This window comes from Pistacia vera, unplaced genomic scaffold (genome assembly GCF_008641045.1).
Source record: "Pistacia vera cultivar Batoury unplaced genomic scaffold, PisVer_v2 Contig52, whole genome shotgun sequence".
NCBI classification, from domain to species: domain Eukaryota; kingdom Viridiplantae; phylum Streptophyta; class Magnoliopsida; order Sapindales; family Anacardiaceae; genus Pistacia; species Pistacia vera.
The window spans coordinates 482358-551341 of record NW_022196357.1 but is presented as its reverse complement, the minus strand read 5'-3'; the positions used below and the strand labels follow the sequence as shown (position 1 = coordinate 551341).

The window sequence follows — 68984 nt, the reverse complement described above, 5'->3', positions numbered from 1 at the left end:
TTTAGGATAGAGACTTGAAATCTGTGGCTTCTGCCCGCGCAGGTTCGACCTCTGCTGTCGTACGCTGCCTCGTTCAACTTTGCCAATTCTCTATAGTATGCTCAAATTGTTATATACAGCTGCCTTACCGTATTTGACTCTTATCTTATAACCCTAGTAGGTTCCTTGACCAACTGAGTGATGGGGCTAGTTTACTTCTAAATACGTGAATGTACTAACTAAAGTGCCTATTTTCACTTTTTAATAAACAGTGATAATATCATGATCTGATTAATTATAAGGCTTTATAGGTAGTATCATATAACAATAATTTCAGTCTTTCTTCTGTTCTTCTTTTTCAGTTTGAAGCCTTCATCCTTGATCATTTAACAGGCTTTTTAGAAAGCATGAATTCAGAGTCAGCACATGTTGTTTGATAACTGGAAAGCGCGATGAGTTACATCCTGGAGATGAAGAACGTGAGCTTTCAATATGGACTGTATGGATGTAACCCGCCAAGATCATCCCATGCTATTCAGGTTCTCACGCCTTTAACCTTGTCATTTTTTCAAGCTCAAAACCACCCATGTATATCCAGACCTTAACTTTTTGTTCTCACACATTTACTACGTATAGGTCTTATAAGAAGATCAAAACAGAGACATACTGGCCATTTGGTTGCCACCTCATCTATGTATCTCGAGACAGAAAAGCAAGACTTCACGCCCCTTTCAAAGCTGGTGCCCTCAACACCCTGTCTGTTTAAATGTAATATCATACAACAATATATTTTATTACACAATGAGAATTTCAGATACATGATTTTTTTCATACTAAAAGTTTTCTTACTTGTTGTGGTTGCAGCTGCGTGTATCAGCTGTTATGACCAATGCACAAAAGTCCTTGACGCTTGATGTGTGATTGACCAAATATCCCAAAACACCTCTCCGTGTGCTATGGTTATGTTGTTATTCTGCAACTCGTCCGACTTGGCTACATTTCATTTCCCTCACGCGTTTGTCGTGTAATTAACAATGATACATGTATGCTAGTGAGATGCAACGTTGGTTTTGAAATTAATCTCCTGGGTTTCGATGGGTTTAAAGGGTCCTGATTATCTTGGGAACTGGAACCTAATTTTCTGTCGACGAGCATTCTTTGGTGATCCTTCAACTTTTATGTCCCTGACAATCCCTCACTCCCATCCAAACCAATCTGTGTATAAACCCCACCAAATCCCTACCGTCTGTCAGTTGGCTCACCAGGTACCGGCTTGCAATTTAGAGACCAAAACCAACTGGGGATCCAAGGTTTATATTTTTCTTAGTATGCACTAGAGTTTTTCTTTGTAATCAACGATCATTAGTATTTTCAGTAGTCCTTCACACAGAGTTTTCTTTATCAAGCATGATGATTAAATCTTCTGGGTTTTAGTTCAAATGGACAGATAGAGATTTCGATAATGGTCACTTTGTTGAGGTACCCTATACATGGTACCGGCCTGCATTGTGAGGATGGAGGTCAATATTTTTTGTCATCAATGGAGGCCAGCATTTTATGGGATGTCACCAACTAGCCCTTATTGATTATTAATCAACAAACACGAATGGGCCATTGGTCTCTACTTGAGGTGACCTTTTCGAAATATAGTACATTAACCTTTGGTATCCGCAAGAATTGGCCCTATGAGTCTATCCTTATTCTCCTTAATTCATGCTGGCCCTGTTGGGCCCCTTCCCGCCACTGGTATGTCATTTGCTCCCCCACTGGCTCCTCCTCAAGTGGAGTCATATCTTCCAAAGCGTATTTATACCGCCTACATTGCTAAATTATCATTCATAACTAATATAATTATCATGATTAACTTAATGAAAAATGGTCCTGCAGTTTTCTAACCATGGTTTCTCTTATACTCATTTCGTTTCATTTGAGCCTATGCAAAAGAGCTGCCTAGAGTTTATGATTAGAAGGTTCAACCCGTCTAGAAAAGGTGGAATGACTCAGGGATTTGATGATACGGGACTAACATGTTTAATTTTCGGTCCATTGAAGTACTTACTCCAGATAGGCTTTGGCTGTCTCTGCATCAGTTTCAATTTGAACCAGCAAGACTTGATGAGAGCAAAAGCCAAGAGATATGGCAAGACAATCTTTGAGTTTGATTACCATCACCCATGTTTTTGACCACTGGCAACCTCAGCCCATAATCCACCTTATTCCTCATTCTTTAAAGTTCTTCTTAAGACATCATCAGTGGAAATACTATGGAAGGTTTGTTTTTTGCAGATGTTTTTAGTTCAGGTTTTCTCCTGTGTAGATTGCTTGCCAGTTTATGAAGCCATGTTTCCTGAGAGTGAACGAAAGGTAAAATGGCCTACCAAATTACTCTTATTTCAACATTCTTGCAGTGGGCCTTTTATTCAGCCAGCTTCCCTCAGTTTTTTATGACAATATTAGGCTACTATTTACTTTCCTGCTGCAAAATTTATTCCTTTAAAATATCATTGGAAAATCTATGCTGTATTCGTCGATTGACAATATTATATATGGTTGACTGTATATAACTCTGATAAAAAGATTGTATAACTGACCAGCTTGGTTTCTGTATGCCTTGTAAATTACCATCTTGGTTCGGTGCTACTGAGAGCAGGTAAAGTAACGCTGCCACATTCTGAAAAATTGGTCCAACCGCTTCGAATACTCTGGTTACTCGAACCTCGACTCGGTTAACTACAGTATTGAGTTTAGAGTTCAGGTTCGCCCTAAACAATGGAGATGGAACTCGAACTCGATTACTTTGGATTCTTTCCCTTTCTTCAACGAAAACCGAAGATAATCACCGCTTCCGTAAATTACCTTTTAGGATATCCTCATGTCCTAGCTATTCACGAAAATCAAAGGCAATGATCAACATCTGCTTTCTTCTGAAAAGAAATTTAAGAATTTCTGGGACGCCTAAAAGCAGCCTTCGTTTCTTTTTCTCTGACAGATGGTCAGAACTTCTCTGTGTTCGAGTCCTACGATAGATCCCAACTAAATATGCAGAAATTTAAAAGGATACTCGGCTCGGTTACTCAAGCTTGGCAAAAAACTCTGAAAAAAACCCAGTAACAAAAATGGGCAACAAGAACTTGGAAACGTTCCATTGCTCTCGGAAAACAATTTCTCACATACAAAACTATTCTTCCTCCTATTTCTCTCTATTATTAAACCTTCAGTTTCGCACTACATCACAATCCCCTCCACAGCTCCACTCACGTACTATACCACACCCCACCAATTACATTCTCTTTTCTTTCACGTTTTCACTCCTCTTTAACAACGCGTCAACCTGCAGGAGACCACTCTAAAAAAAAAAACCTTAACATCTCCATGGCTGCCTCTATCACCTAAAAACCCCATCACAGCTCCTCCCACTTCCAGCCCGCCGTAAAAAAAACCAGATCATCGTCATCAGGGCGCCACCGAACCCAGACAAATCCCGCCCTTCTATCGATCTCTGGCCACCAGGTATTTCTCTTGAGAGTAATAGGGTAGCAGACGGGCAAATCGGCATAGTACGTAGATAGATTACAGAGGCTTTCGTTCAGGATTTTTTTTTTTTTTTTTTTTTTTTCATTTTCAAAATCCCCAATCGCTTTTTATATATTGGTGTGTGATTATGCACTTTTAACCTATACAATTCTTGATACCCATCCTTTTTAAAAAGTTTAAAAACTATTAAACTCAGACCCTCGGCTCCCTTAACCTGGCAGCTTTCGACCGACGATGTGGTTTCGAACAAGGTTAATCTAATTTTTCCCAGACGCAATAACTTTTGACCTATTCAACTCATAGTTCATCACAAATCAATAAGTCTTAAGAAATTAATCTTGTCGTATACATGATTGCGTGTTGGTTCCTAATATATACATGATTTCTGCTCCTTTTTTTTTTATTTTCTTAACCCGAGTTCGATAATCGAGATGTTCTAATTGCTTTTACATGTAAATTAATTATACACATAATATCTTCTAGATTAAATAATGTTTCACACACTTGAACTTATTCTTCATTGAAAGGAGCTTGCTCCTTACGTGTGCACTTCTTGCAGGTTTCTTTAACTGCCAGTAATTCACAGCCACCCTCCATTGTCGCTTCTGCTGTATCCCCATCAATATAAATTAAGTAATATATATTTGTAATCTCTCTTGTATACACTGATTTTGCGGATACTGTGAATTGTTTTGTACGTGTCTGGTATCCAGTTTTAGGACTTAATTACTCTGCTAATGCTATGTGCTTCTCATAAAGATCTACCACCGAAAAATGGAAAGTCCTAAAAGAGTGCAACTGGCACCACCGTCTCCTCCCAGCGAAGCCCCGTCCTCTTCACACTCTTCATCCCCTCCGTCGCACCTTCTTCAATCGCGTGTTTGCCTCTGTTGTACACTGTTCCATCCTAGCTCTTTCTACTCACAGTACTCACACTTTTCAACTGCACAAACGTAGCTTTTTTTTTCTGTGCACTCTCCGTCTCCCCTTACTGTCTGAGCTTGTGTCTGGCCTTCATTGGTGGCCTCACAGTCCTTTCCATAGGCGTCCGGTTCATCTTAAAGATACCCTGAACAACCTTGAAAAATCAATGACACCGGTGATTTTCAATCTGCTGGATGTGTTTATTTGCACCGCGGTCCTATAAAGAAACCGCCGATAAATGTTGTGAACCGGCCTTGTCAGTTATGGGCTTATGATTATCCAACTGAGAGGTTTCAGTTTATGTATCGACGATGTAGTCTCGGCACTCACTCCTTTGCTTTCATGGGGGCGGCCTTAAGTTTGCAAGTCCTGGCTACCATTTTGCAGGGAGAAGAATATCATGGTGAGGGAGCCCAGAAGATACTTCAGTACATTAAATCATCTTGGTGCTCCGAGACTGAGAAGATTAAGGTGAAATATTCTTTTCTACAGTAGTTTTCCTTGCTATTTAATTCAGACCATAAATTACAAAGGGTTTTTTTTTCCCTCTTTTGTTTATGTGTTTAAGCAATGATTTAGAAAATTAAGTAGCGAGGACTTCGTTTGTCCTCAGCAACTAGGTCCATGTGAGGCTTATCACCTATTTGGATGAACTCGCCATGTGGCGGAGTCTGACGCAGATCATGAAATATCTGCAAGTGATCAAAGGATGAACCATATGTGCGGTCTTTATCACTCTTTTATTATTATTGAAAAGAAAAAGAAAACTTAATTTAACTAGCGGCTCAAGCGTGATGGGGATATTTGGCCGACTCTGGATAAAGCATGAAATGGTACCTTGTGCACCACTGTCCAACAATGGATTTTCTTGTCTTTAAGAGAAAACACAACGACCTGGATCGATATGTCCGAGTGGTTAAGGAGACCGACCGACTTGAAATCTGATGCGCTCTCGCCCGCGCAGGTTTGTAACCCTGCTGTCGACGTTTATTTTCAACTTTTGCCTGATCTTGCAGCTGTTAGGTGCCGAATATTTTAATTGTTTCATCGCCAATTTTGCAAACATAACAAACTTGCAGCTGTTTCTTGCCTCCACTTCTGACACCTCCATATAAACAATTGCACACATAAGATGATCGTTTCTGTCAAATCTCTATTAGATATGACTCAAACGTTATCTACAGCTGCCTTACCTTAATTTGACTCTAAATCTTATACTACTTGTTGTTCTTACCAGTCTGAGTGATGGAAGCTAGATTACTTCTAATACTGATGACTACTTAGAGTCTTATTTCATTTTTAGCAGTGACAATCTAATGATCTTATTAATTATAATAAGCTTTATATGTTATATATAATAGCAATAAACAGCTTCTTCAAATAATGACCTTCAGCCTTGATCATGTAACAGGTCTTTGTATGAAAGTATGAAATCCATAGTAGAACATGTTTTGAAAACTGGGAATGTAGCGATGAGTACGTCAATGGGATTTGAAGTACGTTAGCTTTCAGTAATGGACTGATGGATTTACCCCCAAGTCATCCCACTGTTATTCGGTTTATTTGCATTCACCCTTGTCAATTTTTCAAGCTCAAAACCACCCATATATATATATCCAACGATAAATTTTGTTCTCACACATTTACTATGAATAGGTCTTTTAAGAGAATATCAAAGACAGAGACATCATGGTCCATTTGTTGCCCAACCTCATCTATGTATCCGCAGAAAAGCGAAGCTTCCACGCCACAATTTCAAAGCTGGTGCCCTCACACCAGGCAATGTTACAATGTAAGTATATACAAACACACAGTCCAGCCTTTGGTTACCAGTATTGTTGAACCTCTTCAGGTAGGTCTGACTGTTTGAATGCAAGCCCTAGCTTGAAGAAATATCCCCCACGGACTTGAGGGACTTTCCGTATGCCCTCTTGCGCCTGAGAAACTTTTTCCTCACCATGATCAGGTCGTTCCATATCGATCTGCTAGCCATTTGCTATTGTAGGACCATTTAGTTAGAGTTTCTCCTGTGAATGAACGAATATTAATTAGACCCTCATTCTAGCGCCAAACTGTGTATGGCGTGATTTTGACACCACACTAAACGCAACGTGTGAAGTGCTGAGCTGACCTCAGAAGACACACCTGGGGGTATGAGAATGTGATAATATGGAGAACAATGTTTAAAAATGGTTCGGATGCTTCAACATAAGGACTCTACGTCCACTGGTGTTGTATTGATATCTGAATTCAGTTCGCATTCGCGACTGACTTATAAGCAGATTACAAGAATAGAGAAATTTAATACTGTTCTACTGAGAGAATTTAGCTAATCCCGTAAAAGGGAGATGATCCCTTTATTTTAGTGGGTAATTGAGGTAAATTGGGGAATTTACTAAATCCAGGGAGTGGGTCAGATTGTCCGTACAAACCCTTCCTAGTGTTCTTCGTGGCGCACTGCTCGGTGACTTTACTTGCCTTGCAAGGATTGGACACGTGATCCCTTAAGCCTTTTCAAAGGGAAAATGCATACCAAAATTACTCTTATTTCAACATTTCTTGCAGGGGCTCTTTATGCAGCAGTTTCTCACATTTTTTAGTGACAATATTAAAGGCTTCCTTTTGTATTTTGCTTACTTTTTTACTTTCCATGCTGCAAAAATTTATCCTTTAGAAATAATCATTGGAGCTCTATGGGGTATTTATCGATTAACAATATTATATATTGTTGACTATACATATTGTTGATGTGTGATTTTAACACCAATTAAACGCATATGTGAAATGCTGAGCTGACCCAGAAGACACACGTGAATGAGGGATTGAGAATGTAAATGATGGCAAGACAATGCTTAAAGTGGTTCGTATGCTTAAAAAAGCGAATCCTACGTCTACTGATATTGTATTTATATTTGAAGGGTCAAGTCGCGGCTTAGCGAGCTGACTCTGGAATATTGAGAGTACAAATGAGAGAGAGAGAGAGAGCTATTACTGAGCAAAATTATCTAATCAAGAGTAAAAATGAGCAAATCCCACAAACGGGAGAGAAGCTCTCTATTTATGGTGGGATACATTGAGGTAATTATTACTGAATCCGTAAAAAGGGGTCAGGTACCGTGCAAATCCTCCTTTGTGTCTCGTTATCCACCTACTCGTGTGATTTCCTCGCTTTATACAGGGATTGGACACGTGAACGACCTCCAGCTTTTCGTCAGTCTAGCGCGCACCCACTGCACTAGCAGGAGCATGCTGCTCACGTCAGTATGTGACGTGGTTGCGTCTAAATAGCTACAGGATCTGCCTAGACCCTAGGACTGTAAACGAGCCGAGCTAGCTTGCGACCCAGCTCGGCTCGACTCGATAAAAGCTCGTTTAGAGCTCGGCTCGATAAGGCTCGGTTTGACTCGACTCGAACTCGGTTTGTTAACCGAGTCGAGTTCGAACACAGTGAAGCTCGGCTCGTTGGCTCGGGAGCTTGGCTCGGCTCGTGGGCTCGCGAGCCTGGCTCGATTAAGCACTGTACACTTAATAGGGTGTTTTGGTGATTTTTTAAACTATTAGGTATTAAACTGATATTTTTCAGTGAAAAAAGTTTAAAAAAATGATAGTTGAAAAAAGTTTAAAAAAATGATAGTTCCCCCCCCCCCCAAAGTGAAAATTTGAAATAACACGATACACCAAAACAGAGCGTCAATTACTCAATTTCAGTTCCCCATCCTAGTTGCCCTAAATCCCAAATCGCAATCAAAGACCCCTAAATCCCAAATCGCGAACCAGACACTCTGAAATCGGTAATCTCCTAGGAATGTTATTTGTATATATTCAGAACTGTTTTTTGATTTTGTAAGGTAATAGACATTTTGTAATGTTCAAAACTATCGTATGGTTAATTCAACAGTGGATGTAAATATGAAATGCTGTTACGCAGGCAGATTGCTGTAAAAATGGGAACTGGCTCGATAAACCGGATAAATGGTGGTTTGATCGAGCCTTATCGAGCTCGATATCGAGCCGGCTCGAGCTCGAGTCAATTTGAGGCTCGCCAGGCTCGAGCTCGAGCTCGAGCTCGACACGTTGTAACGAGCTGAGCTCGATAAGCCAAAAGCTCGACTCGCTCGGCTCGTTTCACCCTACTAACCCTAACCACTTGCGCTGACTAGGCTCTACGTCAGCCTTACTTTTCCAGGTATAACACATATTCTGATAAAAGATTGTATAATTACGCTGGGTTGGTGTACAGAGAAGCAGATAAAGTATGCTGCCACATTATGAAAAATCTCATTACTCTCCCAGAAAAATAGAACAACAATTGTAGGACGATTACATATAAACTATTTTTTTTGGTAATATTTAAAAAAAATTATAAAAAATTTGGCCCTGACCCTATTTTTTGGAGGCCCTAGGCAGGTGACTCACGCCTACCCCTTGAGCCGCCCTGATTCAAAGAGGGAAATTGAATCTAGTATTACTCACATAGGATAATCCGAGTGGCATTATCTATTATCTAAGAATCCATACATACACCAGATTTTGACATTCCACACTACTCCACTGGATGATGTTGAGTTTCGACAAAGACATCCATTGAACTAGTTAAGTTGGGAACAACACCTTTGTATTGTGTTACTCTTTGGTTGGAACTTAACCCAATTTCACACCACAAAAACAAAAAAATTGCCCCACATGTCAAAACTCAATTATGTCGTAATACTTCCTGGATTATTTTCCTTTCAAATGAATACACACCGTTCGTCAAAGAGAATATACTTCTGCAAAATTTAAGCCATTGAAATTTCAAGATATCATAGACTAATAACCAGCAAATGACCGTTGGTCTCTGGTTGATTTTATATTTATTTATAGTCAACCACGTGATTGACTTTATGTAAGTGCAGATAATAATGCTGATAATGGGTCAATTTCTGTATGGCGCTTTGAGGTTGAGATTGTTCACGAGGAGGCTACTGGCTACCTCCATTATCAGTCACTATATACAAGTTGATAGATAATGTTGCTTGCCCGCCCCATGTCCATCAAATTTCTTATGATAATCATCACATTCCAAGAAATTCTGGAAGGCATAAAATACACTAACAAAGCTACGGACACCGAAAAACTTACACTAAAATTGTATACCGCCTACATGTAACACGCCTCTGATTTTTTTAATAATTTTTTTCTAGTGAACGGCCGTCCATCAAATTTGGAAAGCCGTCACCTCACATGGACGCCCGTCCATATTATATTGACGGGCGTCCATATATAAGGGACGGTGTCCCCATTTAAAGACGCCCGTCCCTGATTAAAATACAATAAAAAAATTTATAAACATTAGGGACGGCCGTTCATCCGTTATGGACGGTCGTCCCTTTATTTTGGAAGGGCGTCCCCAAAATATAAAATAAAAATAAAAAAAACTTTGGGACGGTGTCCCATAAATCCCTTACGTTTGGACTGGCGTCTATTAGGAATGGATGCCAGTCCCTTACGTTTGGACGCCGTCCATACTTTAAAAAAAAAAAATCTAAACCTCTCTTCTTCGTTTTCTTCTTCATCTTCTAGACCACTTGCAGTCCTCTTCTAAACCAGCTTCTTCTTCTTAAGGTTTACACGCACGCAAACTATAATTGGATGCAAACTGCAAACTGCGCACTTCCTCACCCCCCACACCCCACCCCCCCCCCCCCCCCCCCCCCCCCCACCCCCCCCCCACACCACCCCCCCCCCCCCCCCCCGTGGTGAGCTCGAGTTGGAAGACACCTCATCCCAGCCACGGAAGCATTGCACTCTGGCCACCATCGCCAACAGCTAACCTTGTCGTCCCCCACAAATACAATACCAACTTTGCATAGCTTCTCCGCCATTTTCATTTTGCTCTAGCCCCAACAGACCCAACTTGTGCTTTTTCTATTCATCCATAATGAGCAAGACGCTTTTCTTTGCCATAAGATGAACTGTCAGACCCAGCTTTGACACTTGCATGTGCTTCTGACTATAGGGATCCTTTACCCTTCCTATGTTACCAAATGAGAAGAAGAGAGCAACTGCTGCTAAATTTGGCTTTGCTTCATTGTACGTGGGCAGAGTGATTAGCTAGCAGTCATAGCAGCTTTGAGTGCTGGAGGAATGCAAACAGAGGGTCAAGAAGCACGGTTTTGTTCTCATATTTATATCTCTTCAAGCATCATGATATGCTGCTTGGTATGCGTAAGCAGCTTCAACAGAATTGGTAGATGGGTTTATTCCAGAAGATTTCTCAAGCTATAGCCAGAATGCACATGTGCCAGGCATATACATGCAGTCCTTGCGGCTGGTTTGGTATCCATGTGGCAAGGTTACGTCCACCTCATAAAATGGAAACGATTTGTTGAGACTGCAAGTGGTGCTAGAGTTAGATTGCACCCTCCTTCCATTAATTTAAATTATCATTTAAGAAAATCGAGATTGTCCATAGCAGCCGTTACAGCAGCACTGCTGCGTCTTCATCTTCAGAAAGACCCAGCAGCCACTCCTTGTTTCATTTAAAATGTTATTTTTTTTTTTTTAGTAGGACGCCCGTCAAACGTAAGGACTGGCGTCCTTCCTAATGGACGCCGGTCCAAATTTAAGGGATGGCCGTCCAAAATTTATGGACGCCGTCCCAAAGTTTTTTATTTTCATATTTTGGTTAAGGATGGCGTCCTTATTTGTAGACGCCCGTCCAAAATAAGGGATGACCGTCCATAACGATGAACTGCCGTCCCTAATGTTTATAAAAATTTTTTTATTGTATTTTAATCAGGGAGGGGCGTCCTTTAAATGGGACGTCCGTCCCTTGTATATGGATGCCCGTCCATATAATATGGACGGGCGTCCATGTGAGTGAACAGCCGTCCAAATTTGGATGGACGACCGTTCACTAGAAAAAAATTGTTAAAAAAATCAAAGGCGTGTTACATGTAGGCCGGTACACAATTTCGGTGCAAGTTTTTCAGTGTCCGTAGCTTGTTGAAATACACACCAACATCATACCATTGTTATGCCTGAAAGAGTAGGGCTGACGCAGAGCACTGTCAGTGTAAGCGGTCAGAGCTTAGGTAAGTCCTGCAGCCATCCGAAGTAGCCACGTCGCATGGACGCGAGCAGCATGCTCCTGCAATGCAATGGGTGCGTGCCAGACTGGTGAAAGGCTGGAGAACGTTCCACGTGTCCAATCCTACACATGTCCGTAACAATCGAGCAGGTGGCAATGGGTAGGAAGAGGATTTGCACAGCAATCTGACCCACTCCCAGATTCAGTAATCATTTTCTAACATCCACTATAAATAGAGGGTTCCTCTCCCTTTGTAGGATTAGCTAATATTCTCTCTGAAAGCATATAAATACTCCCTCCCTCTCTTGTATCTCTTGTAAGTTGTAGTCAGCTCACTGAATGCGACCTGATCTCATATATTAATACGATACCAGTGACGTCGGATCGCTTGCTTAAGCATCTGACCACTTTAAAACACTATTCTTCATCTTTATTAGTTCAATACCCCCATACACGTGTGTCTTCTGAGTCAGCTCAGCATTCCCACATACATCACTTGGTGTCAAAATCACGCATCAACAACCATCAATCAGAATGAGTTGTCTCATCAATCAAAGTTCAATAAGAGCTAAAGGACAAAATAACATTAGTTATCAAAACCAAACCGACTTAAGTGTTATTAAGAGCATTTATATCAATTCTATCATATTTTAGATCAGGATTAAGGAAGGGTCTTCACGTATCAAGACAACTTGCAAGACATTCATTACATTGGAATGAGCTATATAATGAGCAACAATTTTCATCAAATGGGGGTTGGACATATGAGAGCTAATACATTTGAGTTTTTAACCATTATTTCTCTGTAAACAAAACATTACTTCATTTTGTACGTCTTACAAGGCAATATCAGAAAAATAGTTAAGAGAATAAAATAACATAAATATAGGATTGCTTTAAGCATCAGAACTACTATAAAAATCTCTCTATCAATTTTTATTTACATTTCTTTAACACAAATATTATCATTTACGTGTAATTTCATAGCACTTTACGTACGAAGTTGTTGGTGTAAAATCAAACATCAGTAACTTATATATAATGGTTGCTGGATCGCATCGACCAATTACTGTGTCGAGAAGTCTATTTCAAATTAATTAAAGTAGTTTAATAATTTGAAATAGAGTTTAATCATTACTGTTTGTGTCTATATCAACTCTCATAATCATTTTACGTAATTTCATAAACTTTACATGTAGAAGTTGTTTGGTGGTCAAATCAAACATCAATACTTTATATATTGATAGTTGCATGGATCGATCGATCAATTGCTGTGTGGAGAACTCTATTTCAAATTATTAAAGTAGTTTATTATTATTGTTCGGTCTCTATCATTCGAGAGAAACATTTAACCGGACCCAATATGGAAGAATGAAGAAAGTGGTCCTCATTATTGGGTATTTTGAGAACATAAAAAATCCAATCATTTGTTTTCTTCTGCATTAAACTAAAACTAGACGTGATCTATAATCCAGTGACTGGGAACTGTCACTGATTTCTTACTTCAAGTAGTATTTTTGTATGACTTCCACATTGAATCTTATTGCAAATCCACTTAATAATCCATAATTTTCGAGAAGAAGAATAAAAACCTAATGGTTGAATGGTTCTGTTGCCCAATTGGACTATTTGAACTAATCAATAAAAGATAACATTGATTATGCTGATGCTTAATTTTGACATCTACTATCTCTACGTGCAAAGTGCTAAGCAACATAGAAATCACACGTGAATGGAAAATGAAATAAATAAATGGGAGATGATTTTTAAAGTGATTAGATGTTCAAACGAATCCTACGCATGTTTTTTTTTATAAATGAGAGATTACAATCAGGTCGCAAGTAGGGATCAGAAATAGAATACAGAGAGGGAGAGTGAGTGTTTATGTTATCAGAATCCTAAAAAATGAGAGGGGAGCCCTATTTATAGTAGAGGTTTCTGGTAATGATTTACAGTCTGCAAGCGAGCAAGTCCCGTACAATCTTATCTTGCTTCCCATTGGCTAATTGCACATAAAGATATGTTAAATCACGCAGGGCTTGGGCGGTGGGTCTTCCAGCCACTCATAGACCAACTTTTACCTGCCAATTGATGACAATCTTACTTCTCCCATCCTTGGACGACTGTGACAGTGCTTGGGCGACACAAAATCTTTCTAAACTCTGATTAGTTCTTGTTGATGTAAGTTTGCATCAGCCATGATTTCTTAGGCATAACATATTAATATAAAAGTATGATTTGCGATAGGTGGCTAATAATACTACATGATTTCTACACCATTTTTGTGTACTCCCAAGTTCAGTTAATCAGATTTCTCGGATTAATTATAATTTAGTTATGTCGGTTATCGATGGACTGAACCTTTGGCAATTGACTATTATATTAGGGTTGTTAACTATAGAGATGAGTGTGGGCAAATAGTAAATGCAGGATTTCTTTGAAAGGAGCTGGGGGCACTCCACAGCCATTTTTAGTAGGGTGTTCAAAAGAACCGGTTGAAATCGGAATCGTGGAGTACGGGTTGGTTTCAGTTCCGGTTCCTATAGTTAGGAATCGGAACCGAAACCAGGAACCAAGAACCGAGACTAATTAAAATAAAATAAAATATTAGAGGGTTAATAAAAACTTTTGTAGAAAAAGTAATGTGAATACATTTATATTTATTTTTCATAACATTTAAAGTAAGTTGGTTTGACTTTTGAGAATCTACTTTTACAAAGTAATGGAGTTTGTAATTTTGAATTTTGATTTATAATTTGTAATTTATTTTTGTTAACAGTGCCAGGTGCGGGGTATTTGTAATTTTTAAGGGTTTTTTTTTGCCATTTTAAAAATTTTGAGGGGGTCATTGTATTTTATAGAGTACTCAGAACCGGAATTGAAACCGTTGTTACAGGTTCTAGTTTTGGGTATCTAGGAATCGGAACCGTCGGTTCCGGTTTTGATTCCAAATTTCAAGGAACTGTCGGTTCCGGTTCCTTAAAAAAGTGCAGGTACCGGAACCAACCACTTAATTTTTAGTATGTAATCTTGTTCCTTACGTGTCCAGTTGTCTTCATTTATCTTTTACTACAGCCACCCTCCATTATTATTATTTCTTTTGTGATTGGATGTTTAAGTTAGTTTGCTTGCACCCAATCAATCTTTGAGATTCTGAAGTGACAATTAGATAAATCTTCTCAATGATTATCCCTATTAACAACCTAGATAAATTAAATCAGAATCTCTTAAGTATACATTTAAGATTCTTAATTGACTTTGATAGCCATCAGTAATGATTCCGCAGATTCTTAATTGACTTTGATAAGCCATCCAGTAATGATTGCCCCCCGCTATTGCTTCTGCTATCCTTGTCAAGAATAATAATATATTATATATATTTTAATAATCTCTCTTCGAATATATGATTTTGCGAATACTGAGATTGTTTGCAGTGCTGGTATCCAGTTTTACGAAATTATATACAAGTCAAGCCTATGAAATGCCAATGTCCTTCTCATAAAGAGTGACAAGAAAATGGGAAGTCTAAAAGAGTGCACCGGCACCACCGTCTCCGCCACAAGCCCTTCCTCTTCACACTCTTCATCCCCTACGTCGCACCTTATTCAACCGCGTGTTTGCCTCGGTTTACGCTTGTGCCATCCTAGCTCTTGTCTATCACCATGTATAAACTTTTCAACTGCACAAACGCAGCTTCTTTCTCTGTGACACTCTCTTGTTTACTCTCCGATCTTGTTCTGGCCTTCATGTGGGTGGCACACAGTCCTTTCATATGCGTCCGGTTCATCGTAAAGAGTACCCTGAAAACCTTGAAAAAGTCATGAACCGATGATTTTTCCAGCTCTGGATGTTTTTATTTGCACCGCGGATCTTATAAAGAACCGCCGATAAATGTTGTGAACACGGCCTTGTCAGTTATGGCTTATGATTATCCAAAGGAGAAGGTTTCAGTTTATGTATCGGATGATGGAGGCTCGGCACTCACTCTCTTTGCTTTCATGGAGGCGGCTAAGTTTGCAAGTCACTGGCTACCATTTTGCAGGGAGAAGAATATCGGTGAGGAGCCCAGAAGTATACTTCAGTACATAGATCATTCTTGGTGCTCAGAGACTGAGAAGATTAAGGTGAAATATTCTTTACCTACAGTAATTTTCTTGCTATTTAATTCAGTCAGAATTATTATAGAATAGTCCTGGTCGTATTAGTTTGCTTCTTGGTACGTAGTTCTCAGTAAATAATTTCCGGTCAGTTTTCGGGAGACTGAGAATAATAATTAAGCAGTACTACACAATACAATAGATTTTTCTAGTGAGGACTTCATTTGTCCTCAGCGACAAAGTCATGTGGAGGCTTCATCATCTCTAACTGGATGAACTCGCCATGTGGCTGAGCTTGACGGCAGATCATGGAAATATCTGCAAGTGATCAAAGGTTGAGACCATATGTCTTATCACTCTGTATGTACTATTTTTGAAAAGATAAAAGAAAAACTTAATTTCACTGGCGGCTGAAGAGTCATGAGGATATCTTTGGCCGACTCTCTTTTTCACACCTTCATAAAACGCCAGAAAGAAAAACGTATATTGACATTTGAAAAGTAGCCCACTAAAAAGCATAGTAAGTGTTAACAAATTGAAAAATATGATTCAAGAGAAAACAGCGACCTGAGGTCGTATGTCCTCTACAGAATCGATAAGCAGAAATGGTGACTGTGCACCGGCTGTTCACAATGATCGGCTTCAACGGGTTTATATGTCCGAGTGGTATGGAGACAGACTTGATATCTGGGGCTCTCGCCCGCGCAGGTTCGAGCTCTGCTGTCGACGCTGCCTCGTTCAACTTTGCAATTCTCTATTAGTATGATCAATGTATATACAGCTGCCTTACCTTATTTTGACTCTTAATCTTATACCTGGTGTAGTTCTTGACCAGACTGAGTGATGGGAGCTAGTTACTTCTAATACTTGATGACTAACTTAAAGTCCTATTTCATTTTAACAGTGATAATATCATGATCTTATTAATTATAAGCTTTATAGGTATATATATTAACAATAATCAGCTTCTTCTTCTTCTTTTTCAGTTTAATGACCTTCAGTCCTTGATCATGTAACAGGCTTTGTATGAAAGCATGAAATCAGAGTAGAACATGTTGTTGAAACTGGGAAGTAAGCGATGAGTACTCAATGGAGATGAAGAACGTAGGCTTTCAATAAATGGACTGATGGATTTACCCGCCAAGTCATCCACTGTTATTCAGGTTCATCCGCATTCAACCTTGTCAATTTTTCAAGCTCAAAAACCACCCATGTATATCCAGACCTTAAATTTTGTTCTCACACATTAACTACGAATAGGTTATTAGAGATATCAAAGACAGAGACATCACTGGCCATTTGTTGCCCAACCTCATCTATGTGTCGAGACAGAAAAGCAAGACTTCACGCCACAATTTCAAAGCTGGTGCCCTCAACACCCTGGTCTGTTAAATGTAATATACATAAACAAATAATTTTATTAGCAATGAGAATTTTCAGATACATGATTTTTTTCATCTAAAAGTTTCTACTTGTTGGGTTGCAGCTGCGTGTATCAGCTGTTATGACCAATGCACCAATAGTCTTGACGCTTGATTGTGATATGTACTCAAATGATCCCAAAACACTCTCCGTGTGCTATGTTATGTATGTGATTCTGCAACTCGATCCGACTTGGCTTACATTCAGTTTCCTCAGCGTTTTCGTGTACTTAACAGAATGACATGTATGCTAGTGAGATCAAACGTTGTTGAAATTAATCTTCTGGTTTCGATGGGTTAAAGGGTCCTGATTATCTGGAACTGGAACCTTTTTCTGTCGACGAGCATTCTTTGGTGATCCTTCAATTTTATGTCCCTGAATCCCCAACTCCATCCAAACATGCTGTGGATAAACCCCCCAAATCCCTATCCATTCTGTCATGGTCACCAGGTAGCAGGCTGCAATTATGAGAACCAAACCAACTGGGGATCCAAGGTTAGTATTTCATTAGTGATTCACTAGATTTTCTTTATCAAAGCTTAGTATTTTCATTAGTCATTCAATAGAGTTTCTTTTATCAAAGCATTGATGATTAAATCTTCTGGGTTTGGTTCAAATGGACAGATAGGTTTTCGATATGGGTCATTGGTGAGACTACTATACAGGGTACCGGCTGCATTGTGAGGATGGAGGTCAATATTTTGTCATCCTGAGAGGCCAGCATTTTATGGGGATGCACCAATAGCCCTTATTGATTTGATTAATCAAAACAAGCGATGGGCCATTGGTCTACTTGAGGTGACCTTTTCGAAATATAGTACATTAACCTTGGTATCCGCAGAATTGGCCTTATGAGTCTATCTTATGCTCATTATTCATGCTGGCTTTGGGCCATCCCGCCACTGTGTATGCATTTCTCCCAGCTGGCTCTCCTCGGGAGTCAGTATCTTCCCAAAGGTATTTATCCGCCTACATTTGCTAAATTATCATTCATTAAACATAATTATTATGATAAATTAATGAAAAATGTCCTGCAGGTTTCTGAACCATGGTTTCTCTTATACTCATTTCTATTCATTGGGCCTATGCAAAGAGTGCCTAGAGTTTATATTAGAAGGTTCAACCTTCAGAAAATGGTGGAATGATCAGAGGATTTGGATGATAAGGGGACTAACATGTTTTACTTGGGTCCATTGAGTACTTACTCAAGCTTTGGCATTTCTGCATCAGGTTTCAATTTGACCAGCAAAGTACTTGATGATGAGCAAAGAAGAGATATGAGCAAGAAATCTTTGAGTTTGGAGTACCATCACCATGTTTGTGACACTGGCAACCGCAGCAATAATCAACTTATTCTCTTTTTAAAGGGTTCTTAGACATCATCAGTGGAAGCAATATGGAAGGAATTTTTTTGCAGATGTTTTTAGCAGGTTTTCTCATGGTGAATTGCTTGCCAATTTATGAGCCATGTTCCTGAGAATTGACAAGGGAAAATGCCTACCAAATTACTCTTATTTCAACATTTCTAGCGGGGGCTCTTTATGCAGCAGCTTCCCTCATTTTTAGTGACAAATAAGGCTACTATTTTACTTTCCATGCTGCAAAAATTTATCCTTTAGAAATAATCATCGGAAATCTATGTTGTATTCGTCGATTGACAATATTATATATGTTGACTTATATATAATCTGATAAAGATTGTATAATTACCAGCTTGGTCCTGTAGCATTGTACAATTACGATCTTGGTTCGGTGCTACGAGAGCAGATAAAAGAATGCTGCCACATTATGAAAATTGAGTCAACCAATTCGAATATCTGGTTACTCGAACTCGATCGGTTACTACAGTATTGAGTACGAGTTCAGGTTCGACCCTAACAATGGAGATGGAACTCGAACTCAGTTACTTTGGGATCCTTCCTTTCTTCAAACAGAACAAACAGAGAGATAATCAAACCGATTCCGTAAATGCCTTTCAGGATACCTCAATGTCCTAGCTATTCACGAAAAGTCAAAGGCAAATGGATAGCATCTGCTTCTTCTGAAGAAATTGAAGAATTTCTTGGGAATCCTAAAACATCCATTCGTTCTTTTTCTCTGACAGATGGTCAGAACTTCATCTGGTTCGAATCCTACTGAGAGATCCACTAGAGATCAGAATTTAAAGGGATACTCGAGCTCGGTTAATCAGACTTGGCAAAAAAATCTTGAAAAAACCAGTAGACAAATGGCAACAAGACTTGGAAACGTTCCATTTGCTTCTGAAACAATTTCTCACAAATACAAAACATTTCTTCTCCTATTTCCTCTATAAACACTTACATTAGCAGCCATCAAATACCCTCTCCACAGCTCCACACACTACTACTACCCACCACCAATTACATTACTCTTTTCTTTCAGTTTCACTCCTCCTAAACAACGGCGTTCAACCTGCAGGAGACCATCTACGTTACTCTCATGGCTGCCTCCCACCACCATAAAAACCACCTTCACACCCTCCACTTCAGCCCGCCGTAAAAAGAACAGATCATCGTCATCATGGGCGCCACCGAACCGGAAAATCCCGCCCTTCTATCGATCTCGCCACCAGGTATTTCATCTTGAGGTAATAGGGAGAGACGGGGCAAATCGGCATAGTACGTAGATACAGAGGCTTTCGTTTCAGGGCTTTTTTTTTTTTTTTTTTTCAGTTTTCAAAATCCCCAATCGATTTTTATATATTGGGTGGATTTGCAATTTTAAAAACATAAAATTCTTATGACCCCATCTTAGTGAAAACTATCAAACGCACCCTCGAGCTCCCTGAAACTGGCAAGCTTTTCGAGCCGATCAGGATTGTGTTCGAACAAGGTTAACTAATTTCCCAGACGCAATAAACTTTTGACTATTAAACTCATAGTTAATCACAAATCATAAGTCATTAAGGAAATTAATCTTGTCGATAAATGATTTGCGGTTGGTGCCTAAATAATACTACATGATTTCTGCTCCATTTTTTTTTTTTAACTTGAGGTTCAGTTAATCGAGATGTTCTATGTCTTACATGTAAATTAATTATACACAAATATTACTTTAGGATTAAATAATGTTTTAAACACTTGACTTATCTCATGAAGGAGCTTGCTCCTTACGTGTGCAGTTTCTTCATTTATCTTTAACTGGCCAGTAAATTTCACAGCCACCTCCATGTTCGCTTCTGCTGTATCCCCATCAATAAAATTAATTAATATATATTGTAATCTCTTTGTATACACGATTTTGCGGATACTGAGATTGTTTGTACGTGTCTGGTATCCAGTTTTACGGATTAATTACTCTGCTAATGCTATGTACTTCTCATAAAGAGTGTACCAAGAAAATGGAAAGTCTAAAAGAGTGCACTGGCCCACGTCTCTCCAGCGAAGCTTCCTCTTCACACTCTTCATCCCTCCCGTCGCACCTTCTCAACGCGTGTTTTGCCTCTGTACACGTGTGCCATCTAGCTCTTGTCTATCATACGTACTAACACTTTCACTGCACAAACGTAGCTTTTTTTTCTGTGACACTCTCCCTTTTACTGTCTGATCTTGTTCTGGCCTCATGTGGGTGGCCTCACAGTCCTTTCATATGCGTGGTTCATCGTAAAGAGTACCCTGAACCTTGAAAAAATCATGAACCGGTGATTTCCACTCTGGATGTGTTTATTTGCACCGCGGATCCTTATAAGAACCGCCGAAAATGTTTGGAACACGGCCTTGTCAGTTATGGCTTATGATTATCCATCTGAGAAGGTTTCAGTTATGTATCGGACGTGGAGTCTCGGCACTCATCTCTTTGCTTTCATGGAGGCGGTCTAGTTTGCAAGTCACGGTACCATTGCAGGGGAAGAATATCATGGTGAGGAGCCAGAAGTATACTTCAGTACATCAAATCATTCTTGGGGCTCCGAGACTGAGAAGATAAGGTGAAATATTCTTTTTACCAGTGTTTTCTGCTATTTAATTTAGTTATAAATTCAAAAGGTTTTTTCTCTTTGTTATTTGTTAAGCAATGATTTAGAAAAGTGCGAGGACTTCGTTGTCCTCAGCAACTAGGTCATGTGGAGGCTTGATCATCTCTAGTTGGATGAACTCGCCATGTGGCTGAGCTGACGGCAGATCATGGAAATATCTGCAAGTGACAAAGGATGGACCATAGTGCAGGTCTTATCACTCTTTAGTATTATATGAAAAGAAAAAAGATAACTTATTTACTAGCGGCTCAAGAAGGATGGGATATATTTGGCCGTTCTATGATAAGCATGAATGGACCTTGTGCACCAGCTGTCCAACAATGATTTTCTTGTCATTTAAGAGAAAGCACACGACCTGGGATCGTATGTCCGAGTGGGTTAAGGAGACCAACTTGAAATCTGATGCGCTTCGCCCGCGCAGGTTTGAACCCTGCTGTCGCGTTTATTTTCAACTTTTGCCTGATATTGCAGCTGTTATGTGGCCCCGATACTTTTATGCTTCATGAATATTCATGTGTTGCCCCAAGCACTAATACTCCGGGTGTATACACAAGTATTTGAATATGACCTGAGGACTCTTCCTTGCTCGAGACCAGCCCTCCCATAGATTTCACTGCTGGCCGCTCCACTCGTGATCGATACAACCCTCATTTCAATAGCAAATATTGACCATAGGTGATACGGTTCACAGATCCAACCTGCTCTACAGTATGTGTATGACTCAAACGTTATCTACAGCTGCCTTACCTTAATTTGACTCTAAATCTTATACCTAGTGTAGTTCTTGACCAGTCTGAGTGATGGAAGCTAGTTACTTCTAATACTTGATGATTAACTCAGAGTCCTATTTCATTTTTAACAGTGACAATATCATGATCTTATTAATTATAATAAGCTGATCCAATTCCAACCAATTTGCAACAAGAAAACACAACAAAAAATGCCCTAAATTCAAGCTTAAATTCGGCCAAATACACTAGAGGAGCAATGTCACACTTACTTGCAATTTTGGGTTAAAACAAGTAGAAAACACTTCAAGCATAAAGGAATTCTCCACCAACTTGAATTGATTCACCACCAAATCTACTTGCCAAGACTTGGATAAAAAAAACATAACAAGAACACAAAGTTCTCTCAATGGTTAAACCGATTTTCGATATTTCATAAAACTAAGTATTACAAAGGAGAATAGTTGTCTTTATATAGGCAATTACAAGGCTAACTAGGTAATCCACAAATACAATACAAGAAATAAAATTAACAAATATTACACAAATAATTACAAGCCATTCATTCAAAAAAAACAAGACCATACTTATTTAATGCAAATGGGACATGATTCCCTAATTCTAGGATCCATGTCTTTAACCACCGCATTAGTTAAAAAAAAACTCACTTTATTAGCTCAAAGCTTGATCAATGATCCTAATCAAGTCTACTAATAAGGGTGTAAGAGTTTGGGCTTTGAGGATCTTGCAAATGGATCCAATAAGGGTTCATGGGGGCTTTCCCTTTTGGAATGAGACTTGGGCCGAATGGGTTCACTTCAACACTTGGGCTTCTCTCTTGGTGGGCTTGAGCTTCCTTTGTTGGGCTTGGATTTAGAATGGTTTGGGCCGAAATGCTTGGGCTCTCTCCCCCCTTGGAACTTGCTTGGGTTGAGTTTCCTCCATCACTTTCCACATTCCACAATCCAAGTGTTTTAGGACTTGGAATGAAACTTTTTGATTCAACTAAATTAGCAAGTGTTTTAGGACTTGTAATTCCTTGTCCACTCATGTTTACAAGTGTTTTAGGACTTATAAACGTATCATCCTCCCCGGGTTGAGAAGAATTTGCCCTCAAATCCAAATCGTCCTCCAAGTATGGGCTTAGATCCTCCACATTGAAGGTGGCCGAGACTTCCCCATACTCATTAAGCAACTCCACTTTATAAGCATTATCATTTACCCTCTCAACAATCTCAAAAGGTCCATTAGCCCTAGGAGCTCATTTACTCTTTCTCTTACTTGGAAACCTCTCCTTTCTCAAGTGAATCCAAATTAAATCCCTCGGTTGGAAAAGCTTAGGCTTTCTATGCTTGTTTGCCTTATTCTTGATCTTTTCATTTGATTTTTCTATTTGAGCTCTCACGGTTTCATGGAGTTTCTTCATTTGCTTCAACTTCTCATTAGCATTCACACTTGGCTCAAAATCAAGGGGTAGGGAAGTGAGATTAAAAGGGATAAGTGGGTTTACTTCATACAACACCTCAAAAGGAGTGTGAGTCGTAATAGAACTAGGACTCCTATTGTAGGTGAATTCAACATGTGTCAATTGCAAATCTCAATCCTTTAAATGCTTACTCACTAAACTCCTTAGAACATTATCCAACACCATATTCACCACTTCGGTTTGACCATCGGTTTGAGGGTGGTGTGAGGTGCTAAACATGAATTTTGTCCCCAATCTACCTCATAAACTTCTCCAAAAATGACTCAAGAATTTTGTATCCCTATCCAAGACAATGGTCCTTGGAATACCATGAAGTCTTACCACTTCTCTAAAGAACAATTCGGCAATTTTCGAGGCATCATGTGTGGTATGGCTTGGTGCATTGGAAAGGCCAAAAGGCATTACCATCCATTCATACAATCCTCCCTTGGCCTTGAATGCTGTTTTCCATTCATCTCCCTCTCTCATTCTAATCTGATGGTAGCCACTTCTTAGATCAATTTTTGAGAAGATGATTGCACCATAAAGCTCATCCAACATGTCATCCAACCGTGGTATGAGATACCTATATTTGATAGTTATCCGATTGATGGCCTGACTATCAATACACATCCGGTAAGTGCCATTCTTTTTGGGCACAAGCAAGGCTGAAACTGAACAAGGGCTCATGCTCTTCCTCACAAATCCCATGGAAATCAACTCCTCGACTTGTCTTTGAAACTCTCTTGATTCTTTAGGATTGCACCTATATGCCGACCTATTGGAAAGAGGGGCACCGGGATCCAAATCAATATGGTGTTCTATTCCGCTAAGTGGTGGCAAACCCTTTGGCAACTCACTAGGAAAAACATCCGCAAATTCATCCAAGAGATGGTGAACCTTCGGGTGAAATTTAGGTTGCTCTCTCTCTTGGTTTGCCTCGGCTATAAGGAGGGCAATGAGAGGTTTGTGTTTTAGGAAGGTTTTCTCTAATTGGGTGCTGTTTAGGAAAAGGATTTTACGGGTTGGTGCCTTGGATGGTGTTTGGGAAGTTGTTTGTGTGGGAGCTTGGACAATGGCTTGGGTAGGGGCTAAGGGTGCAAGGGTAATGGTCTTCTTGTTGAGCTTGAATGAGTATATATTCTTGCGGCCATCATGGATCACTTCTCTATCATATTGTCATGGTCTTCCAAGTAAAAGATTGCAAGCATCCATGGGAATGATGTCACAAAGTACCTCATCCAAATAGCTCTTCCCAATGGAGAATAGTACCACTACTTGCTTGACTACTTGTATGGTGTCTCCATTTCTCAACCATTGTAGCTTGTATGAGTGAGAATGATCCATAACCAGTAGCCCCAATTTCTCCACAAGTTTGGTGGAAGCAACATTGGTACAACTCCCACTATTAATGATCATTGAACAAACTTTCCCCTTGATAGTGCACCTTGTATGGAACAAGTTTTCCCTTTGGTTCTCTTGAGGGTTTACTTGAGTATGCAGCAACTTCTTGAGCATAAGCATCTCTCCACTATCAGCTTCCTCAATAACCTCATTCTCACTCTCATCTACTTCCTCTTCTTCACTAGAATCCCTTTGACAAGCATCATCAATCTCATTTATTTCTCTAAGGGTCATAACTCTTCGGTTTGGACAATTTGCTTGGAAGTGCCCATAACCTTGACACTTGAAACATTTCTTGTTCCTCAAATCAGGCCGTGGAGCATCATTCCTCACAAAACCTGTTTTCTCCTTTGGTGTTTCATTGGCTTTGTTCTTATCATAAGCCGTAGGTGCCACATATGGTTTGGTGTAGGAAGGTGAACCCCTTTGGTAGTTACTTTCCTTAAAGAGTTTCTTGGGGGCCAAGGACTTCATGCTCTTCAATTGCTTTTCAATCCTTGTAGACAGCTTGCAAACATCCCCAAAGGAATGGTAAGTTTGCAACTCAAGCTTGTATGCAATGTCCTTACTCAAACCGCCAATGAACCTTGCAATTGTATGCTCTTTCTCTTCGGGAATATCACTTCTCAACATCAACCCTTCAAACTCTCGAATATACTCTTCAACTTTTCTATCTCCTTGCTTCAAATTATGGAGCTTAAGATAAAGGTCTTGCTTGTGATTATCGGGCAAGAACCTTTTCTTCAACACTCTCTTCAATTTATCCCATAACCTAATTCTAGTCTTCCCTTCTCTTTCTCTCTTATTTCTTTTATTTTCCCACCACAAGGAAGTATACTTCTTGAACTTTAATATGGCTACTTTACATCTCTTTTCATCATTGTAGCCCTTAAATTCAAATACCCGTTCAATCTCATGCAACCAATCAATGAAGTCATTTGGGTCAATACTTCCATTGAATTCGGGTAAGTCTACTTTAAGACCCCTATCATCATCAAACCTTCTCCTCCTAGGCACTTCGGATTCACTAAATGAATCATTACTATCTCCTAGATTTTTCATATACAATGGTGTCCTAAGGATGGTTCGCTAGTGGTAGTGTGGATGACCATCCCGTGGAGGTGGTTGTAGGGTTTCCTCAAAGGTGGGTTTAGGTTGTGAAAGGTTGGCAATGTCCTTAGACATGTTAACCATCAATTCCATCATGCTAAACATATTTCTTTTTACTTCATCAAATTCTTCTTGAATTTTTTTGTTGGCACTCTCCCATGGTGTTGGGGGTGGAATTAGGGAAGAAATGGACTTGTTTGCCATGAGAATTGGGGAAATTTAGCTACTGTGAACAGTAACTCCGGATGAACAGTAACTTTTTGAATGTTAAAGAAAATGAAAAATGGGAGCGAAAGGTCAAGTGTATGAGTTTTGGTGATTTTGGTTTAAGTGAAAGTATTTTGTGAATAGTGTATTGTGAATAGTGTTTTGAGAATAGTATTTTGCGAATAGTGTTCTGTAATTAGCCTAAGGAATGGTGTTAATGGAGATGGGATTAGGTTAATTAATTGTGTTTAGGGTTTGGTTAAGGGTTAAAGTTGGTTTGGTTGGGAAAGAATGAGTTTAGTTGACTTTGGAGGGAATTGATTAGGGTTTGGGTGAGGTGGCAATGGATTTGGTTAGAAAGGAACAAAGTGTAAGGGATTTGGTTGGGGAATAGTGTTTGATGAAAGAAAAAGAAATGTTCAATCACTTGCAACAAAAGAGAAAGAACACTTAAGCTAGAGCACTCCAAATCCGGCAATGTCAACTCCAAAATTCTAGCTAACTACATTCAATCAACCCTAAATCAATCTTACTCAACTTCACAACCTAAGCTCTGATACCAAATGATCCAATTCCAACTAATTTGCAACAACAAAACACAAAAAAAAAAATGCCCTAAATTCAAGCTTAAATTCGGCCAAATACACTAGAGGAGCAATGTCACACTTACTTGCAATTTTGGGTTAAGACAAGTAGAAAACACTTCAAGCATAAAGGAATTCTCCACCAACTTGAATTGATTCATCACCAAATCTCCTTGCCAAGACTTGGATAAAGAAAACACAACAAGAACACAAAGTTCTCTCAATGGTTAAACCAAATTTTTTATATTTCATAAAACTAAGTATTACAAAGGAGAATAGTTGCCTTTATATAGGCAATTACAAGGCTAACTAGGTAATCCACAAATACAATACAAGAAATAAAATTAACAAATATTACACAAATATTACACAAATAACAAATATTACACAAATAATTACAAGCCATTCATTCAAAAAAAACAAGACCATACCTATTTAATGCAAAAAGGACATGATTCCCTAATTCTAGGATTCATATCTTTAACCACCCCATTAGTTAAAAAAACTCACTTTATTAGCTCAAAGCTTGATCAATGATCCTAATCAAGTCTACTAATAAGGGTGTAAGAGTTTAGGCCTTGAGGATCTTGCAAATGGATCCAATAGGGTTCATGGGGGCTTTCCCTTTTGGAATGAGACTTGGGCCGAATGGGTTCACTTCAACACTTGGGCTTCTCTCTTGGTGGGCTTGAGCTTCCTTTGTTGGGCTTGGATTTGGAATGATTTGGGCAGAAATGCTTGGGCTCTCTCCCCCCTTGGAACTTGCTTGGGCCGAATTTCCTCCATCGTTTTCCCCATTCCACAATCCAAGTGTTTTAGGACTTGGAATGAAACTTTTTGATTCAACCAAATTAGCAAGTGTTTTAGGACTTGTAATTCCTTGTCCACTCATGTTTATAAGTGTTTTAGGACTTGTAAACGTACCATAAGCTTTATAGGTATATATAATTAGCAATAATCAGCTTCTTCAAATTAATGACCTTCAGTCCTTGATCATGTAACAGGCTTTGTATGAAAGCATGAAATCCAGAGTAGAACATGTTGTTGAAACTGGGAATGTAAGCGATGAGAACGTCAATGGAGATGAAGAACGTGAGGCTTTCAGTAAATGGACTGATGGATTTACCCGCCAAGATCATCCCACTGTTATTCAGGTTCATTTGCATTCAACCTTGTCAATTTTTCAAGCTCAAAAATCACCCATGTATATCCAGACCTTAAATTTTGTTCTCACACATTTAACTATGAATAGGTCTTATTAGAGAATATCAAAGACAGAGACATCACTGGCAATTTGTTGCCCAACCTCATCTATGTATCCAGACAGAAAAGCAAGACTTCACGCCACAATTTCAAAGCTGGTGCCCTCAACACCCTGGTATGTTAAATGTAAATATATACATAAACACAAATAATTTTATTAAGCAGTGAGAATTTTCAGGTACTGGATTTGTCAATTCTGAAAGTTTCTTAATGGTTGGGTTGCAGCTGCGAGTTATCACTGTTATACCAATGCCCCCAATAGTCTGTGACGCTTGATGTGACATGTACTCAAATGATCCCAAAACACCTCTCCGTGTGCTATGTTATGTTGTGATTCTGCAACTCGATCCGACTTGCGTACATTCAGTTTCCTCACGTTTTTCGGGACTTAACAAGAATGACATGTATGCTAGTGGATCAAACGTGTGTTTGAAATTAATTTCTGGGTTCGATGGGTTAAGGGTCCTACTTATGTTGGAACTGGACCTTTTTCTGTCGACGAGCGTTCTTTGGTGATCCTTCACTTTTATGTCACCTGAAATCCCTCAACTCCATCCAAACCATGCTGTGGATAAACCCCTCAAATCCCCTTCCATTCTGTCATTGGCTCACCAGGTAGCAGGCTGCAATTATGAAACCAACCACTGGGGATGCAAGGTTAGTATTTCATTTCATTCACTAAGTTTTCTTTTATCAAAGCATTGATGATTAAATCTTCTGGATTTGGTTCAAATGGACAGATGGGTTTTCGATATGGGTCTTGGTTGAGGACTACTACACAGGTACTGGTGCATTGTGACGATGGAGGTCAATATTTTGCATCCTGAGAGGCCAGCATTTTATGGGGATGCACCAATAGCCCTTGTTGATTTGATAATCAAAACAGCGATGGGTCATTGGTCTACTTGAGGTGACCTTTTCAAAATATAGTATTAACCTTTGGTATCCGCAGAATGGCCTTATGGTCTATCTTATGCTCATTATTCATGCTGGCCCTTTTGGGCCATTCCCATCACTGTGTATGCTTTCTCCCCCAGCTGGCTCTCCTCAGAGTCAGTATCTTCCCAAAGGTATTTATCCACCTACATTTGCTAAATGATCATTCATTAACTAATAATTATCATGATTAACTAATGAAAAATGTCCTGCAGGTTTCTGAACCATGGTTTCTCTTATACATTTCTATTCATTGGAGCCTATGCAAAAGAGTGCCTAGAGTTTATATTAGAAGGTTCAACCTTCAAATGGTGGAATGATCAGAGGATTTGGATGAAAGGGACTAACATGTTTCCTTTTCGGGTCCATTGAGTACTTACTCCAGAGCTTTGGTATTTCTGCACGCAGTTTCAACGTGACCAGCAAAGTACTTGATGATGAGCAAAGCAAGAGATATGAGCAAGAAATCTTTGAGTTTGGAGTACCATCACCCATGTTTGTGACACTGGCAACCTCAGCAATAATCAACTTATTCTCATTCTTTAAAGGGTTCTTAGACATCATGAGTGGAAACAATATGGAAGGATTGTTTTTGCAGATGTTTTTAGCAGGTTTTCTCATGGTGAATTGCTTGCCAGTTTATGAAGCCATGTTCCTGAGAAGTGACAAAGGGAAAATGCCTACCAAAATTACTCTTATTTCAACATTTCTAGCAGGGGCTCTTTATGCAGCAGCTTCTCACATTTTTTAGTGACAATATTAAAGGCTTCCTTTTGTATTTTGCTTACTTTTTTACTTTCCATGCTGCAAAAATTTATCCTTTAGAAATAATCATTGGAACTCTGTGTGGTATTTATCGATTAACAATATTATATATTGTTGACTATACATATATTCTGATAAAAGATTGTATAATTACCAGCTGGGTTGGGTGCTACAGAGAAGCAGATAAAAGTAATGCTGCCACATTATGAAAAATCTCATTACTCTCATTACTCTTACTAGTCCATTAATGTCCTCCGATGAATGTGCCTTCAGAAAGCTTGATATTAATTGATATAGCTTAAAGAATATTATGCATTCAGATTTATGGTGCAAAAATTTTGTATATCCTAGTCCATCTTTCATTCCTACTTGAGTTCTAGGCATAATTTGGTTCAACATTCATGAATTTGTACTCTTGCCGGGGAAAACTACCGATTCTTGATTAGATGAATTCTACTCAGACAATCTTCCAGAGCTATTTAGAGAAGTACTTGCACTTGATGAGCCTTCAATTCGTATAACTAGCTGATCTCTACATGCATTAGCAATATCTGAGCTACCATCATCACCATCTAATTGTTGTTGCTGTTGTTGTTGTTGTTGTTGTTCTGATTGAATGTTCGGTTGATTATCGTTGGAGTTAGCGCCTTCTCGTTGTTGTGATTCGGATTCACTAGGGGTCGCTGGATTGGAGAGCTTGGTAACAGGGATGACTGAGCATCTACAAAGTGGACAAGTTGTGTTTGAATGAAGCCAGTGATGTATGCATTCAATATGAAACACATGTTTGCATAATGGAACTTGGAGCAACTCCTCTTTCATCTCGAATTCACCCAGACAGACACAGCACCTGTACAAGATTTCGATAGTTTTAATTAGGTTCAACTTGTCTAAAGCATTCATACACAATCAGAAAATATTGATGTAGTAAATAATTCAATCAACGGAGCTCTCAAAGCTCTCGCTTTTAGTTTCAAAGTAAACAAACAAGTCATGACCAGAATCCCCACTTTTCAAGAATTTCAACAGTTAGTTCAGTTAACTTCCCAATCAATCAGAGCAGCCAACTAATTAAGCTAAAGTAAAATAACCCATCAAGAAGCTGAAACTGTTGACAAGGTAATAAGGCATTATTCTAAGGGATTTTTAAAAGGTTGTTTGTTCAACTAACTTTGAAACTTGATCTTTGGCAATTAATTAATTTAACAGTAACACACTGTTTACAAGACCCTAGTTGCAGGCGACGATGGAATTGAATTATACAGACCCATATTTATAAAGTATCTTACAAGCGGCTTCAAAGCGAAGAACTTATACTCATGATTTATGTGTTCTGGTAGTTCTCAAGAGCCATAAATTCTGCTTAAACCCAAATGCTCAAACGTTTCAAAAAGCACCTTTGGAGAGAATTAGTGGATGGTAATAGAGATTGTCACAGACAAAGTGAAAAACAAATAGAATTCTGGCCTAGTACCACCCAGGGACAGGTGGCTTATAACTATGCATGGCTTTAGGGAGATTGGAGGAGTGTGTCTTTATCTGAGGCCTCAAGTGTTAATGAAAAGAAACATTTTTAGGAGTCGATTTTACCGTCATTTTTTTTTTTCATTGAAATGATCTTGTCAACAGTATTCAAGGACCTGATTTAACACAAGCATGTGGGCACATGTTGTAGGGCATGCTGCATATAGACCACATTGATGTCTGGTAAATTATTGAGAGAGAGATTTGAAATGAGAAATAGAAATTTATACTTACTGTGAATCCCTTTTCCTTAGTTCTTCATCAAATAAAATAATTGGAAGCTTGCCTTGGATCTCCCCATCCCAACCCATCTGACAAGGCTATAAAAATTATACCAGGAAAACATAGGATTAGATATACATGATGAACATAAAAAACTTGATGCTTTCACTATTCTTTGTGTTTGTGCATGTGTTTTTGGAAGAGAGAGAAGTCTTACAAGATGGTCATGGATAAATGGAGAAGCCTGATTAGAACTTGTTGGAAGTATTGGAGCTGAGGAGAGACTGGAAGCCCTTCTCTTCAGGTAGAACAAGTAAAATAACAAGAAGAGAATAATGGAGAAGAGTATAGGAATTGAGAAAATGAAAGCCTGGTAAAGTTTAAGTTGCAGGGCTTGAGGATACAGATGAGGAGTAGTAGTTGGACTTTGAGGCATCCCCATCAATCCAAGTTCTCAAAACTTCAAAAAACCTGACAGATTTACTCTCCAAGAATTGAAAATCAAGATAGTAGAGGCACCAAGGCCTTGTTGAGTGTATTTATGGAGAGGTGTTGCAGTGGGAGACACAGAAATAATAGTATAGTTAAAAGATTGCTTTTAGCTTGGAAAAAGGACAAATAATGCAAAATTTTGTAATGATAAAGAGGTCTACAATGAGCTTTTGAGATCAGATTTACAATAAGGTATATATTCTTCCTTTTTCGATGATGGGACAAGCTGGAGACTCCCCACTAGACTATGGACCCAAGCACCAAGCACCAAGCTCTATTATGATGCATTTCATGTGTAGACAAAGAGATAGAATTGCTGAAATTTTAATAAAATCAGAAGTAAAAATGACAGGGTTTGGTTTATATGTTTGTTTCTGTTTGGTAAATGGTTAGCTATATCAATTGCTAATCATCCAACTTCCGCAATCTTATCTCTTGCTTAAAAAAAAGTTTGATCACTACTCCACCTGCAACAGTAAATTAATCTTCTAAGATAAGGTTGTTCTTGTTCAAGTGAGATATTAGTTTCATACATTGTTGGCAGGTCAATGACCTAACACTTTCAAATTGGTATAATTATGGAATTTGCGAAGTGGGATTTACTCAATTTTAATTTTAACTGACAAGTTTCTAACTTATAGGTAGATTGATTTGATTATTTAGGTTCAACAGTTAGGCCTGCATGATTCTCAATGAACATGAGGTTAACCTACCATAACAAATGATTTTGATTAGTCATAACATTGTAAAACCACCTGCTCTTTTTTTGTTTTTTTTTTAATTATTGTTTGTATGGTCTTGACTCTTGGGAGAAAGAGATGGAAAAGATAGGCCTTCCATATAGCTTAAAGTATTTATTAAAGCCAATTCTGCTCTTTTTCTCTGAACTTATAAAATTCAAAGAACTTGTTCTTCTTGAAAATGAAAGAATGGTGGATTCTTTTTCATACATTACACAAAAGATGATGTTTTTGCTTTGAGCTTTTTATCATTACATAAACTTTCTGTTTTTAAGTCTAGACAATAAATCTTTACTAAGAATGACAAATCACTTTAGGTTGATTTTGAGTTTGAGCTTTCTGCATAATCTCCACCATCCATCTCACATCCTTAATAGTTTCTGTCAACCAAAAACTAAGGATGATTGATGCTTCAGCAACTTTTTTAAAAGAAATTCCTGCATCAGGTTAAGTCAGTTTTCATGAACCATGTGAAATAAAGTCTAAGGTGCTATGCAAGCAGCTATCTGCAGCAAATGAGCAAAGTGTCTTGTTTTATCAGAACTCAGCTTTTAATTAGACCAATCAATGGAGTAAGCAAGCCAAAAATATCTAGTTTAACAATGTCTTCATTACCATTGTTTGAGATCCACCTGCATTACTTTTCTTCACTTTTCTATACTATTTAATGAATATCATTTATTTTATAATTCTGCATAGTCCTCTTTTTCATTTTTTTTTTTTAGGAAGCAGTGTGATTTTGGAATGTCGTTTTAATTGGATTGAGCAAATCTCACTGCTGCTGGTGGATCAAGAAGATAGCTCTCTCACACATAGTGGGTATAAGATAAGATCTCAGACTGCACCACTATATCAGATTCTCTAAATATAAAATACAGTGTTAATGTTGTGTTTCACGCATTTTTTTAATGCAACAAAATGCACCCACTTTTTTATTCCTAGTAATGCCCAGAATTCGGCAGCTGAAGAATAAAAATTGACTCCAAAATTATTACATGGCGACTAAAATCCTACCCAGCATGCTTTTTACTGTATAACAGTTACTTTAGTTTCATTGGCAGATGGTGACACCAGGACACTTTCATCATCCAGCAATAACTAAATGCTAGTAGTTTATGATTAGTGCTCACACGGGAAGATCAAGAATCTTATCAAAATCAAAATTTGGCATTGGATAGAGATTTGAGAGTTCTTTCAGGTTACTATTATGGATGACATTTGGAAGCAGGATCCTGTATTGTAGTGGACTATGACATGTATCTGTCTTAGCCAACCCACCAGTCACCAGATCAAGATACAGGACTATCAATTTGATAGGAACCCACTCCAATAACTCAATAATTGGGCTCAGCCATGAGTCTTTTATGGACTTGGGTAGAATTCTCATTGGAAAACGGGCTTGCCAAGGGAGGGTGTCTAAGCCCTTATAACCCACATGCCTACCATTTTTCCTTCCAATACAAGATCCTAACATTCCACCACGCTTCTGCAACGGGTGACTACACGGATCCCCTTTCCCTCGAGCCTCCATGCCCTTTCTCGGGGTAGTAGCCCGGGCCCAAGGTCACTTACCACACGTGCACTACCACGTAGGCATACGATCATACTCTGATACCAATTGATAGGAACCCAATCCAATAACTCAATAATTGGGCTGGGTCATAAGTCTTTCATGGGCTTAGGTAGAACTCTCATTAGAAAACCGGCTTGCCAAGGAAGGGTGCCCAAACTCTTATAACCCACATGTCTACCCTTTTCCCTTCCAATGTGGGATCCTAACACAATTACTGGTATTTATTAACTTCAGAAGACTCAAAAGTAGATTTATTGACTATACAATCACTGGAGAAGGATCAAACTTGACAAAAGCCATACTAGAACAGAGACAAAGAAAGGAATAAAAGTTCTAATAATTATAATTCTCATCGGATTCTACTGTCCAGGCTTGATGTATAATTGTATATTATGACTCATCTTCTAAAATCCATGAAAAGTTCAGATTATTATGAACTCAACTATTAGAAAGATCACATTAAAATTGTAGACAAGTACTCTCATAAAATGAAATTTGCCGACCATGTCTAAGGAAACCAATACAGATGATGAAAAATGCTACGGACACCAATGCTTTCCACCGAATTTTTACACTAAAAGACGTGTCCACTGAATCAGACGAGCCACGTATCACATTAACAAATATTCCGCGAATGAACGGCCATCCATCAAATATGGACGACTGTCCATTGTTATTGGACGACCGTTCATTTGAAATGGACTCCCGTCCATATTATATGAACAACCGTCCACCTAGAACGGATGCCTGTTTATAGTTTAAACTAAAAAAAATTGACCTAAATTGTTTATGGGCGCATGTCCTCTTATGAGGACGACTATCCATAGTTATGGACGGTCGTCCTCATAAGAGGATGGGCGTCCATCTTTTAATATTAACAAATTTTAGTTTAATAAAAAAAAATTCTTTTAAATTTTCAATTAAAATGTTTAAAAATTTAGGCCTCCCAAAACAAGTTTCATTTCTCTTTTGCTTTGCATTTTGTTTATAAATGAAATTAAAAAATAAATAAAAAATTTGAGAATGGCCATCCATTATAAAATTTTATTTTTTTAATTTTCAAATTTTTTTTAGATGAAATGCTCAAACAATGTCCAACTGCGCGTCCATACTTTTACTTAAAATCAATTTTTTTTTTCTTTTATTTCATCCAAAAATTTTATACTTTAAAAATGAATATTTAATCTTAAATTAAACAATGGACACATGTCCATTAAAAAGGATGTATGTCCACTGAATATAAAAATTTTTAAAATTTGTTCGACAATGATGGACGCCCGTCCATAGTAAATAGACACCTATTTTCTTTAAAAAAAATTTGGATAGTAAATGGCAGACGTCCATAAATGTTGGACGGTCAATCATTCACGAAAGACTCCAACATGTCGCGTCTAACTGGTTGTCATGTCCTTTGGTACAAAAATTCAGTGTAAAATTTCGGTTTCCGTAGCATTACTCTTCAGATGATACAACGAAGCTACTCCATCCCAAATTCCCAACAATGGTCACTGTCACCCTTTTGAGTTTTAGTAAAGATGGGCTTGCATTTTGGTTCTACAAGCTGAATAATAGATAAAAGTTCCAGAAAATGTTTACTGTATGCAACTTTAATAAACCGAATATTTGTATTCTATTAGCACCGATCCAATTTTGTAATTGAGAAAACAAATGGAATTCAAATACTCTGGGAACAAAAAGGATTCATAACATACAAGATTACATTGCCGAATTGAATCTTTTCTTATACACAGGATCCAAAATAACCTAACGCTTCTGCTTCCTAACTTTAAAACTGGATGCTCGGACAACATCATCATCAGTGTTCAATGTCACCTCAAGAGCTTTCATAGACTCAGGTTTAGTGAAGTAGGTGAAGAGAAGGTAGATACCATCCAAGTAAGTATTGCTCTCCCCAGCTTTGTTTCTCTTCTTTATGCTGTAAGCTAATGGAATTACCCCTCTATTGAATACCTCGACATACATGCCGCCTCCAGCAACAAGCAACTGCAAAAACACCACTATTAGTAAAACCTAAAGAAAACTTGCAATGAAATGGCACATGAAATTTCATGAAACTCGATTACAACTGCAATGCTCCTTCAGTTTCACATTATACAAACATATCTAGACCAAGTGTTCAAGGCTTAACCCCATATATAATAAAATTAGGAAAAATATAAAGGTCGCAATGCCAGTTTATGCAAAATATACAGTTCTTCAATTGAATGATTTAATCTCATTCTAAATATATTTACATATCACAGTCACATAAGAATTTCAACTGAATTTCCTAAAGCACCAAGGGAAGGTGATTCACACAGCAGACCTCAAGCCCTCTCTAATGAAAATATCTCAAGCAACATTCCACATGAAATAAATTGAATTATAAACCAATGAATTTAATCGCCAGAAATTCTTTTTTTATTTTGGTCACTAGAGGCACCTAACTAGTTTGCGCGCACCTCAACTACTCAATTAATCTACTGAGTTCTGAAGTTAACAACAGGATATACCCTCCAGTGGTCATCCCTATTAGCAACCGAGAAAAATCGAACTCAAGACCTCTTTACTAATACACCCAAGAGTATCTATCGTGCCACCCAGCCACCCAGGGGCGGTTAATTGCCAGAAAATATTGAACTTTGAATTAGATTAAATCAACTCAAGGAAACATATTGCTAGCAATGCAATACAGTTTTAGGCCTGCAACATAGCGTTTTCTGAGTTCTAACCAAGATTTAATACAAATTCCCATGGTTTTACATAACGTTTGTGCCTCCATATAACAATTATGGCTTTTGTTTGTCACAATTTACTTCATTTCAACCATAAATTTAGCAAGAACAGGAGGATAAGTATTACGTATTATTACCTTCACAATTTATTTCATTTTAACTATAAATTTAGCAAGAACAGGAGGATGAATATAACGTATTATTACCTCCTCGTACTTCTGTGTAAGAGCCAGTCTTTCATCTTCAGACATGTCGGGTCTCAACACCACCATCGTCTCATACTGTCTTAACCCAGGTGGGCATTGGGGCTCCTCTTTCTCCTCAACAGCGGTCGCAGTTCCAACCGACCCGGGTGGCACGGATGTCGGATCATCATCTGACCCGAACCCACCACCTTCGAAAAATGAGCCCGAGAAGTCAAGGGTTTGGGCTTTGACGGTTAAAGTAACCGAGTTGCCGTTGGTAAGAATGACCGATTTTGGTTTTGCAGGGAAGGGTTTGAGAGTGCGAGTGAAGGAGAGGAGGGGTGGAGATAGGGATTGATTGAAACAATGAGGGTAAATTGGGGATTTTGAATGAGGGGTGAGAGTTGATGGTAGTGACAGTGAAGAGGTCGCCATTGTTTTACTTCTGCTTGGAGCTGAGGGAAGGTCCGGGTAATGAAATTGGGAAATGTGGATAAGGAGGGTGTGCACTATGCACTCCGGCGCATGTTAGATCCCCCATCCACCTTTAAGTATTTTATTCCAATTTGGGCCTGACTGAAATATAGGAAGAGACAAGGCCCAAAAATACAGAGCGGCCTTTTGAGCCCTGGTTTTAAGGGCCCAAACCCAAGCCCTCCCTCAAAACCCTTATAAATCTGAAATTCTTTCTTCGAAACCAAGCCAAAGCGAAGACGATACAGAACACAAACGAGCACAGAAAGCGAAGACTGCCGAGAAATAAAGAGAGATGGATCCAAAACTCACAGAAGTTTCTCAGCTATTCGAACGCTTCAAAGCTGCAATCACCAGAAAAGACTACGACTCGTGTACCGAACTCCTTTCTCATCTCAAGGTTGGTTATTGTCTTGCCCTAAATTATCGCTCTACGAAATAATGTATCCTTCATTTTATCTTTGTTTCGATGATGAAATAGGAAATGGTTTGTGTTTTGTGGGTTTTCTTTGTAAATCGGTGTTTCGGATCGGTGAAGTTAGACTGGGAGTCTGATGTGTTGAGTTTAGGGTTTAATTGATGTGTTTGATTTTTGGATTGTCTTAGAATTGTTATGGTGCTGGATATTTGTGCCCCAATTATGGATTTTTTTTTTTTTTTTTTTTTTTTAAAGATTAATGTGTTTCTGATTTAGAGATACTATAAGTTGATACTTCTAGGTTCTCCTATACTGGGATATCTTTTTTTGTTTCCCAGTATAGATGCTGGACATTTTGAAGCAATGTAGAATTTTTAACATCGCATGCAAGACTTGTCATATTGAACACAGAAGGAGTTCGATACAAGCTTACATTTTCATGTTACAAGCTCTCAATAGGTATAGATGTATGTCCGCTTATAGTAGTCATTTCTCAATGTTTATAAGTTAGGATTATGTAATTTTCTTAGCTTGAAACAGTGAGTGTTGTGTTTGGGCTCTACAATTTTGGGCTTTGATAGAGTTGAGTCTCTCGCTATGGCCTATTTATGGGTGCAAATGTGATATGTGAGGAGCGTATTATGAGGTCTGAAGCATTTTTGTGGTTAATATGCTGCTTATTGGATTTTGCTATTGGTGTGTAACATTAGCTGTCTTGGTTTTCATTTTTTGTAGGTTTTGCTGACCTCCTTCAGAAGCCTTCCGCCATTATTTGAAAATACACCTAACTCAATTCACGAGTTGACATTAGCAAGTAATGTACTTGACTCAAGTCAATTCGTAATGGTTTCGTTAGTTGATTTGTATTTTTATCTTCTGTAGACTATTCTGTCCAATTATCAATTAAAGGATGAAATTTGAATCTTTGAGACATTATGCCATCAAGAACATTAAGACACGAGTTTGGAGAAGGAAGTATTATTGACTCAATAAATATTGAAAACTGATATGGAACCATATTTATTGAATGGTTTTTTTGCTATCTGAAAGTAGAATGTTACATGTGCTTTAAAAGTTTGAGCCTGGTCAGAGGAATGAAACATGGGATCAAATTGATGCGAGAATAGAAATGATTATGTTATATGCATCCAATACAATAAGTACAATGTTCTTCCTTTTCTAACGATTATAGTGAAGGCTTTTCCACTTATGATGTTCTTGTTACTTTTGATGTCCAGGGGATATTTATGAGCACGCTGTTCTCTTGAGTGTAAAGATTGAGGATCAAGATGCATTTGAGAGGGATTTCTTTCAATTGAAGCCTTATTATACTGACGCTGGGTAAATTAATCTAATTCTTTCAACTAAACCCCTATTTTGTGGAAGCCTTGTTTATGTGGTGCAAGTTCTGTAAGGTTGCAAATTAATCTGATTCTTTGGTACTTATGCACTTCATAAATGAGGGAAAAGTTAGGAGAATACATATGGTATAAAAGTTGCCTGCTACTGATTTTACCAATTTTGCTAATTAGTTGCTGAGGTGTATTCCTACCTACTTTTTTGTTTGCTCTTTCCTAAAGATGATGTTAATGACTTGCTTTTCTTTTGATGGAGCAGTAGTCGTCTTCCACCATCCCCAAATGAGTACATGATCTTGGGTCTTAACCTGTTGAGACTTTTAGTGCAAAACAGAATTGCTGAATTCCATACTGAACTGGAATTGCTTTCTTCTACTGCTTTGGAGAACCCTTGCATCAAGCATGCCGTGGAGTTAGAGCAATCCTTTATGGAAGGGGCTTATAACCGTGTCTTGAGTGCCAAACAGAATGTACCTAATGAAACTTATGGTTATTTCATGGATCTCCTAGCAAAGACAGTGAGGTAAATTTTTTGACTTCAGTTAATTTGTATGGTTTGATGAATAGAAAATACTCATAACAAGTAGCTGCAAGTAGGAATTTGGAGGTTTTTACATCTAGGAATGAGATTTGGATTTAGTGATGACCTGTCAGATTGTGTTTTGATTGTAACTTGAGTATCCAAATCATTCTGAATTGCATTTTTTAGAATTTAATCTCTGCATAATGTTTTCATCTACTCCGTCGTGTGTTTGTTTCCAAGTACTCATTTGTTTTTTTTTTTTTTTTTTTTTCCCTTTTCTGTAACTTATAGAGATGAGATAGCTGGATGTAGTGAGAAGGCATACGATTACCTTTCACTTAAGGATGCCCGCCAAATGTTGCTGTACACTTCTGACAAAGAACTTTTGCAATATATTGAGGAGGTAAATTATTTTATCATATCTCATTTAGTGGCCTATGTGTGAATATATATGTTGTGGTTCTGTGTGTTTTACAATGTGCCAGTAAGTAGTAACGTATTATTACCTCCTCGTACTTCTGTGTAAGAGCCAGTCTTTCATCTTCAGACATGTCGGGTCTCAACACCACCATCGTCTCATACTGTCTTAACCCAGGTGGGCATTGGGGCTCCTCTTTCTCCTCAACAGCGGTCGCAGTTCCAACCGACCCGGGTGGCACGGATGTCGGATCATCATCTGACCCGAACCCACCACCTTCGAAAAATGAGCCCGAGAAGTCAAGGGTTTGGGCTTTGACGGTTAAAGTAACCGAGTTGCCGTTGGTAAGAATGACCGATTTTGGTTTTGCAGGGAAGGGTTTGAGAGTGCGAGTGAAGGAGAGGAGGGGTGGAGATAGGGATTGATTGAAACAATGAGGGTAAATTGGGGATTTTGAATGAGGGGTGAGAGTTGATGGTAGTGACAGTGAAGAGGTCGCCATTGTTTTACTTCTGCTTGGAGCTGAGGGAAGGTCCGGGTAATGAAATTGGGAAATGTGGATAAGGAGGGTGTGCACTATGCACTCCGGCGCATGTTAGATCCCCCATCCACCTTTAAGTATTTTATTCCAATTTGGGCCTGACTGAAATATAGGAAGAGACAAGGCCCAAAAATACAGAGCGGCCTTTTGAGCCCTGGTTTTAAGGGCCCAAACCCAAGCCCTCCCTCAAAACCCTTATAAATCTGAAATTCTTTCTTCGAAACCAAGCCAAAGCGAAGACGATACAGAACACAAACGAGCACAGAAAGCGAAGACTGCCGAGAAATAAAGAGAGATGGATCCAAAACTCACAGAAGTTTCTCAGCTATTCGAACGCTTCAAAGCTGCAATCACCAGAAAAGACTACGACTCGTGTACCGAACTCCTTTCTCATCTCAAGGTTGGTTATTGTCTTGCCCTAAATTATCGCTCTACGAAATAATGTATCCTTCATTTTATCTTTGTTTCGATGATGAAATAGGAAATGGTTTGTGTTTTGTGGGTTTTCTTTGTAAATCGGTGTTTCGGATCGGTGAAGTTAGACTGGGAGTCTGATGTGTTGAGTTTAGGGTTTAATTGATGTGTTTGATTTTTGGATTGTCTTAGAATTGTTATGGTGCTGGATATTTGTGCCCCAATTATGGATTTTTTTTTTTTTTTTTTTTTTTTAAAGATTAATGTGTTTCTGATTTAGAGATACTATAAGTTGATACTTCTAGGTTCTCCTATACTGGGATATCTTTTTTTGTTTCCCAGTATAGATGCTGGACATTTTGAAGCAATGTAGAATTTTTAACATCGCATGCAAGACTTGTCATATTGAACACAGAAGGAGTTCGATACAAGCTTACATTTTCATGTTACAAGCTCTCAATAGGTATAGATGTATGTCCGCTTATAGTAGTCATTTCTCAATGTTTATAAGTTAGGATTATGTAATTTTCTTAGCTTGAAACAGTGAGTGTTGTGTTTGGGCTCTACAATTTTGGGCTTTGATAGAGTTGAGTCTCTCGCTATGGCCTATTTATGGGTGCAAATGTGATATGTGAGGAGCGTATTATGAGGTCTGAAGCATTTTTGTGGTTAATATGCTGCTTATTGGATTTTGCTATTGGTGTGTAACATTAGCTGTCTTGGTTTTCATTTTTTGTAGGTTTTGCTGACCTCCTTCAGAAGCCTTCCGCCATTATTTGAAAATACACCTAACTCAATTCACGAGTTGACATTAGCAAGTAATGTACTTGACTCAAGTCAATTCGTAATGGTTTCGTTAGTTGATTTGTATTTTTATCTTCTGTAGACTATTCTGTCCAATTATCAATTAAAGGATGAAATTTGAATCTTTGAGACATTATGCCATCAAGAACATTAAGACACGAGTTTGGAGAAGGAAGTATTATTGACTCAATAAATATTGAAAACTGATATGGAACCATATTTATTGAATGGTTTTTTTGCTATCTGAAAGTAGAATGTTACATGTGCTTTAAAAGTTTGAGCCTGGTCAGAGGAATGAAACATGGGATCAAATTGATGCGAGAATAGAAATGATTATGTTATATGCATCCAATACAATAAGTACAATGTTCTTCCTTTTCTAACGATTATAGTGAAGGCTTTTCCACTTATGATGTTCTTGTTACTTTTGATGTCCAGGGGATATTTATGAGCACGCTGTTCTCTTGAGTGTAAAGATTGAGGATCAAGATGCATTTGAGAGGGATTTCTTTCAATTGAAGCCTTATTATACTGACGCTGGGTAAATTAATCTAATTCTTTCAACTAAACCCCTATTTTGTGGAAGCCTTGTTTATGTGGTGCAAGTTCTGTAAGGTTGCAAATTAATCTGATTCTTTGGTACTTATGCACTTCATAAATGAGGGAAAAGTTAGGAGAATACATATGGTATAAAAGTTGCCTGCTACTGATTTTACCAATTTTGCTAATTAGTTGCTGAGGTGTATTCCTACCTACTTTTTTGTTTGCTCTTTCCTAAAGATGATGTTAATGACTTGCTTTTCTTTTGATGGAGCAGTAGTCGTCTTCCACCATCCCCAAATGAGTACATGATCTTGGGTCTTAACCTGTTGAGACTTTTAGTGCAAAACAGAATTGCTGAATTCCATACTGAACTGGAATTGCTTTCTTCTACTGCTTTGGAGAACCCTTGCATCAAGCATGCCGTGGAGTTAGAGCAATCCTTTATGGAAGGGGCTTATAACCGTGTCTTGAGTGCCAAACAGAATGTACCTAATGAAACTTATGGTTATTTCATGGATCTCCTAGCAAAGACAGTGAGGTAAATTTTTTGACTTCAGTTAATTTGTATGGTTTGATGAATAGAAAATACTCATAACAAGTAGCTGCAAGTAGGAATTTGGAGGTTTTTACATCTAGGAATGAGATTTGGATTTAGTGATGACCTGTCAGATTGTGTTTTGATTGTAACTTGAGTATCCAAATCATTCTGAATTGCATTTTTTAGAATTTAATCTCTGCATAATGTTTTCATCTACTCCGTCGTGTGTTTGTTTCCAAGTACTCATTTGTTTTTTTTTTTTTTTTTTTTTCCCTTTTCTGTAACTTATAGAGATGAGATAGCTGGATGTAGTGAGAAGGCATACGATTACCTTTCACTTAAGGATGCCCGCCAAATGTTGCTGTACACTTCTGACAAAGAACTTTTGCAATATATTGAGGAGGTAAATTATTTTATCATATCTCATTTAGTGGCCTATGTGTGAATATATATGTTGTGGTTCTGTGTGTTTTACAATGTGCCAGAATAAAAATTAAAAAATAAAAATAAAAAGCCAAAACAGAACAAGTTGTGAATTTGTCTTCATTACTAAGATATAAAAGATCCTATTTTTCCTGATCTACATATGTTTGCTTGAATATGCAGGAGCATCCTGAGTGGGAGATAAAGAATGGATCCGTGTTCTTCCAGAAGGCAAAAGAATCTGTACCTTGCAAGGAGATCCCATCTCTGCAACTCATTAACCAGACACTCAGTTATGCAAGAGAGTTGGAGAGGATCGTGTAAACAAAATTGCTGCAAGGTTGCTTGTGTCTCTATTTTCAGCACTGCAAGCTGTTGCTAGAACTGTTATTGAAAATTTATTACTTACACCCATTTGGTATAAAACTTAAAATTGTTGTTTATTTTTGTACTTTTATTTGTTAACTTTCCTTTGTACACTTGATCCATTCAACATGATCCCATTTTAGCGAAGCTTCTTTATCTCTTTTGTGAGTAATGCTAGGTTCACGATCCAATCTCATAACTTTTTTTGCACAATCTCTGACGTAACAATTCGTTATTGGTCAACTCGTAAAATAGGTTCTGTCTTTTTGTATAAGTCTCGTCTACTCATTTACAAGCTAATCACTGACGAATTATTAGGTTGGGGGTTATGAGAGAAGACTGTAGAAACTAGCATTATTGTCCCTTTTATTGTTATCAATGCTTCTTTCTTATACAGTGAGTTTATTATGTGTCCAACTGCTAAATAGCGGTTTCGCTTTTCCTAGATTTACTGTCATTACATGTGCAATAGAAGGGTTAGGTTTTCACGTAGTCTTATAAGTGTCACAATCACAGATCTTCATTGTGATTTGTGAACCAAGAGAATGGAACCAAACTTGGCACGATCACACTTTTGACTAAGACATTATAGCTCAAATAATGACCTAATGGCCGATGTTGAAAGGGGCTGGTCAATCACAAATTTATTATCATATAATAGTTCAACTGTCTGATAATGAATCCTCAACTACTGCTTTATTCAACTAAAATGTCGTTCTTCCTGCTCCGCTTTAAAAAACAATTAAGTAAATGTTATTGGCTGCCTTTTTCTTAATGTTAACAGAGGAATTGAGTTAAGCTTTTAATGGATCCCTGTATTATTCAATTACAGAGACGTATTGGAAGGGCAAAGAGTTTTCCAATGACCATAACTCAAGCCTCAAAGTAAGACTCTTTGCCCGATGTTTTAGTTAACACTTCACATGTGTTATGGACATCACCACCATCCATGGCAACTTCATAATTTTTTTAAGTNGTCCCTTTTATTGTTATCAATGCTTCTTTCTTATACAGTGAGTTTATTATGTGTCCAACTGCTAAATAGCGGTTTCGCTTTTCCTAGATTTACTGTCATTACATGTGCAGTAGAAGGGTTAGGTTTTCACGTAGTCTTTATTAAGTGTCACAATCACAGATCTTCATTGTGATTTGTGAACCAAGTGAAAGGAGCCAATCTTGGCACGATCACCCTTTGGACTAAGACATTATAGCTCAAATAATTACCTAATGGCCGATGTTGAAAGGGGCTGGTCAATCACAAATTTATTATCATATAATAGTTCAACTGTCTGATAATGAATCCTCAACTACTGCTTTATTCAACTAAAATGTCGTTCTTCCTGCTCCGCTTTAAAAAACAATTAAGTAAATGTTATTGGCTGCCTTTTTCTTAATGTTAACAGAGGAATTGAGTTAAGCTTTTAATGGATCCCTGTATTATTCAATTACAGAGACGTATTGGAAGGGCAAAGAGTTTTCCAATGACCATAACTCAAGCCTCAAAGTAAGACTCTTTGCCCGATGTTTTAGTTAACACTTCACATGTGTTATGGACATTACCACCATCCATGGCAACTTCATAATTTTTTTAAGTGAGAACGACATTTTCCCACCTAAGGTTTGGTAAAACGACACTTTTCCACCCGTCAAGTTTTAAAATGATACTTTTCCACCCTTCGTCAAGTTTTGTTAGTATTTTCTGTTAATATTTGACTGAAAAGATAAAAATACCTTTAAATAGTTTCTTTCTTATTAGTTTATTATAAATTAAAATTTAGTTAAATCAAAATTTTTACTCGATTATTTATTAGTTTAAGTGTAAAGATATTTTTTTTTCCTTTGTTTATTTAATTAATTAGGAATATTGATTTTCTATATTAATTGGTAAAAATGAAAAACATTATAAATTTAGTAGATTATTAAATAATAGTGATGAGATATAGATGACATTATAAATAAATAAATATTAAAGTCATTTAACTTTAAACAATTCCATAGCATTATTCCTAACTTTTTAGGTGAGGCTAACTATTTTTTCTTTTTTGACTTTTTAGCTAATTAAAAAATAATAAAAAATTTATAAAGTCAAATATTTAAGGGTATTTTTGTCTTTTTAGTAAAATATTAACAGAAAACATAACATAACCTAACGAAGGGTGGGAAGGTGTCATTTTTAAAGTAAACGATTTTTTCCCACCCAAGGTTTGCCTTAATGACACTTGCCCATCCAAAAAGTTTAAAAATATCACTTTCTCACCCAAAGTTAATATTTCGTTAATACCCAAAGCCGAATATGGAAACGAAAATTTTCTCTGTCGCCACCATTTAAATTTATAGTCTTCTCTCTATAAAACCCCTCTCACTCCAGCACCTGATTTCTCACCAATTGCCGACCACCGCAAAGTTATGGTTTTTTGTTCTTAGTTGATTTTCGGCTAATTCTGACAATAAATATTCAATCGACCACCACTATTTGATCTACTAGCCTCCACTCTACAAAAAACCTCCTACCTTGGCTTCTAGTAACTCGTTGAACACCCCTGAGAAAGTGAAGTATATTTTGGGTATTAACGAAATATAAATGTTGGGTGAGAAAATGATATTTTGAAACTTTTTAGGTGAAAAAAATGCTATTAAGGCAAACCTTGGGTGGGAAAAATTTTTTTTACTGACACTGAGACCCTGTTACAAAACCCTTTTAAGTTTTAATTATTGAGTTAGGCTTATAATTTATTTAAAGGTAATGGACTTAGACGTTGAGAATTTATTGCACAGTGAAATTGGAAGGTGTGAGATGGGTATGTAATATGTATTCCATTAAAGTCACGCCATTAAATCTTACAGCTAAGTTTGTAAACTCTGTCATGATTGTTACTGATGAGAAATTATATAAACGAAATGGATTTAGTTGTTATAAGACGCATGCATTAAATTCATTCATGGGAATTTGCATGCTTGGTACCAACTCTACCATCTATCAAATTCAATCTCTCAGAAAAATAATCAGAAAGTTAGATAACTGTTTAACTTCTCCCCCCGTCAATGAATACTTGTTTTAGAAAATGGTAGGTCCCCATTTTGACAATAAGCAAAACCAGAACATGGCTGACATGTGGCTGATTTTTATGAATTTCAGGCTGTTTCATCTTCCGCAGTAGTGGAGAAGCCAACCCAATCTCTTTCTTTCTCTTCAGCTTGCAAAAAGTAATTGAATGTTGTTACTTTGCTTTCAGAAGTAAGCGACGTTTCTGATTTTTCCACCTTTATTATTATGGTCCCCTTGTTGATCCTTGTCTCCCTCCAATAATATGAAACATCTTCATAACCAGCCCCAAATAATCTCACTGTCCAGAAATAAATGGCCATTAATTTAGTCAAATAAAGTTTTTAAGCATTTGAGTAACCATAGAATCTTAACACTGTGATGTGGCTTCTGCAGTTTTGTTCTTAGTACTTTTATTCCTCACCAGTTTGTCTTAGTAAAGAAAAAAAAAAAAACTCCATAGAGAGGAGAATATGGCTTCAGCGTCTTCAGTTTCTGGTCCTCAAAAATCTTCAACCTATGATGAGTTCTTCATGCAGCAGAGCTTTCACTTTGCGGATACTCTGAAGGTGTGTTTAGTGTTTATTCTAAGAAAAGTTCTTGTTTTGGTTTCTATTTATATCCCAAACTGTGATTGTATTTGTGTTCCTATTCTATTTAAGCTAGATGGGTATTCATTGGATTTTAGGATTTGAAGAACTTGAGGAAACAATTGTACTCGGCTGCAGAATTTTTTGAAATATCTTACAGCAAAGAGGCCCAGAAACGAAAGTGAGTTCTATAGCTACAATCTTACAGATTCTTTCAGTTTTAAAATCCTTTTTGTTGACATTTTTTTTTTTTTTTTTTCAGACTGGTGGAGGGTGTGAAAGATTATGCCATCAAAGCTTTGATCAATACTGTGGACCACCTGGGTTCCGTAGCATTTAAAGTCAACAATCTTTTTGATGAAAAGATTGGTGAAGCTTCTGAAACAGGACTCCGGTTGACTTGCCTGGAACAGGTGCTGGAACCTTTTCACTCTTTTGTAAAAGATAAAATTGTTTTAAGATTTTCAGAAATCTTACAGTTTCTCTTTTTTAAATTTGTTCTATTAATTGTTTCTTGCAACTTATAGAGATTAAAGTCATGCCAAGAGTTTATCAATGGAGAAGGGCTTTCGCAGCAATCATTGCTGATAATAACTCCCAAGTACCATAAACGTTACATCTTCCCAGGCAATTATAACCCTTCTCTGCTCTTCTCTTTTTGAACTTTTTGAGCAAAATGAAGGGAATATTTCAGTAAATTTAACTGGTGATGCAGATGAAGAGACCACTGATGATCTTGGCCTTGGCCAGAACCCATCAAGCTGTGAAAACAGCAGCGTGAGTGCTGAAGAGGATTCAACTCAGCTTAAAATTGGTAATTGATCTCTTCAATTTTGTTCGAATCAAGAGTATAATATGTAAACCTGATAATGTTTGTTCTGCTAGCTGCTCGAGTAACAACTACAGAGAGCCCTTCAACATATCTCAGGTAATCTTTTGCCACTGCAGTGTTTCTATTCTCACCATGTTTGTGCTGATTTCTCAATGCCATTAAACTCTGATGCAGAGAAGTGCAGTACACATTGCAATCTCCACAGCCTTCCTCGAGACAAGGAACGTTCTCTTTCACAAGAATTTCACGCAGCAAAACGCCAGGTTTGTGCCAATGGGTTTGTTTTGTTTATTTATTTATTCAACTTTTGTCTGAGGATTGTTGAATGACGGCAATACACATTATCAGAGAGACGAGCAGCCTCTCCACTTCACTTTCCATTTGCTCGTTCAGGGTCTCTTCTTAAGAGATCTCCCTCTCCAAGCCATTCTCATGCCAAACGGCGGGTAAGAACTAAGAACATGGGCTAGAGAATTTTTTTTTTAAGTACTGATATACTGCTCTTTGCTAAGTTTTTAAGCAAATTCCTTTAATTTCCCAGTATCCATCAGAGCATTGGAGAACGGTTTCATCATCTACATTTGCTGAAAGAAACAGGAGCAAAGATTTAGAGAAAAATTCTGGGAAAAGCAAACGCCTCTTCAAGGCCTTACTCAGCTTGCGCAAGTCCAGAAAAGATGATGGCACATTATACAAATTCTTAGATGAAAACTGAAAGGATGGAGAAGAGTAGTAGTTTCAGTTCAGTTTTATTATTATTGGTGATCTTTTGTAAACTAGTGAATTGTGTTTCACTAGTGCTTTTTTTTTTTTTTTTTTTCCTCACGTGAGCATCCAATCTTCTGCTGTTCATTTCACATTTACAGGGATTTTTATTGAAATTTTTGGCAATTAAGATTGGCATTTTGAATGCAAATTAGGAGAGATTAGCAATATAAATCCAACATGTATTAGCCCTTGATCAAAATCCAAGGTCAAAACTTGGGAATTCCTTTATTTCGTTTTCGCTCTTAGGCTCTTCAGATCTATTTCTTTTACCATCACCAGGGCCATGGGAAACGCAGGTTTCGACGTCTAAATGGGCCTGTAGAAAAAGCAAATTTGGAACCCAAATCAGCACAATACAGGTTTCAAAAACTAAATACAATCTACCTGAAGAAGTAAAAGACAAAAACAGAGCTGAAGGCTGAACCTGGTTTATGTTTCCAATTTCAGTGTCCTTGGAGATTTGATTGCCACTACTGGTACTAGTAGATGTTGCTGCAAAATCCAACTGGCGTTAGATTCTTTTTAATTAGAATGTAGAAAAGAGATAAAAGTAGAATACCCAGCAGTTAATACTGCGTAAAGTACCTTTAGAAGACATAAGATCGGGGCAATTCTCTAAGTTCATGTCTTCAACTGATCTACTTTTATCCATGTTTCCGTATGATTCATGATGCGGCACTGGTAATTCACGATCATCCGAAACACTTATAACACTATCTGAAACTTCAAGCCTTTTGGTGGATGAAGATTGACCCGTAATGCTGTTACCAGTCGACCCAGCATCAGTGCTTCCTGGAGTCTTTGGTTTTTGGAGAATGGACAAAATCTGAATGGCTGTAAATGTAAATACTTATCATCAACAGTTGCTGGCAAAATCTATGCAGCAGCAGTATATAAGATCAGAACCACTAATTGTTAAAGGACAGGGTAAGGCTACTTAATGCAATTGAAGTTTGATAAAGATGAGTGAAGAAATCGTGTTTACAGAACCAGACGGCTATTGACCATTTCAACATAGGACATTTGCAAAACATTCCTCCGTCCCATCCGGATATAATTGAGAAATCATTACATAAAAAGCATTTTAAAAAACTAAAAGCACAAGGCACTAGCACCTCATTGTGCATGAGCCATAACAAACGAGTTGTCTTTTTCCCTTTGTTTCTTTCTACTATTTCTTCAAAAACAATAAAAAATGCAGATAAGGTATGCAAAAGTTACAAGTAAACAAAAACATAATATTCCCGTACAGTATATGATCACAATCTTTTAAAAGATTTGCTTTGTAGCCAGTAGACAAACGGCATTGGCCTTCAATAAAACAAACAAAAAGCTTATGAACTTTGTGATCTGCACAGTTTTTCGTGTCTTTTATTTTTTATTTATTTGGTTGAGATATGTGACGACGTATTACACACACAACCTAAATACTTTAAATGAAAATGATGCTTGAGATTTAAACAAAACGGTATCTCATGAGACCAGGTAAAATGGACACACCATTTCGTAACGGTTTGTTTGTAGGTGCACTCTTGCTCAATTTGATTCCGTCTACACTATAGATGCTAAAAGCTGAATCTGCATTCTCCCTTGAAGAATCATTTTGAGGTTTTCCTGCACAGCAAAGCCAAATTATTTCCTGAAGTTTTGATCAAGATCAATAAAACCATCAGAATATGAGGTCGTAAAACATACAACAGTAAACACCAAACTTGCAAGTGAAAGAGAAGATATCCGCTAGGAAAAAAAGAAAAAGAAAAAGCCAGATGGTAAAAATGCTATATACGAGTGTAACAATTCATAGTTTGTTGTTAGACATTATGGGCCTAATATAAACTTGACTTGCATTATTCTATATGGCTAGTTTCAGAGTAAAATAAGATCCTCTGTACAAACAATGGAAAAAATTAAGACCCATCATTTGTACAGTAACCATTACAGGCCAACATCAGAAAAATAACTTGTCTCATGGCTAAATTTAAGGGTCCATGACAATTTGAAAAGCTGCTAACTAAAATGGAAACACAAGCTGTTTAAGAGTACGGGATGAAACTTGCTTCACAGACAAAAGGAACACAAGAATTTGACAAGTAAGAGCTCATGCTATCTAACCTTTTACAACAAATTTATCAGCTTTTAAACCGTCATGCTGTCCATGGGTTATCACTGTTGTGCCAACCATATTGCCATTGTTTCCTTGAATATTCAAATCCATTTGCGATTGATGGTCTGCTTGAGGTTCCCCAATGTCCACTAAATGAGCATTAAATGCTATTGATTCGCCCGATCTTATTTTTTCATCCTTTTTGAGGAACCTACTATTTAAGAGTTTCCTGCTTTCATCGTACAACATGACCTAAATAAATACCCAAAAAAGAAATTATTAGCAGCATTCCTCCTTTTACAAGGAATTCAAGCAAGAAAGTAAATAAAACATGTGTAGCTTCAGTAATCAAGAAATAAAGGACTGGTAGATTTCATGAAGAAGTGACTCAAGAAGTAGGTACCTCGCTGAACTTTAATAATAAAAAGAAGAATTTATAGATAGTAGAGTGTTGTTTCCTTAGATATTAACAAGCAAGGCAATCAGCCTTGGGAAGAAATAAGCAGTGGTGGAAATCAACCTGTCTCTGTAGGGATCCGATAATAGCAAGTCTTATGAAACCATCATGATACTTCTTGGCTTTTTGAGTTACTTGTGTTGTGTACATGACCTGCCATTCTACATTGAAAATAGAACTATTAAAAAAGAGAAGGGGGAACAAAATAATGAAAGAGGAGACTAAAGAAGATTGAACAAATAAACAACTACAATAAACCCCAGGTACTTCCATGATTCTTGTCCCATTGTAGATAAACTGTCAAAGTAATAGAAATATAAAAAAGAAAAAGGAGAAACAACAAAGACAACCAGAGTCGAATTCTTATATTTTTTCAACTACACTCATAGTCCAATCATATGGGCTATAACATTAAGCTAGTCATGTTTGTAAATGGTAAGTTTGCAGATCACATATGATAATGGATTATGATAAATCACCTTTAAGCTCCTAAAATGCCAATCTATTTTATTAGTGTATGTCAAATTGTTTAAATGAATGTCTTATTACTTGAAATGTTGGTGCTTAGTTCAATGTTATTCAATGCGCAGTGTGTATGAGAATAACAATTATATATCCCTGAAATCCACTGGTCATGAATGACAAGACATTCAATGCAGCAACACATTAAACTCAGACGTGCAAAATTGTGATTTCCAGACTATAAATTGCGTTAGTGCCTATAAATACCATCAGAAGAAACAAGAATGTCGCTTCATTATTGCATCAAGTGCAGCTCAAGTAAATACCTTCATCTAATAACAAAAATTATTTTCTCCGCATGTAAAAGCTAAGTGTCCGTTCCACTTCAGAAAAGTGTCAAAATGGCAACCAAGGCTTCTAATAATTGCAATGTAGAAATGACACAATTTTGAGTAGGCATTATCTACATGTAGGACTAGAGTAAAGAGAATCCAAAGCAGAAATTTAAGATTTCAGTTTTAGCAGTGGATTCATAAAATTACCTGTTATATTAGAATTTGAATCTGGACTACCCTGTGGTGCACCATATCCAGGCACTTCAATCTTCTTGAACTCTGAAATAATATCAAGAGTTATCCCGAATATGGAGCATCGTCAGCAGCCAAAAATTGTAAGACTAACGGACAGTTGAAAGGTGAAACTACCTTCGAGGATCCAAAGAACATAGGAGAGATAATAGATCTAGAATCATGAACATTTTTAAAAGTCAAAACTATGAATTCTCACCTTTTCTATCAGCTTTTATACAATTCTGCTGTCCGGGAATTACTTCTGACTTCCCAGCTACACTGCCATTCTTTCCTTGAACGTTCTCCGTTAGTGGTTCACCATTCTCTTCACACTCTCCAATTTCAACTAAATGACCATCAAATGCTATTGATTCACCAGATCTTATTACTTCATCTCTCCTTAGGAATCTGCTATCCAAGAGTCTCCTGGTTTCATCAAAAAGCGTAATCTGAATAGAAACCAAATAATTGAGTGTGAGCATACATTATTTATTGAGATAAAAAAGCAAGATGATTGAGCTTGAGTTGAAAAAGGACTATTTAGAAAAGCTACCTGCCTCCCCATGGATCCACTAGTTGCTAGCTGTAAGAAACCATCGTTATATTTCTTGGCCTTTTGAGTTAATTGTGTAGTGTACAGGGCATGCCATTCTTCAGTAAAAACACAAACATATTAACCAGAATGTAGAATAAGGTAAATCAGAACAATACAAAACTGAACAAAATGCTCAGAGTAATTAGCAGCAACATATGCAGTAACTAACCTGTACTCCTCGGTTTTGTATTCTCAGAATTACACTTTGGTGTTCCATACTTTTGCAGTTCCCTCTTCTTAAATTCTGAAATGTAAACAACAAGTAATAGATAACCACATTTAATTCCTTTACAAATTCGGCATTATATTCTTGTAAACGAACAAACCTCTAATAATTTTGTGTGACGGACTAAGGCTACCGGACTGAGGTTTTTTCTTATATCTTCCTTGATAACGCAAATCAGGTATATGCTTGCAGTCTCCTTCGGGATCACCGACATCAACAAAATATGCATTAAACGTCAGCGTTTCACCGGAGCTAACAACTTCATCGTTCTTCAAGATTCTGCATTCCAGTAACTTCTCACAGTCATCATATAGCTTGACCTGTGTATCAATTCAGCATGTGATTAAACACTTAAAACTTACCTAATCTCCATCTAATTTAAGCTCATTTCAATCGCTAACACAATTTACCAATTCAATTAAAATTAATCGAATTTCTGGTTAATAATGAATAATAAACATAATAACAATACCTTGTTTGTTGAGATGTGAAGATCTAAGAAGCCGTCTTGGTAAACTTTCCTCTTCTGCTTGATATGCTTCGTGAAGGTCACGCTCCACCTCTTCTTCGCATCGTCCATTTCTCTTCAAAGTTTAAGAAGAGAGCCAATTTTAAATTCCAAAGAATTACACGGGCGGGAACCGACAATAAGATAGTTCAAGAACGGCGTCGTATGTTCCATGAAAAGCAACAAACTGGACCGTTTCGTAATTTCATACGCACTTATAGTAAACTGCTGACGTGGCAAGATGTGGTTGGAAAAAATTGAGAGTAATGTTTAGAACCAAAAGGACAGATGGAAAACAAACGAGAGACGCGGTCTGGACTTGGGAACTCAGCAAAAGCAATATAATTTCCAAATTGGTACCGCAGTAAAAAGCTCGTAGCTTCAAGAGGCTTTGGATAATCTTCCCTGGTGCCCAAGTATTCCTCAGGTACACCTTTAATTTTTTTTTTTTTTTGAAGGGGAAAATTTGTGTTTTTTAGGGTTCTTTTTGTTCTGATTATTCGAATTTAAGCTTGATCGTTGGTTTAATTTTATCAGATTTTTTTAGCGTTATTGAGTTATAGGATCCATGAATTGGTGGATCTGGGGCTTCTGGTATCCGATATTATGAATTTTTGTGCTGATTTATTTGTGCGGTTTCTGCGGTTCTCTTGATGGGTTTAATGGTGACTTACAAGTTACATCCTTACTGTCGTCTCATGTAAATTGAAAGAATCAATTTTTTTTCTCGTTTATATAAAATAAAAATATATGGTTTTTAAATATTAGCTAAGACTTTTAGTTACTTTTTATTGTTTTTACTATGTGTTTTAATCAAACATCTCTCTTTAGCCATCGTTTGAGTGAGCTGCTGTTTTCGCAGAACCAGGGAGCTAAGCATGCCCAAAATGTATGAGAGGATATTTAATTACATTGAAGCTCGTAACTGGTTTTTCTTCAGAAAAATAAACAAGATAGAGATTATAATTTTAAATGCATCAATTCTTTTGTGGAAGGATTTTTCCAGTTATTGGTGTGATTTAGGAGTTTCTCTTTCTTTACTGAAGAAAGGGTGGTGTTTTTTTTCAATTTTCTGTGTATATTGTTTTGTGATATATTAAGGAAAGGAACTATAATTCGCGTTGGTTGTACAAAATTGATGAGAACAAATCAGGGGATAGAAGTCTGCTGCTTAGTAAACAGGGTTGATACACAATATTTCTGCTAGTTGTTTGATAAAGGTATTTCTTGCTTCTATGGACAACTATAGTTGTTAAACATTTTGTAACCTTTGGGCCATTCTGTGAAAAAACTCTCTTTGGAGCTCAAAGTAATCTCTGTAGAATATAGCACTGTTGCATTTTTCTGTGCAGATACTGCAAATCCATTTCTAACTCACACTCATCCATGCCGTCTGCAATTCTCCGACTTCTGTAATTGTTCCTTCTTGATATCTTTATTAGTGTATGTTACATTCTTGCTTCTGTCAACTTCAGGAGGCCTATAGCCACAAACGGTGGCAGCAGCAAACCACGTGAACAGTCTCAGGCACTCCATGCTGTAGCGTGGAAATCATGGGAGATGGCAACACCACCAACAGCAGAGGTGTCACAACCGGCTCAGGTGCCTCCAACAACAACAGTAGTGAGAAGCCAGAGTGGTTGCAACAATATAATCTTATAGGGAAGATTGGTGAAGGCACTTATGGTCTCGTATTTCTGGCAAGAATCAAGTCTGCCACAAATCGTGGAAAATCAATTGCCATCAAGAAATTCAAGCAATCTAAAGATGGTGATGGTGTCTCCCCTACTGCCATCCGTGAAATAATGTTGCTTCGGGAGATTACTCATGAGAATGTAGTGAAGCTTGTCAATGTGCACATTAACCATGCTGACATGTCATTGTATCTGGCGTTTGATTATGCTGAGTATGACCTCTATGAAATCATTAGACATCACAGGGATAAGGTTAATCAGACCATCAATCAATACACTGTGAAATCATTGCTCTGGCAGCTTCTAAATGGACTGAATTATCTCCATAGTAATTGGATAATACATCGAGATCTTAAGCCATCAAATATCTTGGTTATGGGTGAAGGAGAGGAACAAGGGGTTGTAAAAATTGCAGATTTTGGACTTGCAAGAATTTATCAAGCTCCTCTCAAGTTCTTATCTGAAAATGGGGTTGTGGTAACCATTTGGTATCGTGCCCCTGAGTTGCTTCTTGGGGCAAAACACTATACAAGTGCTGTTGATATGTGGGCTGTGGGATGCATTTTTGCTGAGCTTTTGACTTTGAAGCCTCTGTTTCAAGGGGCAGAAGCCAAATCTGCTCAAAACCCTTTCCAGGTTGATCAACTTGATAAGATATTCAAGATCTTAGGGCATCCAACACCAGAAAAGTGGCCAACACTTGCAAGTCTTCCCCACTGGCACTCAGATTCGCAGCATATTCAAGGGCACAAGTATGAGAGTAATGGACTTTATAATGTTGTTCATCTCCCTCCCAAAAGTCCTGCATATGACCTTTTATCTAAGATGCTTGAATATGATCCCCGAAAGCGTATAACTGCTGCGCAAGCTCTGGAGCATGAATATTTTAAGATGGAACCTCTACCAGGGCGCAATGCACTTGTTCCATCGCAGCCTGGGGACAAAGTTGTGAATTATCCTACTCGTCCTGTGGACTCAAATACGGATTTTGAAGGGACAGCTAGCCTTCAACCTCCCCAGCCAGTGTCAAATTCGAATGCTGTCCCTGGGAACATGGCAGGTCCTCACGCTGTTTCAAATAGATCTGTTCCCCGACCAATGCCTGGAATTGGCATGCAGAGGATGCAACCTCAGGGCATGATGGCATATAATTTCCCCTCTCAGGCAGCAGCAAGTGGAATGAATCCTGGTGGCATGCCTATGCAGCGGGGTATTGCTGCCCAGGCCCATCAGCAGCAACAGTTACGAAGAAAAGATCAAGGAATGGGAATGCCTGGATACCCTCCACAACAGAAAAGACGCCTATAAGCAAATGGCATCTAATCCGGTATCCTAATCAGATCATTTCTACAGAACACGATATCTTTAATGAGAAAAAAGATTCTGGACAGGTTTCACAGACTGGTACAACCCAAGAAAGATTGGGGTTTTCCGAGTATGAGAGATGCTGCATGAAGATATATCTTTTCTTTCAGTACTCAGTGATCCATCTGTGGCTGGAAAGGATCTTAGTTGTAACTCACGATGTGGAATTGCTGGCTAACAAACCGAGTGTGAACACCCTGATAGGAAAACATCAAATGAAGGTGCTTATTCTCATAGGGATGGCGTCATTTTAGTGACTCTGAAAGTGCTTGGGGATAAGAAAAAATTGTAATTTTAAGGGTGTGTTGTACTTGTAACTCTACCTCTGACTCTGAGTTCATGTATCATCATTTGACATTAAGTTTATTGAATGCAATCGGACTTAATAATTTTAAAATTAAGTATAAATGCTTTATTTTCCTCATTATACCCACCTCCAATGTTAATATAAAAACATTTTCACTTTCATTCTTTCAAAATAAAATTAACCTTTGAGAAAATTTGATCATATGGTATTTGATTAACAGAAATGTGTGATATCAGTAAGTTTCAATAAATAATAATAATAATAAATAAATACGAAATGGTGTAATGCTGAGCGTAAATAAACGACGTCGTTTACTACGTTGATATAGTTGTTGACCTAGTTAGTAAATACAGATACGGTAAAAAAAGGGTACGAGAATTTTACGGATATAATACGACAAACGATGAAAAATACGTTTATAAAAATTCGGTCATAAAATTTAGATACGGGAAAAATACGGTACGGATATATACGGGTTTAATACGGTATATTGTCAATAATACATTTTGAAAAATACGACAATATTAATTTTACTTTTAACACTTTTATGGACTACCTAGTTAAAATCAATATAGTATTTTAAATACAAAGTATTCAATTAACCAATAATACAAATACACAATATATAACTGATATTCAAATTATAGTCTCCAGACTCAAACACAATATTTAGTCCAAATTCAAACCAAACACATAAGTTATAACAAAACCAAAATTAAAAAAAGTTTTTAAACGGGTTTGGATGTAATATGTATAAGGAAATATTAGATAATTTCTTTTTATAATTTACTTTTTTACACTTTTACAAAATTGATAAAATTAAAAAGTGATGAAAATTATATATCTGATCATCTCGAAACTTAATTAAATTCATATAATCTTGATATGATTATCTTTAATAATCACTAAGATTACACGTCATCAACTTAGATCCAAACTTTGAACTTCGTTAGATAGCCAAAGCCAATCGGTCCACTAAACACAAAAACGACACCGTTAGTTCGAAATTAGAAACAAAAGCACCACTATAAAATATAAATTCCTGGCGATGTAATTCTCCCTCCTCTCCCCTCCTTCGTGGTACACTCATCACAACTTCAACCATCTTCTCTCGGAGGATTCAGATCTGGTCCTTGTACAGCCTTCGTCCACCATTCAATTTTTATTCAAGACAAAGTTGAAGGGTCAGTTTTGTAAAAGTGTTTGGGATCGCTCAGTATTCTGTCTAGACCATTAATTATCGACACAAAAGTCAATATAAAGCAGTAATCAAAAAAGTAGAAATAGATAATGCGCAAAACTGACACAAAAATAGTAGAAATTTAAGCTTTAGAATACCACGATACACTTGGACGTTCTTCATCTCCGTAGATCTAAAAAGGAGAAAGGAAACGAAGCTAACTCAACCGAAGAAAAGAACAATCAGTTCAATAACAGCCCGGATCAAATTCAAATGGTAATTGAAATTTCATCTGTAGATTTATTATTATTATTATTTCATATATTAACTGAAATTTAAATCTGTGTCTTTTTTTTTTTCTTTGAAACAGTCGGCACTTTTTAATTTCCATTCGTTTTTGACGGTGGTGCTGCTCGTGATTTGCACTTGCACTTTTGTGAAGATGCAATTTCCCACTATCCTCGAACAGAAAACTGGGTTCGTAACTGCTCTTTTTTTTTTTCTTTTTTCTTTTTTCTTTTTTTTGTTAAATCAATGTTTTGCTTTTATTGTGGGTTTCAGTTGAGTATCACTTATTGGATTTCAGATTGAATTTGATTTATCTGTTTTCATATAAGATAGAAATATGATAGTATATGATGTTGTGGAGCAGAATCGCAATATATAATTTTGATGCGTAAGTTGAATCTTCCATTGCAACGTTGTCATAATTCGTTTAACATTGAAATGAGAATTTAGTTTTTACATCATTAGTTTTGTCTGTCTTGAGTAGTTTTTGCTCTCAAGTTTTGATTTTTGTTGGAGTTTAGAGATCCAACTGTTCATAAGAAGAAGAAATAGCTGGTTCTTGATCTGTTGTTCTGGAAAATTGTATAGTAGTTCATCGGCTTTAAAGTGACAATTTTATTAGAATTTGTGTAATTTTTGCCTTATGTTTTTGTTTCATTGAAGCCAAGTTGCCCTTCTTATGGGGTGTTTTCTTGTGGCAGGTTTCGGGGATTCTTTTGGAAAGCAGCTAGAATAGGTAGGTTTATTGAGTTTTTGCTGGTGTGACTGCATGATTAATTATAGAAAAACAATACTCTATGATTTTTTCACTTTATCCTTTGTGAATGTTAGAGACATTAGGAAAGATCTTCGGCCATGTTACTCTACAAAATGAAGTCATATATAGCATTGGTCGAAATTGAGATCTTTTGCATGGAACTTCTTCCATTTAATATGACCCAACTCCTAGCTGAAACTGAAGAATCCCTAACATATCCAACCACTAAAAACTTGGGGAGGATGAACAGGGCACATATTAATTAGGAAATAGATTCTCTATGTTTCTTGTTTGATACAGAAAAAATGACATAGAAGGATGCTTATGTTTTCCAAGCCAGGAGTGATGACTTTTTAGTCATTGACTGCCACAATCAAAGTATGTTCTCTCATTTATATTGTGAATATGCATCTAGAGTTTATTACTAGTCTTTTCCTAGCTCAGTACCAGGTGTAATGACAAAATTGTTGAAAAAGCGTAAGCCCTTACATACAAATCTTGGAATGACCCATTTATTCAAAAAAATTTCTCCACCCTCCCAATATCCTGTTTCACAGGACTTGCTTATATTATCTAATAGTCTGACATTTGTGGATGACTTTCATTTGCTTATTTGAAACAGGTGAACGGTTGAGCCCTTGGGTCGCTGCAGGATGCTTAACGATGGGTGTATCAATACTTTTTTTCTGAGTTGGAATTCATTGGTACACTTGAAGTAGGTCCTTTAATCCATTTCACTCATGTGCTACTAATTGGTTTGTATGATAAAAGATTGTCATTATTTTATTGATTTTGCCTTGTAGTGGAGATGTAATTGCCACAGGCATCAGACTTGGTTGTGTACTGCACATAAACTGTGCTATTGAAAATACAATTAGTTTTATACAAGCATACAAGTTATTGCAAATATGACAGAACCACATTTTCCCAGAGGGATTTTGATAACTGCTTGCTATTACAACTCCACCAGACTGATTTAAACACACTTTATTTAAAGTTGTTTGCCTGCTGGTTATTTTCATCTTTGAATTTATGTGAACAGGGTGTAAAGACAAACTGTTCTGTATATTAGGCATTTGTCTTTCCAGTTTTGTTTTTTAACAACATACTATAAAGCACACATGGAATGCAAAATGGTATCATTGAAAAGATAGAAGGATTAGGCTGCCACATGAGATGAGAGTGTTGAACCAGAGGTCTTTTTGTAACTATAACAGTCTTGAGGAAGTAAAATTGTAAACCATTTTGGCTAGGATATGTTTTACTTATTTAGATTTTTGAGGTTGTGTTAAAAAAAATGTTCAAGGTTTTATGGAGCCCTGCTGCAGGAATAAAGAAACGTGGGTCCTCCTGAATCCCTTTTATCTCAAGTTCTTATATTGAAGTTCATTGCTTAGTTTAGATCAAAATGTATGTATCGACCACATCATTGAAAAGATCAAACAAAAGTGACCTAACCATTTATTATTATTATATTTCAACCGGGTTTTCTTATTTTATGTTTATTGAAGTAATGTGGCTCTTCCAACTCCGGGCAGCTGCAGCTACATTCAATTTGGTAATATCTTCTGCATTTGTCAATTTCTTCTTACCAAAGAACGCCTTTTCAATTTATTATATTGTTTTGACTTCGTCAGCAGTGATGAAAGTTGCATGAATTATGAGCACTAACTAAAGTTTTGTTAGTGAGTCTTTGTTTATTTAATTCATTTCAATTTATTATATTGTTTAATGCTCAATGGTAGTGCTGAGATTCTGAAGTGAATTTTATACTATTAGCGGTAGCTATGTATTAATGTTTGAATTTGTCATTAATATCTCCAGCTCTTAGGTATGATTTTACAGATTTCACTGATCAATAATTATCTTCAATCCTCGTTAAGATTGAAGACTTTCGTTCCCTCGTGAAATTCTCTAAAATCCTCTTACAAAAGTTCTCTCTTTTATTGAAGACTTTCGTTTAAAATCAATCTATATATTCATCTTAAAAATAATATTGAAAGTTTTAGGGCCATGTATATGCAAGGTAGTGATAATAATCTGCGAAAGAATGACAGAAATACTGTGAAATTTTGTAGCGAATTCAGTACTCTCTCTACAGGGCAGCCATGATCGCTCAAGTATCATGGACGGGTTTATAAGAAAAGTATCATATACATTTGGGNAGTCTTACTCCATTGTCCATTCTCAATAATTGTTCAATTTTAATTTATTCAAAAATATGTAAATGTTAGTATTTATGGTATGTTAATATATATGATAGATAAAATGTAAATATTTTATATATTCTTATAAATAAAAAAATCAAGGGGAGGAAATAAATAATTATCCTAAAATAAACAAAATGTACATTTGGGGAAAATTCTCAATGAGTATGGCTACCAGTTGGGGGATAAATCCCCGTGGATATTACTACTTTTAAAAAAAAAAAAAAAATTAATATGCGCTCATTCTCATGAGCTTGGATCTGCTTTTGTCAGATATTTATACTTCTACTGGTAATAACCAAATGGCAAACTTAAGCTATTTTACTTGATTTCTGGGAGAAACTAAGCGAACCGTTATATATAAACTTAACTGTGCCGTCGTCTGTTCGTGCTGGGCTGGCTTGGGACTGATGCTTTTAGAGAACTCAGATGGATATGGTATAATCAAGGAGAGGATTACCCAGGCACTGAGATACTTCAAAGAATCAACTGAGCAACATGTTCGAGCTCAATTTTGGGCGCCTGCAAAAGCTTGTTTCTATCGGTTGTCTTCATCCAAAGTAATAATTTGCTCCATAAATTCACAACAATTATAATAATTGGTTTGATATTTTTAATTTTTAATTTTTATCACTGATTTTTCAATATTACATTAGACAAATAAATGGACAGTTATAAAAATAAATAGACAAATTATATTATTATTTAAACAAAAATTAAAATTATTATTTATTAAAGAATATGTTAATGACATTACACTTTCTTATATATATGCGCACTTGTAATTTGTTTAGTAAATTCTTATTGCATACGGTATACATTACGTATTTTAAGAAAAAATAAATATTTAATATATATAAATTAAAAAAATGAGAGATATATTTACAGAAAGTAATAATACTAAAGTTTTATGTTTTTATTTTCATGGGTTTGGACTTCGGACTTTTTTTTTTTTTTGTACTTGGCTGTGTTTGTGTCTTGTCTGTACAGAAAGTTGTGTCTTTCCTGTACGTTTCTTATTGGCTTGGTTTTCGGTTGGTTTAGTACTAGTTTCAGCTTTGGTTAGTTGGTGTCTGTTTCTGTTGGGTTTGCTGTCTCGAAGTCTTGTAAGTTCCAATCTTGGCTTAAAAAAAACGGAGGACTTCTGCTTTAGTGCAAGGTTACCACCAAATCACTTCTTGCAATTTTTTTTAATAAATATTTAAGCGGGATTTATTTTTAGACAGACAAAACTTATTACAAATTAACCACTTAGAAACTGACATATGTTTGTAAAAAAAAATTAGTAATACAATAATATTAGGTGCGTTTGGTTTATTATTTAGATAGAATTTTGGGCATAATATTGGATAATTGAATATGAGAGTATTACGAGATAAAATTTAAAAATTTATAAAAAAACCCCCTAAGTTTACTAATTTAATAAATACCCCAACATGTAAAATGATAAAAATACCCCCACCACTTGCAATGCTAGATTCTGGCTACCACTGCTGCAATCTGGCCGAAAAATCACGTTACGACACAGACCGGTCAGATCTGTGTCGTAACGCGGAGTTATGGCCTTTTCCAGCCAGATCTACCACGGATCTGATCTACAGCCTGCCATGGCCGTCAACAGCCGGAAAAGGCCAAAACGACGGCTAAAGATATGGCCGTCGTTGACTGTCAACGATGACCATTTCTTTGGCCAACGCTGACGGCCAGATCTGGCCTTTTCCGACTAGATCCACTATGGATCTGGCTAGAAAAGGTTAGATCAGTGAATTACCGTCCAGTTCCGGTCGGTAATTCACCGTTGTGGCAGATTTCAGCTACCACCAACGGTGGTTGCCGGAATCTGACAAGTATGGGTCATGGGGGTGTTTTTGTTAATTTTTAAACTTTTTTCATGGGGTATTTAATGAAATTAATAAGCTTTTGGGGTCTAAAATAATTAAAAAATAGGGTAATATTTCTGGAATAATATACCAAACATTATTTAGAGAATAGGATTGAGAATATAGATAATAATAATAACCCAAACATGCCCATTATTATTTGCCTGTTAAGAAAGCTCGGAATTAGGAGCTAGTTTATTTGATATTAAATAGAGCAATGGCATACACGATTTTGAGAGTTTTTTTCTTTCGAATTGATTTATGGGCAACGAAATGGATCATTAAATGAATAGTAAACTTGGTGCAGTTGTTTGTTCCTGATCAGCCAGGCTTTAATTCTAGGATTTAGGTCTCTTCTGGAGCGATTTTCTGCGTTCTTTTCCCTTTGTTTATTTTGGATACGGACCATACGGTCATGATTTGAAGGTCCACAGTCTTTTAACTGATATACGGTTTCATACAGCACATGATGCTCCGGATTTCTCTCATTGGTCTTTTTGGTTGAAATGTTACTAGTTGCAGGTAATCCGAGTGCTGAAACTGAAAACCCAAAATATAATGACGAAAACAGAAAGCTTCCTGGTCTTCCTTCCCCTTTTTCGGGACGGGTGCCCTTAGAGAACTCAGATGGATATTGTATGATCAAGGAGAGGATGACCCAAGCATTGCGGTACTTCAAAGAATCAACTGAGCAACATGTTCTAGCTCAAGTTTGGGTGCCTGTAAAAGTCGGGGGTCGGCATGTTCTAACAACTTCAGGGCAACCCTTTGTACTTGATCCCCATAGTAATGGCCTACATCAGTATAGGATGGTCTCTCTGATGTATATGTTTTCTGTGGATGGGGATAATGATGGAGAGCTNATGAAAAAATAAATATTTAATATATATAAATTAAAAAAATGAGAGACATATTTACAGGAAGTAATAATATTACACATATATTATTCTCATATAATATTTCTTATATAATATTATATGGTAAGATATGATTGAATGAAAGTTTAATTTTAATTTTAAATTAATCAATCATATCTTATCGCGTAATATCACATTCCGATAATATCACATGAGAAATATTGTATGAAAATTAGAAAATTGAAGACCTTCCCGCTAATTCCCAGCTATCCAAGCCAGTTTAACAACAGCAGCAAGTAAAAAAATAAAAGAAATTTTTTAAAAGATGCAAGGATGTAATAGTAATAACTTGGCATTACGAAGGAAGAGGAGGGGAAGAAGAAGACAAAAGAGAAGGTCATTGTTACAATGGAAGGGAGCAGCCGAGGATAATTTCTCTTTATTCTAATGTTGAAGCGCAACTTGTATAAATGTTTGTATGGATTCTATGGAAAATGGAGTCAGACACACTCTGCAAATTAATACCCACCCAACTTCTCCTTCTCTCTCAATATATACCCTCTTCTTTTTTATTTTTCATTTTAGTTTTTATCAACCGGAGACAATGCCCGAACCGGACGAAGATACTCACCTCTACGTTCCTTCTTCTAGGTCGAAGGACGTTACGGTTGTTGCAGCTGCTTCGTCCCTCATGAACTTGGACGTTGATCTTGATCTTGATAATCCTTGGCCGTTGGATCAGCTCGGTTTTGTCTCCAACCCCATGTCTTCCTTTCTTATTTCTTCCTCTGATCTTGACCTTGATAATGCTTGGCCGTTGGATCAGCTCGGTTTTGTCTCCAACCCCATGTCTCCCATTCTTATTTCTTCCTCTGATCTTGATCTTGATAATCCTTTTCGGGCTTTTTCTGACGCAAACAACGACGATAGAATCGTTGCTCAAGCCGATTATCCTTTCTTTCTTGAATGTTAGTTGAAGAAATCAACTTTTTTTTTTTCAACTTTTTATGTGTTTATTTTCATGGGTTTGGACTTCGGACTTGTTTTTTTGTACTTGGCTGTGTTTGTGTCTTGTCTGTACAGAAACTTGTGTCTTTCGTGTACGTTTCTTATTGGTTTGGTTTTCGGTTGGTTTAGTATTAGTTTCAGCAGTTGGTGTCTGTTTCTGTTGGGTTTGCTGTCTCGAAATCTTGTAAGTTCCTATCTTGGCTTAAAAAAACGAGGACTTCTGCTTTAATGCAAGGTTACCACCAAATCACTTCTTGCAATTTTTTCTAATAAATATTTAAGTGGGATTTATTATTAGAAAGACAAAACTTATTACAAATTAACCACTTAGGGACTGAGACATGTTTGTAAAAAAAATTAGTAATACAGTAATATTATTATTTGCCTGTTAAGAAAGCTCGGAATTAGGAGCTAGTTTATTTGATATTAAATAGAGCAATGGCATACACGATTTTGAGAGTTTTTATCTTTCGAATTGATTTATGGGCAACGAAATGGATCATTAAATGAATAGTAAACTTGGTGAAGTTGTTTGTTCCTGATCAGCCCGGCTTTAATTCTAGGATTTAGGTCTCTTCTGGAGCGATTTTCTGCGTTCTTTTCCCTTTGTTTATTTTGAATACGGACCATACGGTCATGATTTGAAGGTCCACAGTCTTTTAACTAATATACGGTTTCATACAGCACATGATGCTCTGGATTTCTCTCATTGGTCTTTTTGGTTGAAATGTTACTAGTTGCAGGTAATCCGAGTGCTGAAACTGAAAACCCAAAAGATAATGACGAAAACAGAAAGCTTCCTGGTCTTCCTTCCCCTTTTTCGGGACTGGTGCCCTTAGAGAACTCAGATGGATATTGTATGATCAAGGAGAGGATGACCCAAGCATTGCGGTACTTCAAAGACTCAACTGAGCAACATGTTCTAGCTCAAGTTTGGGTGCCAGTAAAAGTCGGGGGTCGGTATGTTCTAACAACTTCAGGGCAACCCTTTGTACTTGATCCCCATAGTAATGGCCTACATCAGTATAGGATGGTCTCTCTGATGTATATGTTTTCTGTGGATGGGGATAATGATGGAGAGCTTGAGCTTCCTGGCCGTGTTTTCTGGAAAAAGTTACCGGAATGGACACCCAATGTGCAGTATTACTCCAGCAATGAGTATTCACGGCTCGATCATGCTCTTAATCATAATGTTCGAGGATCCATGGCTCTGCCAGTCTTTGAACCTTCTGGCCAGTTCTATGTTGGTGTAATTGAGCTCATAATGACTTCACAAAAGATTAACTACGCTCCGGAGGTTAATAAAATTTGCAAAGCTCTTGAGGTTGGCCTCCTTCTCCCCTTGCATCGCATGTTATGAGTTTGACTCTTGTTATTTTAATGAGTTCTATTATTTATTGAAAATGTCTTGCGTTTTATAATGCTTCCTTTTAATCCTCTTGGATACTCCTTCGGAAAATATTTTGAATTTTAAATGCTTCAAAATTTGGGAGTCATATTTTTCAGTTTTTGTGCAGGCAGTAAATCTGAGGAGTTCAGAAATCCTGGATCATACGAGCACACAGGTTAGTAATGAGCTTAATACATGTTGAATGTGGTGCTTGTTTGGAAACCAAACAGATAAAACCGCTGTTTTTCTTTCTTTGTTCTCACAGATGTTTATAATTGTACTTCTATTTCAGATTCGGAATGAGGGCCGCCAAAATGTGCTGGCTGAGATTTTGGAGATATTGTCAGTTGTGTGTGAAACTCACAAATTACCATTAGCTCAGACCTGGGTTCCGTGCAGCCATCGAAGTGTTCTGGCCTACGATGGTGGTTTGAGGGAAAGCTGTAGTAGCATCGATGGTAGCTGCATGGGACGAGTCTGCATGTCGACAACTGATGTTGCTTGCTACATAGTAAATGGTCACATGTGGGGTTTTCGGGAAGCTTGTGTTGAGCATCACCTACATAAGGGTCAGGGGGTCGCTGGGAGGGCGTTTTTCTCCCTCGGTTCTTGCTTCTGCAATGATATTACTCGATTCTGCAAAACTGAGTACCCATTAGTACACTATGCACGCATGTTTGGATTAACCAGCTGTTTTGCTATCTGCTTACGAAGCACTTATACCGGAGATGATGATTACGTTCTAGAATTCTTTTTGCCCCCTGTAATCACAGACAGTTATTATGAGCAACGGACTTTGTTAGGCTCCATATTATCTACAATGAAGCAGCATTTCCAGAGTCTTAAGGTTGCCTCTGGGAGAGAATTTGAAGAGGAAGTAAGATGTATTGAAATGATTGAAGCTACTGCGGACAAGGCGATAGTTATCAGCAGTTACTGGTAAAATTTTATGCTATTGACCATGTGGGCACTGTTGTAAAAGTGATCTTGTGTTAAAAGCACAAGAAAGCCATAAAATTAAAGATCTTATGTTGATGTTGTAAAATGAATCTGCTGTTAAAACTCCACCAGATTGATTTTGATAAACTTTTTTTGAAGTTTTCTGCTTGCCAGTTACTTATTTCATCTATGGATTTATGTAAAGAAAGATCATTCCTATTGCCTCTTTCAGAAATGTCCTACGAAAAATACTTGGGAATTCAGAATTTGGAAGAGTGCAACATGTTCATTTGTTTGAGAACTGTTGGGCTTCAATTGGGCTGAACTGCCTGGTGAATCTCATCTCTCGGCGCCCACGCTTATGAAAAAAGAAACGTTTTTGGATAACTTGAAAATTTTAAAAAATAAAAATAGGGTGATAAACACTTTTTATAAATTTCTCTCGTAAACGTGATATGATAACTCACAATTGATCAAACGAAATCCATTATAAACTGAATTTGTCAGCGTAATATTACTTAATTTTAAATAGGAATAAAAGAATAATAAATGAGTGGAACACCCGTTACCAGCCTTCTCCTTAGACTGGTCCAAAGGACACGACAGCAAAATAAAAGCGAAAGACAGGCCATAAACAACACAAAAAACAAGGGCTTAACAGCCTACAAGAGCCGAAATCAAACAGAAACAGGGCCAACAAAACATAGGCCTTTAAAAGAAGGCCTAAGCAAAAATGAACAGCCCACAAAAACTTTGCAAAAATCTGGACAAGAATCATCGCCAGAAACTGTACATCCAGTCCACAAACTCAACCTTAAGCATAGCATCTTCCCATGTGCTGCATTACCGACTTCACAAGCTGCTGAAACTGAGGAGGCCAGTTTGCTAACATCAGATCCACAGCCCAATCTACATTCGCAGTATCAAGATCATAAGCTATACAGACAACATAACAACCAAACCTGCAAACTTCAAAAGAACAAAAAAGCAGCCGCAGCTACAGAAAAAGTTTATATTGGCCACATCATATGACCAAAACAAAAGACTATACCATTTATTTATTTCATTTTTCGCTCCTCCATCTGGGTTTTCTTCTTATAATTTTTGTTGAAGTCAAATACTACTGATGTGGCTCATCCAGCCGCAGCTACAGCTACAGCTATATTAATTTTATTTTTTTCTC

The 68984-nt window shown here is 37.3% G+C and overlaps 9 protein-coding genes and 2 pseudogenes across 10 annotated transcripts; 8 read left to right on the top strand and 3 right to left on the bottom strand.

Moving 5' to 3' along the window:
* The first annotated feature begins 4792 nt into the window (after positions 1-4792).
* LOC116106515 lies at positions 4793-29723 on the top strand (annotated as a pseudogene).
* On the top strand, positions 14913-18736 carry LOC116106615 (annotated as a pseudogene).
* Positions 29724-29727: 4 nt separating the features above from the next.
* On the bottom strand, positions 29728-31808 carry LOC116106516 (probable E3 ubiquitin-protein ligase RHA4A). The gene is made up of 3 exons (XM_031392888.1): positions 31448-31808; positions 31243-31328; positions 29728-30334 (listed from the first exon to the last, which is right to left on the bottom strand). Exons 1-3 carry the CDS (start codon positions 31670-31672, stop codon positions 29938-29940), a joined length of 708 nt encoding a protein of 235 aa, XP_031248748.1. The 5' UTR covers positions 31673-31808; the 3' UTR covers positions 29728-29937.
* Positions 31809-35646: 3838 nt separating this feature from the next.
* LOC116106551 (30S ribosomal protein S6 alpha, chloroplastic) lies at positions 35647-37462 on the bottom strand. Its single transcript, XM_031392925.1, has 2 exons — positions 36977-37462; positions 35647-36039 (listed from the first exon to the last, which is right to left on the bottom strand). Exons 1-2 carry the CDS (start codon positions 37388-37390, stop codon positions 35800-35802), a joined length of 654 nt encoding a protein of 217 aa, XP_031248785.1. The 5' UTR covers positions 37391-37462; the 3' UTR covers positions 35647-35799.
* A 203-nt stretch (positions 37463-37665) lies between these two features.
* LOC116106550 (26S proteasome non-ATPase regulatory subunit 8 homolog A-like) lies at positions 37666-40213 on the top strand. The gene is made up of 5 exons (XM_031392924.1): positions 37666-37829; positions 38583-38661; positions 39086-39188; positions 39465-39728; positions 40020-40213. The coding sequence occupies exons 1-5, from the start codon at positions 37725-37727 to the stop codon at positions 40171-40173; spliced, it is 705 nt and encodes a 234-aa protein (XP_031248784.1). The 5' UTR covers positions 37666-37724; the 3' UTR covers positions 40174-40213.
* A 710-nt stretch (positions 40214-40923) lies between these two features.
* On the top strand, positions 40924-43935 carry LOC116106545 (26S proteasome non-ATPase regulatory subunit 8 homolog A). The gene is made up of 6 exons (XM_031392916.1): positions 40924-41087; positions 41841-41919; positions 42344-42446; positions 42723-42986; positions 43278-43389; positions 43593-43935. Exons 1-6 carry the CDS (start codon positions 40983-40985, stop codon positions 43731-43733), a joined length of 804 nt encoding a protein of 267 aa, XP_031248776.1. The 5' UTR covers positions 40924-40982; the 3' UTR covers positions 43734-43935.
* Positions 43936-47262: 3327 nt separating this feature from the next.
* LOC116106565 (protein ABIL3-like) lies at positions 47263-49041 on the top strand. Its single transcript, XM_031392940.1, has 9 exons — positions 47263-47387; positions 47507-47589; positions 47671-47821; positions 47936-48035; positions 48124-48222; positions 48294-48336; positions 48415-48503; positions 48589-48686; positions 48782-49041. The coding sequence occupies exons 1-9, from the start codon at positions 47292-47294 to the stop codon at positions 48953-48955; spliced, it is 933 nt and encodes a 310-aa protein (XP_031248800.1). The 5' UTR covers positions 47263-47291; the 3' UTR covers positions 48956-49041.
* A 19-nt stretch (positions 49042-49060) lies between these two features.
* On the bottom strand, positions 49061-55465 carry LOC116106612. The gene is made up of 13 exons (XM_031392976.1): positions 55320-55465; positions 53894-54005; positions 53522-53741; positions 53365-53439; positions 53154-53251; positions 52818-53049; positions 52574-52645; positions 51633-51730; positions 51121-51364; positions 50509-50622; positions 49594-49842; positions 49433-49500; positions 49061-49324 (listed from the first exon to the last, which is right to left on the bottom strand). Exons 1-13 carry the CDS (start codon positions 55463-55465, stop codon positions 49202-49204), a joined length of 1851 nt encoding a protein of 616 aa, XP_031248836.1. The 3' UTR covers positions 49061-49201.
* Positions 54214-57389, top strand: LOC116106542 (cyclin-dependent kinase E-1). Its single transcript, XM_031392913.1, has 2 exons — positions 54214-54356; positions 55405-57389. The coding sequence occupies exon 2, from the start codon at positions 55483-55485 to the stop codon at positions 56929-56931; it is 1449 nt and encodes a 482-aa protein (XP_031248773.1). The 5' UTR covers positions 54214-54356; positions 55405-55482; the 3' UTR covers positions 56932-57389.
* Positions 57390-58642: 1253 nt separating this feature from the next.
* LOC116106553 (protein kish) lies at positions 58643-60465 on the top strand. Of its 2 annotated transcripts, XM_031392927.1 has the most exons (5): positions 58643-58751; positions 58846-58952; positions 59465-59499; positions 60143-60235; positions 60324-60465. In XM_031392927.1, exons 1-4 carry the CDS (start codon positions 58749-58751, stop codon positions 60208-60210), a joined length of 213 nt encoding a protein of 70 aa, XP_031248787.1. In that variant the 5' UTR covers positions 58643-58748; the 3' UTR covers positions 60211-60235; positions 60324-60465. The 2 variants fall into 2 exon arrangements, with proteins under 2 accessions (XP_031248787.1, XP_031248786.1); XM_031392926.1 differs by having other exon boundaries at positions 60143-60465.
* Positions 60466-64841: 4376 nt separating this feature from the next.
* Positions 64842-67824, top strand: LOC116106583 (protein NLP6-like). The gene is made up of 4 exons (XM_031392954.1): positions 64842-65432; positions 66210-66796; positions 66990-67037; positions 67155-67824. Exons 1-4 carry the CDS (start codon positions 64943-64945, stop codon positions 67803-67805), a joined length of 1776 nt encoding a protein of 591 aa, XP_031248814.1. The 5' UTR covers positions 64842-64942; the 3' UTR covers positions 67806-67824.
* The last annotated feature ends 1160 nt before the right edge of the window (positions 67825-68984 follow it).

What these genes read in the sequence shown, in the direction of transcription:
- LOC116106516 (XM_031392888.1), bottom strand. Translation starts at nt 31,672, where the DNA reads ATGGGGATGCCTCAAAGTCCAACTACTACTCCTCATCTGTATCCTCAA. An exon ending in CATTTATCCATGACCATCTT is followed by an intron (nt 31,329 to 31,447) that starts GTAAGACTTCTC and finishes TAATTTTTATAG; the next exon opens with CCTTGTCAGATGGGTTGGGA. An exon ending in CTAAGGAAAAGGGATTCACA is followed by an intron (nt 30,335 to 31,242) that starts GTAAGTATAAAT and finishes AATCTTGTACAG; the next exon opens with GTGCTGTGTCTGTCTGGGTG.
- LOC116106551 (XM_031392925.1), bottom strand. Translation starts at nt 37,390, where the DNA reads ATGGCGACCTCTTCACTGTCACTACCATCAACTCTCACCCCTCATTCA. An exon ending in TTACACAGAAGTACGAGGAG is followed by an intron (nt 36,040 to 36,976) that starts GTAATAATACGT and finishes GTGTTTTTGCAG; the next exon opens with TTGCTTGTTGCTGGAGGCGG.
- LOC116106550 (XM_031392924.1), top strand. Translation starts at nt 37,725, where the DNA reads ATGGATCCAAAACTCACAGAAGTTTCTCAGCTATTCGAACGCTTCAAA. An exon ending in AACTCCTTTCTCATCTCAAG is followed by an intron (nt 37,830 to 38,582) that starts GTTGGTTATTGT and finishes CATTTTTTGTAG; the next exon opens with GTTTTGCTGACCTCCTTCAG. An exon ending in CCTTATTATACTGACGCTGG is followed by an intron (nt 39,189 to 39,464) that starts GTAAATTAATCT and finishes TTGATGGAGCAG; the next exon opens with TAGTCGTCTTCCACCATCCC.
- LOC116106545 (XM_031392916.1), top strand. Translation starts at nt 40,983, where the DNA reads ATGGATCCAAAACTCACAGAAGTTTCTCAGCTATTCGAACGCTTCAAA. An exon ending in TCACGAGTTGACATTAGCAA is followed by an intron (nt 41,920 to 42,343) that starts GTAATGTACTTG and finishes TTTGATGTCCAG; the next exon opens with GGGATATTTATGAGCACGCT. An exon ending in CTCCTAGCAAAGACAGTGAG is followed by an intron (nt 42,987 to 43,277) that starts GTAAATTTTTTG and finishes TGTAACTTATAG; the next exon opens with AGATGAGATAGCTGGATGTA.
- LOC116106565 (XM_031392940.1), top strand. Translation starts at nt 47,292, where the DNA reads ATGGCTTCAGCGTCTTCAGTTTCTGGTCCTCAAAAATCTTCAACCTAT. An exon ending in GGTTGACTTGCCTGGAACAG is followed by an intron (nt 47,822 to 47,935) that starts GTGCTGGAACCT and finishes TGCAACTTATAG; the next exon opens with AGATTAAAGTCATGCCAAGA. An exon ending in AGCCCTTCAACATATCTCAG is followed by an intron (nt 48,337 to 48,414) that starts GTAATCTTTTGC and finishes ACTCTGATGCAG; the next exon opens with AGAAGTGCAGTACACATTGC.
- LOC116106612 (XM_031392976.1), bottom strand. Translation starts at nt 55,465, where the DNA reads ATGGAGTGCCTGAGACTGTTCACGTGGTTTGCTGCTGCCACCGTTTGT. An exon ending in TGATAAATTTGTTGTAAAAG is followed by an intron (nt 50,623 to 51,120) that starts GTTAGATAGCAT and finishes TTTGCTGTGCAG; the next exon opens with GAAAACCTCAAAATGATTCT. An exon ending in AAATTGGAAACATAAACCAG is followed by an intron (nt 49,325 to 49,432) that starts GTTCAGCCTTCA and finishes CTTTTTCTACAG; the next exon opens with GCCCATTTAGACGTCGAAAC.
- LOC116106542 (XM_031392913.1), top strand. Translation starts at nt 55,483, where the DNA reads ATGGGAGATGGCAACACCACCAACAGCAGAGGTGTCACAACCGGCTCA.
- LOC116106553 (XM_031392927.1), top strand. An exon ending in ATCCTCGAACAGAAAACTGG is followed by an intron (nt 58,953 to 59,464) that starts GTTCGTAACTGC and finishes TTCTTGTGGCAG; the next exon opens with GTTTCGGGGATTCTTTTGGA. An exon ending in TTGGAAAGCAGCTAGAATAG is followed by an intron (nt 59,500 to 60,142) that starts GTAGGTTTATTG and finishes TATTTGAAACAG; the next exon opens with GTGAACGGTTGAGCCCTTGG.
- LOC116106583 (XM_031392954.1), top strand. Translation starts at nt 64,943, where the DNA reads ATGGATTCTATGGAAAATGGAGTCAGACACACTCTGCAAATTAATACC. An exon ending in AAATTTGCAAAGCTCTTGAG is followed by an intron (nt 66,797 to 66,989) that starts GTTGGCCTCCTT and finishes GTTTTTGTGCAG; the next exon opens with GCAGTAAATCTGAGGAGTTC. An exon ending in TGGATCATACGAGCACACAG is followed by an intron (nt 67,038 to 67,154) that starts GTTAGTAATGAG and finishes CTTCTATTTCAG; the next exon opens with ATTCGGAATGAGGGCCGCCA.